Source organism: Pithys albifrons, chromosome 28 (genome assembly GCF_047495875.1).
Source record: "Pithys albifrons albifrons isolate INPA30051 chromosome 28, PitAlb_v1, whole genome shotgun sequence".
Lineage (NCBI taxonomy): Eukaryota > Metazoa > Chordata > Aves > Passeriformes > Thamnophilidae > Pithys > Pithys albifrons.
This window is the reverse complement of record NC_092485.1, coordinates 1,455,859-1,525,913: the sequence shown is the minus strand read 5'-3', so window position 1 is coordinate 1,525,913 and position 70,055 is coordinate 1,455,859. Positions and strand designations below refer to the sequence as shown.

General features: G+C 49.8%; 1 protein-coding gene across 1 annotated transcript; it reads left to right on the top strand.

Annotated features, from left to right (window-relative positions):
• The first annotated feature begins 10,198 nt into the window (after nt 1-10,198).
• On the top strand, nt 10,199-66,782 carry KDM5B (lysine demethylase 5B). Its single transcript, XM_071578451.1, has 27 exons — nt 10,199-10,671; nt 26,835-26,912; nt 28,268-28,390; nt 29,226-29,396; nt 32,211-32,345; nt 37,555-37,648; nt 38,814-38,917; nt 41,087-41,245; nt 41,793-41,912; nt 42,347-42,505; nt 42,954-43,135; nt 45,915-46,077; nt 47,059-47,178; nt 47,543-47,737; nt 48,273-48,454; nt 49,373-49,497; nt 49,800-49,950; nt 52,148-52,262; nt 54,113-54,468; nt 55,825-55,963; nt 57,763-57,942; nt 59,039-59,197; nt 60,093-60,578; nt 62,422-62,533; nt 63,793-63,947; nt 64,569-64,895; nt 65,859-66,782. Exons 1-27 carry the CDS (start codon nt 10,534-10,536, stop codon nt 65,994-65,996), a joined length of 4,566 nt encoding a protein of 1,521 aa, XP_071434552.1. The 5' UTR covers nt 10,199-10,533; the 3' UTR covers nt 65,997-66,782.
• Nucleotides 66,783-70,055: the final 3,273 nt, after the last annotated feature.

The window sequence follows — 70,055 nt, the reverse complement described above, 5'->3', positions numbered from 1 at the left end:
CAGCTGAGGGAGCTGGGGGGGCTCAGCCTGGAGAAAAGGAGGCTCAGGGGGGACCTTCTCATTCTCTGCAACTCCCTGACAGGAGGGGGAGTCAGGAGGGAGTCAGGCCCTGCTCCAGGGAACAAGGAACAGGAACAGCCTCAGGTTGCACTGGGGGAGATTTAGGTTGAATAGGAGGGTAAATTTATTGGTGGAAAGGGTTGTCAGGCACTGGCACAGCTGCTCAGGGCAGTGGTGGAATCACCATCCCTGGGAACATTCAAAAAACATGTGGATGTGGCACCTGGGGACGTGGGTTAGTCCTGGACCTGGCAGTGCTGGGGCAATGGTTGGGCTTGATGTGAAAAGGCTCTTCCAACTTTGGAGATTGCAATTCTTACCCTGCAGTTTTTATCTGTCATTTCTGTCACCTCAAGACAAGACCCTCTGAGGTTACTGCCTGTCAGGTGTTGCTGTTTCAGAGGTGGCTGCTGTGAGGGGCTTGTTGTTGCAGCACTTGGGATTAGGGAGGAACTCCAACCAGTGTTCTTCAAGAAGGCTGACAAGACCTACAGCATCTTCATGTTACTTTTCCTTTTGTTAGAGCTCTATGGCTGTAACTGTCAGATGCATTTCATGGTCTTACATCACCACCACTTGCCAAAGCTGCACTTCGGCCATTCTGCTGATTGTGGGTATCTTTGTGGCTTTTCAGTTATTTCCAAACCCCGTTGTGGGACCTGCCTTGGGGGGCTGCTGATGGTGTGCAGTGTTTCCAAGAGGTTCTGGTGTCCCATTTGAGCCCTGCTGGGGTTTTCCAGCTGTTCTGGAGTTGATTCTGTGCAGTTCTGCACAAGTTGTCACAGCAGTGCCCCATGCTGAGTTACTTCATTTTATATCTGTATATATTATGTATATATGTATATTTTAGATCTTACCTGCTGGCTGTTCCTGTCTTTGTCCTCCCTCTTGCCTCACCCATGCAACCATCTTTTTACTCTTAGAATCACAGAATGGATTGGGTTGGAAAAGACCTCCAAGATCATCAAGTCCAACCCTTGGGCCAACTCCAGTCCCTTTACCAGATCATGGCACTCAGTGCCACAGCCAAGCTCAGGTGAAAAACCTCCAGGGATGGGGAATCCACCCCCTCTCTGGACAGCCCATTCCAATGCCTGAGCACTCTCTCTGCAAAGAATTTTTTTCTGATTTCCAACTTCAATTTCCCCTGGCAGAGCTTGAGCCCATCGTGCCCCCTTGTCTTATTGCTGAGTGCCTCTGGCAATAAATTTTTGGGTTAAATTGGAAAAAAAAATTGATGTTAAATTGGAGAAAAAAAATCTCTTTCTGCAGGAAGGGCAGAGTTTTCTTTTGCTGCCATGAGCTCTGTGTAGGACCAGCTGGGTGCTGGAGCAGGAACTGCAGGGTACCAGGGGTCAGAGACAGCTGCTGTGGAACCACAGGCTCCACTGTTCTCTGCTGACTGGGACAGGATGGTTTGTGCCTTTGTTCTTCACAACCTCCATGGTGTGTTTATGTGGAAGGCAGAGCGTGGATGTGTCCCAGTCACGTCTCAGTCTGTTATAGAACAGTTTCTGCCGTTGTCCACAAGTGCTTTGCCTCTGGTGCTAATGCTGTGCATGAGCACATATGGCACCCAGAGATGGGGGTTCCTGTTCCCTGAGTTCCCTTGGAATTCCAGCAAAACTTGCTGGCACTTCCATGCAGAGTCCTCCTCCTGTTTCTGCACAGAGCACTCCTCTTTCTTGTTTTACTTTTCGCTGTGTTTAGTGTTTATCTTCCTCTGTGTTTCCAAATTCTGTGCCTGTTTCCTTGCTTGTTCTGTTGCCGCAGATCCCAACGGAGTGTTTTGGTTCCAGCTTTGTCTATTAGAGCATATGTGCTCTGCCTTCCCTCTTATCACTGCCTGCAAGTATTTAATGCCTGGTAATCGTGTCTGCACATGTTGGGTCTGCCTGGGGAGGCTGAGGGGGCAGTTTGACCCCACATTGACTTAGACTGTGTTTATTTTGGATTGGATCTATTAAACACTCCTGTGTGGTTAGTGCAGACTCCTGTGTGTTGATACACCCATTTTCCTTTGCTCGTTGTAGGTGCTGGTAGATCAAGAGCAATCCTTCCTGTTGTACTTGTGGTCACTAAAGGCTTTTCTTGTTTAGTCTTGTACTTCCTTGTGAAAGATACTCTGGTGTCTGTTGGAGACTTGGACATTTTACATCATCTTCCTCAGATGTGTGGGGTTCCAGGTATGAAGGCAACAAGCCAGGTTTCCTTTGTGAACCTCCCTCAGAACTCAGTGCATTTGGGGGCCTGATTCTTTTGACCAAATTCTTCTAAATTCTTTCCATTGCCTGGTTGTTTAATCCCATCCTTTTTCCCCTCTGAATGCCTCCCCAGCTGGTTTTAGCTCCTGTGCCATCTCCCAGATTCAGCATCAGCCTCCCTTGGTATGATTCATGCAGGTTCTTACCACCTTTGCTTTGCTGACTTTGTCCCCTTTGTCATCAGAATTGTCTGAAATGTGTTCTCTGCCTTTATTCATGTAGCTCTTGCACATTCTCCAGTGTGCCCAAGTGATCTGCAACTATTTCTGCACCTTTAAATCCCTTTTAGAAGCAGTTTTTCTATGGCTCTTTGTCAGTGAGTGGTTTAAACCCCAAACTTTTGTCCTGACTCCTTGTCAGCTTTGGGCTATAAATTTTTAGTGTATTTTAAGTGATCCACAGGGGCTTAGATGGCTTTGTGTGTACTTGCTGTTTGAAACCTGGCTGGTGGCTTGGCAGAATTTGAGGGTGTAAATGCCTCTGGAATGCAGCTGCAGGTATCCAGACACAGGGATCCCCCAAACCCTCTGCCACTGCACAAGGTAATGGAGTGTTCTCCCTGCCTTGGTAATGTCACCTCTGGTGTGTCTGAAAGTCCTGGAGCGTGTCTGGGTAACCAAGGGGGATTTTGGCTGTGGTAGAGACAGGAAGCCTGACTAGGAACAAGATCTGCTAATTAAACACTTTCTGCAGAACCAGCTTCTTTCCTTGCCCAGGCCTGGGGGTGTCAGAGTGTTGAGGGAGGGGGTGAAGGCATTTCTGAGGTGTGGTGGCACGTGGTGACATGTGGTGACAGTGGGATGTGCAGGGTGGGCACAGTCTGCTGGGTTTTGGGGGTTTTACTGCTGCTTCTCTCTGTTCAGAAGCCACAGCTGAGCTCAGCTCTTGCTGGGGGGGCCAGTCACGATAGCACTTTGTTCACTGCAGCCAAGGGCTGGAGTGGAGAGGCTGCGTTTTCATGTCTGAAATAGCGTTTTTTCTAAGAAAAAGTGATAGGCTTTGTGGTTTTATGCATCGTGGCCAACTGTTTCCCAAGTTGCTCTGTTGTTGCCAGGGCTTCACTTTCTCAAGCATCAAGGCCTGAGGCTGAGGGAGTCACCCCAGTACAGTCAGTGCAGAGCAGCAAGAGGTGTGGGGGCTTTAGGGCAAGGTTACTCTCACCTATTTTAGGCACCTGCCTAAGATAATGAACTCCAAAGCCTTCCCCTCACTGACTGTCAGTGCTCCATTGCTGGCAGGTCCCATGTCAGGCTCCACTCTTCCCAGGAGAATCCCACCCACCTCCTGTCCTGCCTGGAAGCAGGTTTTGCCCCACACTGCTGCCACTTGCCTGCTGAGGCACAAGAAGGTACAACAATCCAGGTACGACCCTGGATTCTCCGACCCTGGAGGTTTTTAAGGTGAGACTGGACGTGGCACTCAGTGCCATGATCTGGTAATCAAAGTGGGGTTGGATTAAGAGTTGGACTTGATGATCTCAGAGGTTTCTTCCCACCCAACTGATTCTATGATTCTAACCCAAATTTGCTGAGGGTGAGTCAGCAGCTGCCGAGAGGGAGGTGAGGCGTGTGAAACAGCACCTCAGCTCTGCCTTCCCGGTGCTTCCAGCAGCTGTGGTTTGCTTATCCTTGTTCTCAGTGTAGTCTGGCAAGGATTTGGAGTAAGGCTTTACTCAGCTTTAATAGCAGTTAATGATAGGCTAAGGGACTTGCAGAGTTTTCTTAATAAAAGCAGTGCTGAAGGCAGTTGCACAACTGCAGAGGAGTTTCACGCTGGAGCACAGAGGTATTTTCTGCCTCCATGTGCTCTCCAGCTGCTCTTACCTGGTGCTGACAGTCCCCCTGGCGCTGAGAGCAGCTGGGGCGCTTCCTCCCAGCCCACAGCCCGCTCGGGTTTCCTGCCTGCCCCCTCAGCACGGCCCCTGCAGGGCTTCCTGTGCCTGCCACCCCCAGCCTGGGGGGCTCACAGGGGCCTGGCAGCCCCCAGAGTGCAGGAGGGGTCACAGACAGGGAGCAGGGGCAGCACCCTGGGCATGCAGAGCAGCTTCTGGAGGAAAGTTATACCTGAAGGGAAGTTCTGGCCAGGTGGGGGTTGGTCTCTTCTCCCTGGCACTCAGCAATAGGACAAGGGGGCACGATGGGCTCAAGCTCTGCCAGGGGAAATTGAAGTTGGAGAGCAGAAAAAAATTCTTTGCAGAGAGAGTGCTCAGGCATTGGAATGGGCTGCCCAGAGAGAGGGTGGATTCCCCATCCCTGGAGGTTTTTCAGCTGAGCTTGGCCATGGCACTGAGTGCCATGATCTGGTAAAGGGACTGGAGTTGGCCCAAGGGTTGGACTTGATGATCTGGGAGGTCTTTTCCAACCCAATCCATTCTACGATTCTATGAAAGGCAGAAACATACCAGGACATCTCTGTATTGAAACCAAAGGTTCTCTTGTAGCAAAAGCTGCCAGCAAAGTACTCATTCTTCACTTAAATGCTACTGCTGAGACTCACTTAGCCAGGGCACAGTGTGAGAGAAGCAGTTCTTGTACCTGCCACAAGAGCAAGAGCCAGAGTGGTGTGTATGAGTTGGGAGCTTTGCTATAAATGTCCACAGCCTGGTATATCCAGAATACTCCATAGTTTTAACCAGGATCTTGAGATTGCAGCACCTCGACACTAATAGTCCTGTTTCTCAAGGACTGACGTGCATCACCATCCCTGGGAGCAGCTGGAAGATGTAAAACCCTTCTCTAGCCTTGATGATGACACTTGGACTGCTTTGCAGGTTTGTACAGGCTGCTGGTTTGCCCAGGAAAACTGGTTTGGTTTGATCTGTCAGAGATTCTGCTTACTGAATCTGTTTGTTCCCAGGAACTTATTTTCTTAAAGAGCAGAGAAGAGGCTCAGCACTTCTCCCTCCCTGCCCCGTGCTCCAAACATGTAGTACTTTAATTAGGCCAAACTCTGCTGATGAAATGAGGGCTTTGGCTTCAGCAGAGTTTCAGCTCTCTATATGGTGCTGATTGTCCCTGGACGTGGTGGGATCCTCCTGGGCAGGATCTCTTCCAGCTTGGTTCTGTGTTATCCTGGAGTGGAGCTTTTCTAGTATCAGCATATTCCCCCGAGTTTTGTTCATTGAGGAGCCTCTGGGAGCTGCTTGCTTGGCTTTGGCAGTCCCCAAAGTGCAGGTATCTTCTGTCTGCTCCTAAAGTTCTTCTCAGTGTCCTGTTGTCCCAGGCTGATGATACCAACACTCGGTGGGTGCTGGAGGAACTGGCTGCAGGACATGATCTTGCAGATTTAGAATTATGATCTCAGAATTCAACTGGTTGCTGGGATGGAAGGTGCTGGGTGAAGGTACCCAGCCATTGTTTGAAGAGGAGAGGTGGCCTAGGATGGCAAGGGCAGGTACAGAAAAGGGGAAAGATTAGTCTGCCTGTCCTGCTCTCGTGACTCCCCACCTGCAGAGCTGCCTCCAGCTCTGGGGTCCCCAGCACAGGAAGCACATTGAGCTGTTGGAGTGAGTCCATAGGAGGCCATGGAGCTGATTAGTGGGATGGAGCCCCTCTGCTGTGAGGAAGGGCTGAGAGAATTGTGATTGTTCAGGCTGGAAAACAGAGGGCTGGGGCTGACCTAATTGTGGCCTCTCAGTTCCTGAAGGAGCTGACAGGAAACATGGAGAGGGACTTTGGACAAGGGCCTGGAGTGACAGGACAAGGGGTAATGGCTTCAGACTGACACAGGGCAGGGTTGAATGGGATATTGGGAAGGAATTCTGCCCTGTGAGGGTGGGCAGGGCCTGGCACAGGTGCCCAGAGAAGCTGTGGCTGCTCCATCCCTGGGAGTGTCCAAGGCCAGACTGGACAGGGCTTGGAGCACCCTGGGCTGGTGGGAGGTGTCCCTGCCCATGGCTGGGGGTGGAATAGGATGGGCTTTAAGGTCCCTTCCAAAGAGACTTCTATGATCTTTTTTGCAGTGTCTAAGTTGGATATATAAATGCAAACAAGTCAGTATAGGCTGTGGGAACAAGGTGCTCCAGGCAGGTGATGGTTGGTGCAGGGGAGGGTTACACTAGTAGGGAAGTTCACAGTGTGGTTCCCATCCAAGAAAACACAAGATAAGATTTGCTAAATATCCCTACAGGCTGAGGGGACTTCCTGCAGATGCTGGGATGGGCAGGGTGCTGGATAGATGCTGTTTGGAGCTCACAGCTGGGTGAGGATGGAGGAATTGCCAAGGAGAAATCCCTGATGTGGTGAAGAGTGCTTGGCTTCAGCTGGAAGCCTTGGCACTCCTCCTCTTGGGCCAACCCCTCTTGGTGGCCTTTGGACCCGTGTTGGAGTCCTGCTCCTTTATTCCTCTCTGTCCCTGCTCAGTCCCTGCCAGCCCAGCAGCTGCTCTGTCTCCTGGGTTAACAATGATCTGCAGCAAATGGGGATATTCTGCTCATGAGGGACAAGTGGAACAGGCTTGGAGAAGGCCCATCTAATAAAAAGTGTTAATTAATGACAGTCAACTGAACCATGAAGAAGGAATGTCTGCATTCTCACTCCGACAGAGGCAAATCTGCTTTTCTTGCTGCAGTTTGTGCCTCCAGTGCTTGGGGAATTGGGTTTCTAAGGCAGACAGAGCTGTGCCACACTAATCCCCGAGCAGGGCACACACTGCAGATGTCACAGCAGAGGGAAATCCGGAGAAGGCAGCGTGCAAAAGTACACACTTGTGGGGCTGGAGTGTTTACCTTGGCAGGCAGCGAGGTGGAAAGGCAGGTAAGGTGCCTGATGGGATACACAGACCTTCCAGGGCTTCCTGCTTGCCTTAAATCTCCATCTTACCCAGCCCTGAGCCACCCTGCCCTCCCTTCAGGGCACCTGCTTTTTATCCTTGGGTTATCCCTTGATCTCCCTGCTCTGCTCACCTTCAGATCTTTGTAGCCAGTGCCTTTTCTCCTCCATCACAACTTCCAAGCACCTCTGTTTGAAGGGTTTTCCATCACAGCCCCATGGGAGGCCTTTGGATATGAGAGGATTGGCAGAAACAGTCCTGCTGAATGTGGTCCTTCCAGCTCTGGCAAAAGAAATCCTCAGGGACTCATTGCAAAAAGGATTTATCTGCTGGCCACCAGAACCCACTGGTGTTGGAGCATCCCTGATGCTCTTGGGGACCCTCCAACCCAAAGTCACATCAGTAATGTTTCCTCTCTCCCAGAGCCCCTTGAGTTTGGGATGTGCTGATGGGAGGTGATGAACCAGCTTAGTTTTCTCTCCAGTCTGTGATATTTGGTGGTTTATACTGGAGGATCCCTTGGTGTAAATGGAAGTACAAACAGGTAATGGTGTATCTCACATCCATGGTTGAAGCTTCCTGTCTAAACCTGATCCTCTGTTGTACAAGGGGGTACAGGGATTTCTGTCAGCTGTGGGTAAAATTCAGGGGAGGAAATGGCAAATTGGATGGCTGGGGACCCTCCAAGGCTCCCAGAGGCTGAGCTGAAGCCACATCAGGGTGTGACTCTGGGCCCAGTGTGTCCCTGCAAGGGTGACACTGAGAGCTCAGCTCTGGTGCTGCTCTGGCTTGGGCTGTTCCCCCAGAGCTTGGCCTGGCCTGGTGGGCAGGTCTGTGCTGGCAGACTGGGAGCTCATCCCTGTGTCCTCTGCAGATCTCTGAGCCGTGGCTGTGCAGGAGGGGTCTGGGTGTGCAGCCAGGGAGGCTCCAGTGGGCTCAGCTCAGAGTGGAGGATCCCTCCCTTTGCTCTACCCCTTTCCTTTCTTTCCTCCATTTTTAAACCGAGGAGAGGAATTAGGCTTGTCTTAAACCAGCCCTGAGTGATCTGTAGGAATTCCCTGTGCTGGAGAGGCAGCAGCATCCTGGGGATGGTGTTCCCAGGCCATGACATGGAGCTGATGGGATATGGGGGTTCCTGCTGTGGGTAAATCTGCCCCCAAGTCATAGAATCATAGAATGGATTGGGTTGGAAAAGACCTCTGAGATCATCAAGTCCAACCCTTAATCCAGCCCCACTGTGATCACCAGATCATGGCACTCAGTGCCACATCCAGTCTGACCTTAAAAACCTCCAGGGATGGTGAATCCACCTCCTCCGTGGGCAGCCCATTCCAATGCCTGAGCATTCACTCTAAAGAATTTCTTCCTGGTACCCAACCTAAACCTCCCCTGGCAGAGCTTAAGCCCGTGCCCCCTTGTCCTGCTGTTGGTTGCCTGAGAGAAGAGACCAATCCCCCTCGGGCTGCCGGGCCTGGGGCTCCACTCGCCCTTCCCGCTCACACCGAGCACCTCCGCGGCTTTTACGCAGAAATTTGAAGCCTGCGAGCGAAAACTTTGATTAAAAACGCCCCCCGCGAGTATCACCGTGCACTTCCCAAACCCATTCCGAGGTGTGGGGACCCTGGGGGGCGGTACCGGGGGAGGGGGAGGGGAGTGGTCGGGGATGGGGACCCCGGGGGGTCGGTGGGGCCGGTGGGGGACACACCGGGGAGCAGTGATGGGGACACGGGGGGTGGGTGGTCGGGGATGGGGACCCCGGGGGGTCGGTGGGGCCGGTGGGGGACACACCGGGGAGCAGTGATGGGGACACGGGGGGGTGGGTGGTCGGTGATGGGGACACGGGGAGTCGGTGGGGCCGGTGGGGGACACACCGGGGAGCAGTGATGGGGACACGGGGGGTGGGTGGTCGGTGATGGGGACACCGGAGGGGTCAGTGGGGCCGGTGGGGGGCACACCGGGGGGGCGGGGCCTGGGGGGCACAGCAGGGAGTCGGGGGAGCCGGTAGAGGACACACCGGGAGGCAGTTCCGGGGGCTCGGTGGGGCCGGGGGTGGGCACAGTGGGGGGGCGGTACCGGGGGGCAGGTCCGTGGTCGGTGATGGGGACCCTGGGGGGGTCGGTGGGGCCGGCGGGGGGCACACCGGGGGTTGGTACCGGGGGGTCAGTGGGGCCGGTCGGGGGCACAGCGGGGGTCAGTGGTCGATGATGGGGATCCTGGGGGGTCGGTGGGGCCGGTGGGTGGCACACCGGGGGGCGGTACCGGGGGGGGGTCGGTGGGGCGGGTGGGTGGCACAGCGGGGGGCGGTACCGGGAGGGTCGGTGGGGCCGGTGGGGGGCACAGCGGGGGGCGGTACCGGGGTGGGGGGGTCAGTGGTCGATGATGGGGATCCCGGGGGGTCGGTGGGGCCGGTGGGGGGCACACCGGGGGGCGGTACCGGGGGGGGGTCGGTGGGGCGGGTGGGGGGCACACCGGGGGGCGGTACCGGGGGCGGGTGCGGGGCCGCCCCCCCCCCCCCGCGCACGTGCGGTACGTGCGGCTCCTGCTGCGGCGGGGCCGCCCCTCCCCCGCCGGCACCGCCTCCCGGTACCGGGCCCGCCCCGTGCCAGGCCGGGCCCCCCATTCACGGTGAGCAGGGGGTCACCTCGGCCTGGCGGGGGGTGCCCTTTGCCCCCGCGGGCAGCACAATGGCCCCGCATCGCCCCCTCCCCACAAAGGGGCCGGACCGGGGCAGACAATGCGGCCGCGCGGACTCGCACGGCTCCGCCCCCTCACGCCGGGGGGGGTGACGCGGCCGCGGCTCGGCCAATGGCGGCGCGCGGAGAGGCTCTTTAAAAAAAGAAGCGCCGGCCGCGGAGCCGCTGTCAGCTGTGCGGATCCCTCCGCGCATGTAAACACAGCGGCGGCGGCGGGGGGGGGCACCGGGACCGGCCCCGCACCGGGACCCGCACAGGGACCGGCCCCGCACCGGCCCCGCCGCCTCCCCGAACCAGCGGTGCTGGGGGGAGCGCCCGCATCACCCCCGGGCCGGTGGCGGGGGGGCGTGCATAAAGCCGGCGGGAGTGTGGGGGGCGCGGAGCTGCGGCCCGGCGGGGCGGGGGGCACCGGGGGCTCCGCGGGCCTCGCTGTCCGCCGGGCCCGGGCAGGGGGGCGGCATCCCGGGCAGTGGGGGCGGCAGCGGCGCCGCACGGGGCAGGCCGCGCTCGGAGCATCCCCCGCCGGCCCTTGGCCCCACGCGTCCCCCGCGGGCCCTCCCCGCGCCCCCGCACAAAGGCGGGGCGGGGCGGCCGCGCCCCCTCCCCTGCCCTGCCCTGCCCGGGCCGGGCGGACTCTTTTCGCAGCCCCGGCCCCCGCTCCCACCCCCCGCGGACGCGCACGGAGCGCGGCGGCCCCGCCGGAGATTGTTCGGAGCGCGGAGCGGAGCGGCCGCCCCGGCCGGGCCATGGCCGAGTTCCTGCCCCCGCCCGAGTGCCCCGTCTTCGAGCCCAGCTGGGAGGAGTTCGCTGACCCCTTCGCCTTCATCCACAAGATCCGGCCCATCGCCGAGCAGACCGGCATCTGCAAGGTGCGGCCGCCGCCGGTGAGTGCCCGCATGGCGCCGCCGGGAGCGGCCTTTGTGTGTGCCCGGCCCGGCCCGGCCCGGCCCGGCCCGCGCAGGTGACCCGGGCCCGGCGGGGCCGCCCCCAGCACCGCTCGCAAGTTTGGCCGGGGCTGAGGGACCGCCGGGCCCAGCGCTGTGCCCGCCGAGCGGCTCCCAAGAGCCGGGGGCAGCCATGGGGGGCGGCTGCCCCGGCCGGGCCCGGCCTCCCTCTCTCCCCGCCGGGCCCCGTGCCCGGCCCAGCCCGCAGCGGCCCCGCCGAGCCCCGCAGGAGGTGCCGGGGGGCTGCCCTGCCCTCCATGTTGGCATTGTGGCCGTGCGGGACCCGCTCCTGCCGCCCCCGGGCCCGCCGCCCTCCCCCGGGCCCCGCTCGGCTCGGGCTGAGCTCAGCGACATGCTCCTCAACTTGGGCAAGAGCAAACTCCGCTCTTGGCCGGGAGTTGGGCTGGTGGCTCTGCGAGCTGAAGCCTCGACAGACATGGCCACCATTTTAGAATGCAATACACAGTGGGAAGAGTAATAAGCCCTCATCTTCATCACCATCATCATCATCCTCCTCTCGAGCGGTGGTGTAAGGAAGCTCAAAATCGTAGTGTGAATTCTGGTTTCCTTTTGTTGGTCGAGTCAGTTTATTGAGAAACAGTGTGAGGATCGCGAAGCATAGTTAGTTTAGTCATAATTGTTAGTTTGTTTAAAGGGATGAACACCCGCACTGGGGAGCAGGGGGGTTTCTCGTGGTAAAAATGCAATTAAACGGTGCGTGAATCGCCCTTATTTTGAGTGAATTGCTCTTTCCCGAAGCGGTCCGAGGCTGGGGTGGTGCAACCGGGTTGTGGCTCTTAACAGGAGGGCAACAACCAGAATGTTAAAGAGTCGCCGAGCTCAAATCTCCCCCAGCAAGGGGGAAGCTGACAGAAGACCTTGTGCAGAGTGAAGTTTTGCCAGGGAGCCTCTGAGTTCAAAGAAATAACATTCAGAAACACGCACTGCTCACTTTGGTGTGGTGGTTGTTGCTGGAACTCCTGTTGGTGTCCATCCTCGTCCTTACGAATTAAAATAGTAGTAACTTGCTGAGTTGATAGAGATGTTTGTAGCCGAGGGAATAATGTGGTTTTCGCTGGAGAGGAAGGTGTTTCAGCTCTGGAAGAAGAGTCCTGGTTTGCAGTGTTAAGAGCACTCCTGAATTTGTGCCCTGGCAGAATGTGCCGGTCCCCCTTTTCCTGCAGATGCTGACAGAGTTAATGGGGCAAGATGGTTTTTGTTACAGTCACCACTGAACTTCTGTAGTATTTTTGAGGAGAATGTTCTCTCTGGGTTGTGCATTGTCAACAGTGTTTCAGCAACTGTGAGCAGAACAGAATTTTCTTATGCTTTTTGGAGCTTTTTTCTTTTGTGATTTTTAAAAAACTGTCATCTACAAAAACCTCATCTGTTTTTTGGCTGCTTGTGTAAAAAACCTGAAGCTTGTGAGAAAGCTTCTTGTAGGCTCTTTTATTTGTTGGAGATCATAAACCAACAGCCCTCTGAAGGACTGAATTATTGCAGCTGCATTTGCAGCCACTCTCCTCTTCCTGAGGAGGCAGGAATTGCAGCAGGAATTGCAGCAGGAATTGCCCCAGGTGTGGGACCTGCCTGGCTGCGGGATCAGCTCCTTCCCTGAGCCTGTTTTAGACACAGGATGAAAATAGTTGGAGCTTCTGAGAGCTGAACAGCGGGTAGTGCAGCCTGGCCGTGGGAGAGCTGAGCTCCCGTGGCTTTATCTCTCCTGGATAATGCCCGGGGTGCCTCGGGAAGTGCGTGGTTGGTTCAGCAGCCTGGAGCATAGAGGGAGCTCTTCCAGAGCCACCAGAAAAGCCTTTAAGCTTGACGTAGTTCCTGCCCTTCCTCCTGCAATCAGGAGCCGCAGTGAATATCCACTTATTGTCCTTTCCAGTGTAATCTGGGGGTCTGTAACACCGTGAGCCACACACTGGACTGCCCTTGGCACATCACTAGGTGTGTTCCAACCAGATGCCTTGTCTGGTGGTGGCTGAGGTTTGGAATCTTCCTGCATCCCAGGGAATCTCCTTCCGGCGTGCTCAGCCCGGGTACGTGCCGGGGAGCAGGTAGGCAGCACCACGAGCTGGGAGGATCTGTGCCCAGAAAGGAGCTGGAAATCTGATGGTTGGGCTGGTATTATTTTAGTTTAAACTCCACTGGGCAATAACCAGCAGATGGATTTGTGTTTCTGTGTCCGAGCTGCAATCACAGAATTGTGACAGACTCACAGACTGTTCTGAGCTAGAAGGGACCCACAAGGATCATCGAGTCCAGCTCTGAAGTCAATGGCCCACACAGAGGATTGAACCCATGACTTTGGCATCATTACAGCCAAGTTTTAACCAACTGAGCTGATCTCAGGGTCAATATGGAATAATGTTGTGTGAGTGAGAGTGGTGGTGCCCAGCTGGAGCTTCCCTGTTTGCTCATAGTGAAGTCCTTCTTCCAGAGCTGGCTTTGATGTTCCAGCACTGGAGCACACAGCAGAGTTCCCTGGGCTCCCAAGGGCTGGGGGCAGTGCTTGCTCTGGTCCCTTTCTGCTGGCATTACCTGGCATTACCTTTCTGCTTTCATTACTAGTTGAGCCTGGAGAAAACCACGTCTGTGGTGGCTTCTCTTGTTTGGCCACTTTGACAGAATCCTAGAATGGATTGGGTTGGAAAAGACCTTCAAGATCATCAAGTCCAACCCTTGATCCAACCCCACTGTGATCACCAGCCCAGGGCACTGAGTGCCCTGGGCTGGTGATCACAGTAGGGTTGGATCAAGACATGGTGGATTCTCACTCAGTGTCACATCCACAGAATCACAGAATGGATTGGGTTGGAAAAGACCTCCCAGATCATCAAGTCCAAGCCTTGGTCCAACTCCAGTCCCTTTACCAGATCATGGCACTCAGTGCCACGGCCAAGCTCAGCTGAAAAACCTCCAGGGATGGGGAATCCACCCCCTCTCTGGGCAGCCCATTCCAATCCCTGAGCACTCTCTCTGCAAAGAATTTCTGCCTGCTCTCCAACTTCAATTTCCCCTGGCAGAGCTTGAGCCCATCGTGCCCCCTTGTCCTATTGCTGAGTGCCTGGGAGAAGAGACCAACCCCCACCTGGCCAGAACTTCCCTTCAGGCAGTTCCAGACAGTGCTGAGGTCACCTCTGAGCCTCCTCTTCTCCAGGCTGAACACCCCCAGCTCCCTCAGCCCCTCGAGGACAGTGGACTGTTCTGTGAGGGGGTATCAGGCCAGCTCTGATGTGTCAGGGGACATCTGGGTGGGAGGCAGAGGGTTCTGGGTGATCACTGTGTGTTTGTGAGATGAAAGAACATCCAGGAATGTAACAGAGGTGTAATTTCTGCATGGCAGTTTCCAGGTGAGGACTCAAAGGAAAGTTTCTTCTTCATCCAGTTCAGTTTGTTCCACTCATCACCAATGAGTTTTACTCTTATTTGGGGATCCTTTATTAGGATGTCTCTCCTTTAAACCCAGCAGAGTTTAAGCTAAAATTTTCAATTTTCAAATTTTCAGTTCCTTTCTTGGCACAGCTCCTGACAGCTCATGGGATTCTGGTAATTTGGAATAAACTGAGTTTATGCCAAAAACTTTGCATGCCAAGTGGTGGCCTTACATTCTGGAAACTTGTGATAGCTCTGCAGGGCAGTGGGGGCATTTGGGGGGGGGGAAATGAGGAATTTGGGGGGTGAAATGAAGAATTTGGGGAGTGAAATGAAGAATTTGGGGGGTGAAATGAGGAATTTGGGGGGAGGAAATGAAGAATTTGGGGGGGAGGAAATGAAGAATTTGGGGGGGAGGAAATGAAGAATTTGGGGGGTGAAATGAGGAATTTGGGGAGTGAAATGAAGAATTTGGGGAGGAAATGAAGAATTTGGGGGGTGAAATGAAGAATTTGGGGAGGAAATGAGGAATTTGGGAGGGAAATGAAGAATTTGGGGGGGAAATGAAGAATTTGGGGGGGGAAATGAAGAATTTGGGGGGAAATGAAGAATTTGGGGGGGGAAATGAAGAATTTGGGGGGGAAATGAAGAATTTGGGGGGGAAATGAAGAATTTGGGGGGGGAAATGAAGAATTTGGGGAGGAAATGAAGAATTTGGGGAGTGAAATGAAGAATTTGGGGAGGAAATGAGGAATTTGGGGGGTGAAATGAAGAATTTGGGGGGGAGGAAATGAAGAATTTGGGGGGTGAAATGAGGAATTTGGGGGGTGAAATGAGGAATTTGGGGGGTGAAATGAGGAATTTGGTGGGTGAAATGAAGAATTTGGGGGGTGAAATGAAGAATTTGAGGAGGAAATGAAGAATTTGGGGGGTGAAATGAAGAATTTGAGGAGGAAATGAAGAATTGGGAGGTGAAATGAGGAGTTTGGGGAGGAAATGAAGAATTTGGGGAGGAAATGAAAATAACTTCATTGCTTGACACTGGAGTAGTTGTCTGAAGTAGGTAGTCAATAGTAATTAGTGGAAGCAGAGTCTGACAAATGTGAAGTTTAACTCAAAGAATAAAAGGGAAAATGTGGAGCAGGAACAGTTTCAAATGCCCCAAGACTTTCTTGAGGTTCCTTCACTTTGTTGTGTCTTGCTCTGAAGAAATAACAAGTTAACAATTACTAACCATTATCATCAATTCCAAAATACAAAATATTGTACAGTGTGCTCAAAACAGGCACGAAAAGTGAGACAGTTCTGGCTGAATTTCATTGCTCTGAATGATATGAAAAAGGAGAAGCACCTCTTAAAGCTTCCAAGTGGCCTCAACCAAGCACTTGAAGATCATAAGGCCTGGATTAATAGACCTGAAATCTGGAAGGAATTGACACTGGAGTTATTGAAATTATTGGCTGTCAGTTGTCAGTAAATCCTGGAACTTCCAAGAGGACGGGGGGAATTAACATCCTTAATGGTTTAAGTTCTTTATGGATGCAAGAACTGATCCCATCCCACTCCAGGGTGGAGGAATGGCCAGAACATTCCTGGGTAGGATTGGGAAGGGGGTAGTGTGGAATACAATTGGATGAGCCCTGGCATGGTGGAATTAATGTTGTTTTTCATGTAGTTGGTTAAGCCAGTTGTGTTGTCATGGTCTGAGATCTAGAAATTAATTGTGTTCAGTATTCTAATTATGGAAATTATTGTGCAAAATTAATATACTGGGTCACAAATTATTTCAAATATTAATGAGCGTTTGTCAGGAAGGATCTTTTTTTTTTTTTTTTTTAAATGGTCTCAGAACCTGAAGCCAAAGGTGTGTAATTTTCATTGCAAGTCCAGAAGAACTAAAGTCATAATTCCAAGTGGAGTGTGGAGTTATGGAAGTGGGTTTTTTTCTTCAGAGGGATCCCAACTGCCCAATGGACATTGGATGTTATGAGACACTAATCACTTAAGCAGGACTTGGTGAGAAGGTTCACCTTTGGACCAAAGGAGCACAGAGCATCTTAGAGGAGGGAGGAGCGTTGGAAAACAGCTGTGGATCCTTGTGGAAAGCCGTGGAATGGTGGAATGGGAGCTCCAGAAAAAGCAGGGAATGCAGCTCTGGAGTTTCCTGGTGGTAAATAAGGAGATTTTGCCTCTGTGGTAGCACCAAAGTAGAAAATGTTGCATTCAGGATCCTGCATTTGTTGGAGGACTTTGACAATATTTGATGGCTGGAGAGAGTACAGAAAGGTGTTCAGAAAGTTCTGCACATGAAATAATGAATTTTGAAGAACTTAATCATAGCAAAGCTTGAATGTGAAACCTGAAAGCTCAGGGTTTGGGAGAGCTGGAGCTGCTGCTCCAGGGGTGTGTTATGAGGAGCAACATTGATTTAAATGTTGTTTAAACCTCTGAGAGTCCGTCCAAGCTGCTCATTCAGCTGTTGATTGATGTATTTTCACTTTCATGGAGAAAAAGAAAACACAAAACAAAAAAACCCAGTTACCTTTTGGAGCAGCTTGATGGAGGGTTCTGGTCCTGGAGCTGTGAACAAACCACAGCAGGTAATGCAGAGAATTCAGATACTTTGTCTGAAACAGAAGGTTGGTGGTGATGATCCCTCAGCTTTGGTAACACATCCAGCTGATTTTATGAAAAAGAAAACAGGAGATAACTCAGTTAAAACACATAAGTGAGCTCTGAGCCAGGCTCAGGTGAGCCAGGACCTTTCTGGCTGTGAGAGGAGCAGCTGTTGGGGAAAATGGAGCAGAGTGGTGAGTTTGGCACTGTAAGCTCAAGAGTGGATGGGGGTCTGGGGAGGAAGAGGTGGTTTAGTGCTGAGGTTCCTGCTAAACTTGTGAAGAAGAAGAGATCAGTCACTGAAGGTCGTTAGGAAGTGTTGGCTTTAAGTGAAGAACTTGTCATGTTCATCACAGAGATTGTACTGTGGAATTAGGTGAATTCAGAGTAGGTTATTTGGTCTGTAATTACCAAGAAAATGTGCAAAAGGAGCATTATTTTAATTTATTTGTTTTACTAATGGCAGTGGCTGTGCACAGTGTTGCTGTGGTCACCACGGGGTGGTTTCTGCTCTGCAGAAACACCAAAATGTTGGGGCTTGCTAAAGAATGATGAGAGTTTCCTGTCCTTGCCTCAGTCTCCTCCAGTGAGGGGTTTTCAACACTCACTCTGTTCAGCTCATTGAAAATTTAAGATGAAACAATTTAGTCTGGAACTTTCTGTATAGGGCAAGAATAGTACAGATGGAATTTCTGTAGGATTTTGTTTAACTTGAGATAGTCAGTTGGAATTGGAGTTTGAAACCAGGCACAGCTCCTTTCCCCAGCATTGAAACCAAAGCTGGCAGTGATGGAACCAATCCATGCCCATGGGTCCATTAGAATGTGCCTCCTCTAAGCTCAAATGACTGGGTTATATCTGGGGAATGCTGAGGGGATGCCACTTGTGTGTCCAGGAGAGCAGATTGAGCATTTGTTAAAAGTCAGGGAGAACTTGTGGAATCCTCCTGCCCTTGGGAGTGTCTGAGTGAATGGGCTCACTGGGAGCAGGAGGTGGAGCAGGGGCTGTGGGTCTGAGCAGCTGGAAGGGAAGGAGGATGTTGTGGAGAGCCAGGGCAGTGGTGGTGGGAATCCCTGGGCACCCAAGGCTCCAGCTGCTGGTGAGGGAAGCTGGCAGAGTTGGCCATGGCTGTTCTGCTTCTGCTCTGGATGGCAGGGAAATTCAGGGTTTTTCTTAATCCAGGTTACACTGGGTTTGGCAGCTGCCAGTTATCACAGAATGATAGAATGGATTGGGTTGGAAAAGACCTCCCAGATCATCAAGTCCAACCCTTGGGCCAACTCCAGTCCCTTTACCAGATCATGGCACTCAGTGCCACGGCCAAGCTCAGTTGAAAAACCTCCAGGGATGGGGAATCCACCCCCTCTCTGGGCAGCCCATTCCAATGCCTGAGCACTCTCTCTTGCAAAGAATTTTTTCCTGATCTCCAACTTCAATTTCCCCTGGCAGAGCTTGAGCCCATCGTGCCCCCTTGTCCTATTGCTGAGTGTCTGGGAGAAGAGACCAACCCCCACCTGGCCAGAACTTCCCTTCAGGCAGTTCCAGACAGTGCTGAGATCACCTCTGAGCCTCCTCTTCTCCAGGCTGAACACCCCCAGCTCCCTCAGCCTCTCCCCACAGCACTCGTGCTCCAGTCCCTTCTCCAGCCTCGTTGCTCTTCTCTGGCCCCGCTCCAGCCCCTCAATGCAGAGGACACAGAACTACTCCGAGGCTGTGATGGGACAGCCCCAGGAACAGTGTGTGCTGTCTGTGCTGGAGGATCAGAACAAAGGTCTGTCTGTGGTGTCCTGTGCCCTGGGGGGGATGGCAGCAGCTCTTGGGGCCTTGGACACACCCATGGCTGGGTCTGGCCCCAGTCTTGGGTGATGCTCTCTCAAGGTCTTGGGCAGCACTCCAAAGTGAATCAGGGATCTGGGGTTGGCTGATCCCAGCACTCCATCCATCCCCAGCTGTTCCTGCAGTGCTGCTGGTACCTTCCCTGGTGCTCCTGGAGCCTCTGTGTCCATTCCTTGCGTGCAGGTGCCCCCATGGAGAGGAGCATCTCCTGTGTGTGTGCCTGGCCACCTGTTGTGTTTTGAGGTCCAAACCCTCTGTGTAGTTTCTGTCCTCTCTCTTCCTTTGGGTCCCAAGGAGCAGCTGGGCCTGATGCTTGTGAATCCTCTCCAGCTCACCACAGCCTTTATTCCTCTCCAAATGTGGAGCTGGCACCGAAACACTGGGATCTGGAGAGGTGATTCCCACTGCACACTTGTCCTTGGCTGTGGTTCTTGGATGGGAAGGATTTGGGGCTGGCTGTTGTCCCTGGCTAGTCTGCAATACACAGCACAGCCCAGTTTTGTCTAAATTAAGAAACAGTCCCCCAGGCTTGTTATTGGAGAGTTCTGTGCATAAAGGTGTGTTACTGCACCCAGTGTCCCTCCCTGGCAAGGAGGAATTCAGAGCTTTTGATGGAAAAACCCCCTCCACTCCCCATGCCCAAGGAAGGACCGTTCACCACAAACTGGGTTAGCTGGTGATTGGAGTTCCCAACTAATGTCAGCCTCTAACAGGGTCAGAGAGGGATTAGTTCCCGTTAGCAGGAGCTTTGTGGCTGACCCACAGCAGGGCCATAATGGGACTGTGTGGATTCTGCCATCTGAGCCCTGAGTGTGCTTTGAAAGTGCTCATAAAACCAGGAGCCTGAAAGGGCCCTCCCGAGTCAGAGTGTGCTCCCTCCCTCCCTCCCTCCCTCCCCCTGGGAGGCAGCAGTGGTGGAACACCTTTGCCAAGGCAGGATCAGAGATGTGGGAACAAAGAATGTAGGTCAGGCTGGCAGGGTGGGCATCCCAGGAAGCAGAAGAATCGCTGCAGTTCACTCAGTGAGTGTGTTTCTCTGGCAAGAATTGCTAAGATATTCCTTTGGATCTTACTACGAGCTGCTGTCTGGCAAAATAATGAAAGCCGTGTCTCTTTCTGTGTGTCTGACACGGGAGGGATTGCAAGCAAAACACGGCTTGCAGTTTTCTAAAGATGTTGAAAAAAATACAAGAGACTTCAGAAAACAGCCTGAGGGGAAAAAAAAATAAATATTTGCAGGACTGGAAAGCTGGTTCTGTAAAGAGAAGCACAAAGGTATTTGTTTATTGGGAAGTGTTTTGCTTGCAGGGAGGGTTCAGGAATAGCTGCTTGTGCAGCCAGCAGAGGAGGGATTTGGTTAAAAAGGAGGTGAGGATAAGGGGAGAAGAAAAGCTGAAGATAACTAACTTGTAGAACAGCTTGCCAGGGACAGTGGTGATTTCTTGTTCCCTTGAATTCCCAGGGGTGAGGGTGGTTAAATTTAATAAATAAATTTGGATGAGGTGCAGGGTTTGCCAGCTGAAGTGCTGTGGAGCCTGACATCCCTGGAAGTGCCCAGCTGGGAGCAGGAATGTGGGAATATCACAGCAGTAGTTCTGTTGAGCCTTTGTAGTTTGCATAACCACTTGAAATATTAGTGTGATCCTTAGAGGGTGCCTTCTGCACAGCTGGATTTGTCCCCACAGTTTACAGAAAAGTCTGAAATTTTGAAGTCAGTCTCATTTTTGCCTGGATTTGATGCCAGGTTTGTAACAATTGCAGACTAAGGTGGGCTCAGGGTTTTGTCCCTTGCAGGTTTCTAAGTCAGGGTTGGACAACAGAACACAACAGAGTCATTTCAAATAAAGGCTCTTGGTGGTGTAAAAACTTCTGACTTTTTTAGGAAATTGGTGTTTTCTTGCTTTCTGTGTATTCCTAATCTTAGCACTCAGCGGGGCTGTTGGAATGACAGTGTTGGAATGACAGTTGGAGTGACATGTAAATTGAACTTTTTAAACTTTTGAAGATTATTTTTTTAAAGCAGGGAAATGCAGACCAGTTCCTTAGAGGAGCTGGATGGAAAGGGCGAGGCTCACAAATTCCCAGGCATGGACCTGGAGGCTTGGGGGGTGTGTGTGTGCTCTTCTCTTCCCCAGCAAAGCTCCTCCTGTGGCTCAGCAGCTTTGCAAATGAGTCCTGCACCACAAAGCTCCCTCTCGTGGTGCTTCTGCCTCTCCAGGCTGCATAAAACCCTTTCTGTCACACACAAATGTCCCTTAATGCTCCAAGTGACCATCACACTTGCCTTGATAAGTTGTGCTTCCAAATGTGCCCAAGATTCTTGTTGAGTAATTAATACACTGATTAAAGAAGGGTTGAAAGCACAGAATCACAGAATGGATTGGGTTGGAAAAGACCTCTGAGATCATCAAGTCCAACCCTTGATCCAACCCTTGATCCAGCCCTTGATCCAACCCCACTGTGATCACCAGCCCAGGGCACAGAGTGCCCTGGGCTGGTGATCACAGTGGGGTTGGATCAAGACGTGGTGGATTCTCACTCAGTGACACATCCACAGAATCATAGCATGGATTGGGTTGGAAAAGACCTCCCAGATCATCAAGTCCAACCCTTGGGCCAACTCCAGTCCCTTTACCTGATCATGGCACTCAGTGCCACGGCCAAGCTCAGCTGAAACCCCTTCAGGGATGGGGAATCCACCCCCTCTCTGGGCAGCCCATTCCAATGCCTGAGCACTCTCTCTGCAAAGAATTTCTACCTGATCTCCAACTTCAATTTCCCCTGGCAGAGCTTGAGCCCATCGTGCCCCCTTGTCCTATTGCTGAGTGCCTGGGAGAAGAGACCAACCCCCACCTGACTTGTTTAGGACTTGAGAAACTTGCCATAGTGTGGAATAGAGAAAGATAAACATGATCCTTATTGGTTATATCAACTCTGAGTAATTTGGGTGCTCCAAAATAAACTGTTTGTGACTTTAAAATGACTTGGTGACAGTCAGGATGGACTGTTTGCTCCATGCTGTCATTTCTCCAGATGGTGAATGCCTGTGGGTCTGTGGCAGTGTCATCTGACACAGTTTGTGTTCAGTGGGATGTGCTGTAGTGTGTTTGTAAAGGCAGAAGGGATTTTATAATAATCTAATATGACATATTATAAATCACATTCATTTCCTTCAGCTCTCTCTGCACTGGTGGGGCCTCACCTTGAGCCTTGTGTGCAGTTTGAGGCACCACATGTAGGAAAGACATTAAGCTGTTAGAGATCATCCCAAGGAGGCCTCGAGGAGGGGAAGCCTTAGGAGGAGAGGCTGAGGACACCTGGTTTGTTTAGCCTGGACAAGAGGAGACTGTCCCCAGGCTGAGCAGGCTGTTCAGGGGCAGCACTGGTCTCATCACTGTTATGATCAGTGACAGGACTTGAGGAAATGGCATGAAGGTGAAAGGGGAGGGGCAGGTTGGATCTCAGGAAAAGGTTCTCCCCCCAGAGGGTGGTGGGCACTGAACAGGCTCCCCAGGGCAGGGTCAGGTTGGATCTCAGGAAAAGGTTCTCCCCCCAGAGGGTGGTGGGCACTGAACTGGCTCCCCAGGGCAGTGGGCACAGCCCCAAGGCTGCCAGAGCTCTAGGAGGGTTTGGATGAACCTCTGGGGCACAGGGTGTGACTCTTGGGGATGGTCCTGTGCAGGACTGAGGGTTGGACTCCATGATCCCTTCCAGCTCAGCAGATTCTGGGATTTTGTGGTGGCCTGGAGTTGTGTCAGGGCAGGGTTAGGTTGGATCTCAGGGAAAGGTTCTTTCCCCAGAGGGTGGTGGGCACTGAACAGGCTCCCCAGGGCAGTTTTGGGTTGGATCTCAGGGAAAGGTTCTCCCCCCAGAGGGTGGTGGGCACTGACCAGTCTCCCCAGGGCAGTTTTGGGTTGGATCTCAGGGAAAGGTTCTTCCCCGAGAGGGTGGTGGGCACTGACCAGGCTCCCCAGGGCAGTTTTGGGTTGGATCTCAGGGAAAGGTTCTTCCCCGAGAGGGTGGTGGGCACTGACCAGGCTCCCCAGGGCAGTTTTGGGTTGGATCTCAGGGAAAGGTTCTCCCCCCAGAGGGTGGTGGGCACAGCGCTGAGGCTGCCAGAGCTCCAGGAGTGTTTGGACAACACCCTGAGGGACAGGGTGGGATTTTGGAGTGTCCTGTGCAGGGCCAGGAGCTGGACTCGATGATCCCTGTGGGTCTCTTCCCCCTCAGCATGTTCTGTGATACCTCCTTGAAAACCACAGTCAATCCAGTGTGTTCCTTCTCGTTAAACAAATTTACCGTCTCACAGCAGATGCTCCTGCAATGACTCGCTCCTTGCTGCAAGTTAAACACTTTCAAGGCTGTTAATTGTTTCTGGCTGATGAGCCCATCTGCCTGATAGGCTGAAAAGTCACCTACTGGAAGTGCTGTATTTAATAAGTGGAGTTCCCAAAGCTTATCTTTGGTTTACAGCTGATGTGCTATCAGAGCATCCTGCTGTGTGTGTGTGTTGGACATTCAGTATCAGCAAACTTAAAAACTGCAGCTGTGGGAAACGCCTCCTGTGGCACCTTGTGTTGTCTGGAGTCATGTTACCCCTTCCAGTGCAGTAGGTGCTTTGCCAGAGCCAAACAGGAAAAAAAAGTCCTCAGACATGCTCCAGTCAGGAATAAACAGGAGATCATGGGGATAGTCAGCTAATTCTGGAGCAGGTTGTTTCGGGTGCCGTGCTGTGAACGAGGTGTTTCTGTAAGATCATGCACATAAATTTCCTCATTTGCTTCCTTGAGCAGAGAGGCCCAGCCTGCCCTGTGCTGTGCCAGGGGCTGGGCCTGCCCTGGGCACCTTTGGAGCTGCATTTCTTTAGTCTGAGCATGAGCCAGAACCTGCAGGAACAGGTTGGCTTCCTGTTCCTCCTGCTGTGCCCAGTGGCACGCAGGCTCTCACTCCTCTGGGCTCTGCCCACACCAGCAGGCTGTGCCAGGGGATGTGTGGTCTGACCTGAAGGGTCTCCTGAGCTCTCCCCTCCCTTCCTTGACTTCCCTGATGTGCTGCCAGTGCAGGAGCTGCAGGTGATGTCCCCAAAGCACAGTGTGGGCTCAGTGATGGTGTCATTGCCTATGTGAGCTCAACTCTTGCCCCTCTTCACTTTATTTCTGTTTCTTGACCTCTGCAGTGCCTTATTGGAGGATCTGGTGTATTTGTATCTGGTCCCCAGCCCACCTGGGGACAGCCCTGGCTCATTGCTTAGCCAAGAGCATGAGGCTGGAGAAGGGACTGGAGCACAAGTGCTGTGGGGAGAGGCTGAGGGAGCTGGGGGTGTTCAGCCTGGAGAAGAGGAGGCTCAGAGGTGACCTCAGCACTGTCTGGAACTGCCTGAAGGGAAGTTCTGGCCAGCTGGGAGTTGGTCTCTTCTCCCAGGCACTCAGCAATAGGACAAGGGGGCACGATGGGCTCAAGCTCTGCCAGGGGAAATTGAAGTTGGAGAGCAGGAAAAAATTCTTTGCAGAGAGAGTGCTCAGGGATTGGAATGGGCTGCCCAGAGAGGGGGTGGATTCCCCATCCCTGGAGGTTTTTCAACTGAGCTTGGCCGTGGCACTGAGTGCCATGATCTGGTAAAGGGACTGGAGTTGGCCCAAGGGTTGGACTTGATGATCTCAGAGGTCTTTTCCAACCCAATCCATTCTGTGATTCTATTCTGTAATTCTATGATTCACTTTATTCCTTTGTAGAGCCTTATTGGAGGATCTGGTGTATTTGTATCTGGTCCTGAGCCCACCTGGCTCTTTGCTAAGCCAAGCAGTGAGGCAGCACAGCCCCTTTGGTTTCATTTACTCACAGCCTAAGCAAAGCTCTCAGGACCCTACAGTTCTCCCCTGGGCAATTTAATTTGGGCCACAGAATGTCTCAAGGGTCCTGTGTGTCATCACAGTGTCCCCTCCTGGGCTGGGTGCCTGTCTGGTGTCTCCCTCTCTTTGGTACAAGCAAACTCCAGAGTTGTGAGTAATGATGTAAACAGTTGGCTCAGCTTGGGAGTCAGACTTGTCCTGTTGAAGTGCAACACTTCAGATCCTGCCCAACTGTTCCCAGTTGTGCTTCTCATCTTACAGCTTGAGGGCCACCAGTGATTCATCAGACAGCAGGGTATTAGAGGAGAATATCAACCATTCTCTTTGTCAGATTTGCTGGATTCACTGCATTTGGTGTTCTGGCAAAGAAAACAGACAATAAAAGAAGGGTTAATGTTACTGAATTGTTTAAGAACACAATAAGGCACCAGCCTTAGTCTTGGGGTTAAAAGCAGGAAAATAATTGAGGAAAGTGTCCCACTGGTCGAGTGTTGAGTGTCCTCCTGGTAATTTGTCATCCTGACCCCCTACCATTGTCCAATTTCCGATTCAGATTTTAATTGCAACTGCCTTTGTCAAGTCTTGATGTGCTGCAAGTGCTTTGTAGGATCAGAAAGCTTTGCTTACCAATTTTGAGGTCTGGACTAGTCAACCCAAGCTTGATAAAGGTTGTGGATTGTCCTCTTGCTCTCCAGGTTCTCTGTGCTCTCAGTGACTCTTGTGCCTTGTTTGTTATGCAGGATAATTGCTTTGCAAACCATTGATGGTTTTTTTAATGCTATTTTTCATATTCTCTGTGACTGCTAAAACCACAAATCCTGTGTTTATGATGCTGCTCTTACTTCAGTTGCTGCCAACACTGAGGAATTTTCCTGGTGCAAAGCTCTTGTCTTACTCCACTATCAGTGGCTTTCTTGTGTGTTATCTTCATTCTGTAATTAGTGATAATATGATAACATTATATGCAATAAATTCCTGACAAGTTTAAATCAAATTAATTTGGTTTTGTGAATGTGTGTATTGCCAAATCAAGTGAGTGAGATGGATGTCAGAGATCTAAAAGATAAAATGGCTTTATAGTTGTGTTTATAAACAGCACTGCCAGTTGAAGGTAATTTATCAAAATAATAATGAAATTTTTTTAAAATTGGTCGTGTTCCAGCTCTTTCTGAATGTTTGCAGCCAAGGTAATTGCCAGGCAGTGGCACAGGTGGTGTCACCATCCCTGGGCATGTCCAGGTGTGTGGATGTGGCACTTGGGGACAAGGTTATTGGTGACCACAGTGGTGCTGCTGCTTGAGGGTTACACTCCATGACCTGAAAATAATGACATTACTTGTGTTTTAGAATAAACAGCTGTATAGAGAGTGCTGGGACTTCTTCCTCAGGTGGCTGCAGTGCAAGGGGAAGCAATGAGCCTGTCAGGCTCCAAGGGTTTGTGCAGTCCAGGTCTCCCTTTGCCCAGATGAACCATTAATGAAGTGAGAGAGACTCAAGCTGGATTTAAACCTGAAGAATAATTATTTTCCAACCTCAGCAATTCCAGGACTCTGTGGAGGTTCACAGTGCAGGACAGATCTTTAGTGCCAAACTGTGACTGATTTTGTGGTTCCATTACCTATTTTAAAGGCACAGGAAAATATTTTGAGGTGTAGACAATGACACTGACTTGATCATAGAGTCATAGAATGGATTGGGTTGGAAAAGACCTCAGAGATCATCAAGTCCAACCCTTGATCCAACCCCACTGTGATCACCAGCCCAGGGCACGGGGTGCCCTGGGCTGGTGATCACAGTAGGGTTGGATCAAGACATGGTGGATTCTCACTCAGTGCCACATCCACAGAATCACAGAATGGATTGGGTTGGAAAAGCCCTCCCAGATCATCAAGTCCAACCCTTGGGCCAACTCCAGTCCCTTTACCAGATCATGGCACTCAGTGCCACGGCCAAGCTCAGTTGAAAAACCTCCAGGGATGGGGAATCCACCCCCTCTCTGGGCAGCCCATTCCAATCCCTGAGCACTCTCTCTGCAAAGAATTTCCACCTGATCTCCAACTTCAATTTCCCCTGGCAGAGCTTGAGCCCATTGTGCCCCCTTGTCCTATTGCTGAGTGCCTGGGAGAAGAGACCAACCCCCACCTGGGCAGAACTTCCCTTCAGGCAGTTACAGACAGTGCTGAGGTCACAGTGATGTTTCTCACTTTTTCTGGCCTTGTTCCCCTGAAGGCATTTGGAGCCCAGAGCAGCCCTGGTGGGTCAGGGTCCATCTCTGTGTTCCCACCATGGGCCGGAGGGGCTCCAGAGGCTTTGGGGGGCCCCAGGGGCCTCCTGCTGCTTCAATCACCTGGTGTTTGACTGTCACACAGAGAAATTTCCCTCCTTTTCCTGGTGTTTTGATGGAACTCTGCTGTGTTGCAGGACTGGCAGCCTCCGTTCGCCTGCGATGTCGACAAGCTCCACTTCACTCCGAGGATCCAGAGGCTCAACGAGCTGGAGGTAAAATGGCCAAGCTGAACTTCACAGACTCACAGACTATTCTGAGTTGGGAGGGACCCACAAGGATCATCCAAGTCCAACTCTTTAAGTCAATGGCCCACACAGGGGATTGAACCCATGACCTTGGAGTTATTACAGCCAAGTTTTAACCAACTGAGCCAATCTCACCATTTTCCTGCTCCCAGGTGTGCCCATGTGTCTCTGAGAGGTGATGTTTGCCCAAGGATGGGCCCAGAGTGGCAGCACTTGGGACCTCTCAACAGCAGTTTTTAATTAGCACAGAAACTCAGATCTGTTTCAGAACCTGGTTAAAAACATTCCAAGCATGCAAAGTAAAGTTAAAGCTCATTAAAAGAGCATAAATCAGGTTTTTTCCACACAGAAGTGCTTCTAAGTGGTTAAACTCAAGCTCTGCAGTAGATCTGTGTCTGTGCTTTGCACACATGCAGCATCTTTCAAAAGGAGGAGAGATGAAACACTTGGAGTGCTTTAAAAATAACCAGCCTTTGGAAGAAACAGTTGCAAAATCTGGATTCATCTGGGGGAAATTTGCTGTTCACAAGTACTTTCATTCACTGCTTCCATGAACTGAGACTGGAAAGGGAGTGTGGAGCCCAGGCTGGCTCAGTGCTGGTACCACTTGGGGTGGCAGTGACTCTGTGCCTGATTTTTTTCCTGATTTCTGCTTTCTGATGTCCTGTGACGTGCCAGGGAAGGGCTCAGACACCACCCTGGGATGCTGAGAGAGGGATTTGTGTGACCACAAGGTGTTCAGAACTCCTTGGAGTTTACAGACAAGCTACAGACAAACATGGCTGGGTTTTATTTCAAGAATAGAAAATGTTTTGAAAATAAAATATGTAAAAATTTAAATTACTCATCTTCAACACAACAACAATGCAGTGACCTTATTGTGGGAACTGCTGTGCAACCAGCCAGGCTTTCTTTGTGTTCTGACCTGTTTGTATCCTTAAAAGTGAAATAAATACACCAGAAATTTCTAAAATATATCCTTTCTTTAAAATATTGGTTTATTTTTGGTTTCTTAAAATATCAAATTGAATAAACTATTGCAATAATTAATGTAATAAATGCAGTAAATCCTCACAATGCAGCTGCTTTAGGGAGTTTTTAGCATTGCTTGGCTGTTCTCACAAAGTACTTTTCTCAGTGCAGTAAAAAGCAACAAAAAGTGACTTGAGAAAAGACACAGAATTGGGGTTTTTTTCCCAGATGTTGAGAGGGAGAAATGCAGAGGGCACAGCCAGGGAGGCAGCTGAGTCTGTGCACTCTGGGGTACAAACCCCACCCCTGCCTTTAGCATGCACTTCACTCATTGGTTTCTTTGTTTTCAGGCCCAAACTCGTGTAAAGCTGAATTTTCTGGACCAGATTGCAAAGTTTTGGGAGCTTCAAGGATGCACCCTGAAAATTCCACACGTGGAGAGGAAGATCTTGGATTTATTTCAGCTTAATAGAGTAAGACTGTTAGGGAGAAACTCAAAAGCTGCTGTGATGCCTCAGTTCCTGGGGTGGTATCACTGCCAGGGATGATTTTGGGGTATGGAAAAGGTATTTCTTTTTCCAAGCTAACACAGCCAATGTAACAGTAAGACTAAAATTACATTATCATGGAAAGATAAGTAATACACTCATGGAAGTTTTCCTGTGAGCTGGGAGATCATATTAAATTTCCAGCTCTTACTGAACTTCCATATAAACTGGTCAAGACTAAACTTAGGCTTAACTGGAGAAAGTTCCTGAGCAATGACAGCAGGGAGAGAAAAATTCTTCCATTAGAAATACATGAGAAAAAAATCCAATTACTTTCAGAATGAAACTTGTTAAACTTCTGGAGAAGTTTACTTGTTCTGATAGTAACAGGTGGGATTCTCTGACCCCAAGGTTATGTTCTCTCTCTTTTCTTCGTGTTTAGGGGAGTTTTTATTGGGTTTTTTGGAGCTTATTTCATAGCAGTTGTTCCAGTGAGAACTGAGTGTCCTGTGCTAGAAAGTCGTGTTGGGATACAAAGTGACAAACTGCAGGGAAATAAATTCCCAGAGTAGGCTGAGTAACTTTGTGCATTGAGCACAGGTGCTGACTTGTTTGTAATTCCTAAATAGGTTAAGTGTTACACATTCCAGTTATTGCTTTAAAACAACTTTTATGTGTTGTGGGGCTTTTTTAAAATCTTTATTTTTCTGGTTTAAAACATCAATTTTTGTACTGCGCTGCCTTTTTCCTTAAACTCTGATAATCCTACTGTTGAATTGATGTGCATTCAATACATGAGCACTTTATTTTCCCTTTCCAGCTAGTTGCAGAACAAGGAGGCTTTGATGTGGTTTGCAAGGAGAGGAAATGGACCAAAATAGCCACGAGGATGGGCTTTGCCCCTGGCAAGGCCGTGGGCTCCCACATCCGGGCACACTACGAGCGGATCCTCTACCCCTACAACCTGTTCCAGTCAGGAGCCAGTCTCTTGGTAAGCTGCAGTTAATTCAGCAGCCAGTCCCTTCTCAGGGGTCTGTAGTTACTTTGTGAGGCTGCATTTCATGCTTGGTGTTGTGCAGGTGACCAGGTGTGTGGTGGTGGGGAAGGCAGTGCAGAAACCACGGGCAAATTTTGAATTCCAAGTAAAGTTTTTAGCATTAACCTTCAAGGTAAGCTCTTAGTCCTGCCTTGAACACCACCTGTTTGTATTTTCTCTCTGCAGTCAGAATCAGGGAATCACAGAATCAACTGGGTTGGAAAAGACCTCTGAGATCATCAAGCCCAACCCTTGGTCCAACTCCAGTCCCTTTACCAGATCATGGCACTCAGTGCCACGGCCAAGCTCAGTTGAAAAACCTCCAGGGATGGGGAATCCACCCCCTCTCTGGGCAGCCCATTCCAATGCCTGAGCACTCTCTCTGCAAAGAATTTTTTCCTGATCTCCAACTTCAATTTCCCCTGGCTGAGCTTGAGCCCATCGTGCCCCCCTTGTCCTATTGCTGAGTGCCTGGGAGAAGAGACCAACCCCCACCTGGCCAGAACTTCCCTTCAGGCAGTTCCAGACAGTGCTGAGGTCACCTCTGAGCCTCCTCTTCTCCAGGCTAAACACTCCCAGCTCCCTCAGCCTCTCCCCACAGCACTTGTGCTCCAGTCCCTTCTCCAGCCTCGTTGCTCTTCTCTTCTCAGTTGGGTTGGAAGAGACCTCTGAGATCATCAAGTCCAACCCTTGATCCAACCCCACTGGGATCACTCTGGCACTGAGTGCCCTGGGCTGGTGATCACAGTGGGGTTGGATCAAGACATGGTGGATCAAGACATGGTGGATTCTCACTCAGTGCCACATCCACAGAATCACAGAATGGGTTGGAAAAGACCTCTGAGATCATCAAGTCCAACCCTTCGTCCAACTCCAGTCCCTTTACCAGATCATGGCACTCAGTGCCACGGCCAAGCTCAGTTGAAAAACCTCCAGGGATGGGGAATCCACCCCCTCTCTGGGCAGCCCATTCCAATCCCTGAGCACTCTCTCTGCAAAGAATTTTTTCCTGCTCTCCAACTTCAATTTCCCCTGGCAGAGCCTGAGCCCATCGTGCCCCCTTGTCCTATTGCTGAGTGCCTGGGATCCAACTGGTTCAGTAATTGTGTGTCTGGTCTCTTTTCCAAGCTGAGGCTTTAGTGGCCTGAGTGGGATTCATATTTCCAGAGATTCATATGTGTCTGCCTCTAATAAAGATCTTTCAGTGTGAGAGGGTTCTCTGGCACCCTTTGCTGTTCCTGGAGCAAAACAAGCACCTCTGGATTTGGGTGGTTCTTCCCTCCATGGATGTGTAGTTGGGGTACCCAGTTGTGTTCTGCAAGTACAGAGAGCCTGCCTGATTGTCTTATGTGTTAATTACTGATTTAATTGCTGCTAATAAACATCTAAACCTGTTCTCTCATTTTTATCACTTTTCTACTCACCTTTTCTTCCTGTCCTTTGCTGTTCTGAAAAATCACTGGGGTTTTTTACTTTCTTCCACTGATGTTGATGTGAGATGATTCACATCATCTTCAAAGGAAGGTCTTTGGGAGGTTCCTCATCTCTGGAAACATTCAAGGCCAGGTTGGGTGGGGATCAGCCTGGTCTAGCAGAAGGGGTGTCCTTGCCCGTGGCAGGGGCTTAGAATGAGGTGATCTTTAAGGTCCCTTCCAGCCCAAACATTCTGTGATCCTGTGATTCATCTTCTGGTGTGTGCTTAAGGTCTGGGGCTGAAGGCAATGCAAAGGAAATCAGCAGTTCTGGAAGTTTCTTTGGTCAGAGTTGTGGGCTGGCTGTGGGTGGTGGTTAATCACATCCTGCTGCCCATGCCTGATACTGCTTTTTTGTTAAATACATGATTCTTTCAGCATAGACTTGTCTTCTACAATACCACTTCTTCCTCCTTCTCCATCCTCCCTTCTGGCTGTCATTTGTTCCTGAAAATCCGATTTCTCTGCTGTCTGTGGAGCATCATCACCCTCACACCACTGCAGTGGTTCTTTACTGTTCTCTCTTGCTGAGAAAATACTTGTGATGGGAACAGGGGAAATGTGGATCCAGCAATTCCTGTGAATTACTTCCTGGCAACAGGAGACTTTTTTTCTTTCTGTAGGATTTGCTGTTTAGTCATTAAAAACTGTTACATTTTGTCTGCTGGTACTGAGTGTTGTGTGGCTTAACAAACGGGGAATTGTCAATAATTATTCTGTTCCTTGCCAAAAATCTGCACAGTTTTCAGCAATTAAATGTGTTCATTCAGCAACTTGAAAGAACTGAAACTGTTTTTGCATCTTTTCCCTTCTGCCCTTAATTCATGGAGGAGTTGTCCTCTCCAAAACATGGGAGAAGGCATTTTCTGGGATGTCCATTGGACAAGGCTGTATTTCAGTTAGGGCAGGGATGTTTCATGGGCTGTAATTTGCTTTTATATTGCTCTGTCTGTTGGCATCACAGCAATGCAACCTGAGGAGCAGCACCACAGTCTGCAGAAGCCCCATCTGGCAGGAGAGTTGGGGCTGGGATTTCACACAGAGAAATGTTTGGTGCTAACACTTCCAGAATGACTTTAGCTTTATTTAAGATCCTTTTCTGTGGTTATTGCAGTCACTAAATAGGCAGGAAAAAGTGACTTTGTGACTTGTTCAAATAGGTCACATTCCCCTTGTCTTTCATGCTGTTTATTAACTCAGCACAGTCCGTATTAGAGCCCTGTCTCTGTTCTTTCCCAAGAGCCACAGAAATCGTGTTGGGAGGCAGAAATTAAGTAATCAAACTGTGTCTCTTTAGTGCCTGCAGAAGCCAGATCTGAGCAGTGACACGAAGGACAAGGAGTACAAGCCCCACGACATCCCCCAGAGACAGTCGGTGCCGCCGTCCGAGACCTGCCCGCCCGCGCGCCGTGCCAAGCGCCTGACGGCCGAGGTGAGGGCTGTGGGCACAGGGGTGTGTCACAGAACGGATTGGGTTGGAAAAGCCCTCACAGATCATCAAGTCCAACCCTTGGGCCAACTCCAGTCCCTTTACCAGATCATGGCACTCAGTGCCACGGCCAAGCTCAGTTGAAAAACCCTCCAGGGATGGGGAATCCACCCCCTCTCTGGGCAGCCCATTCCAATGCCTGAGCACTCTCTCTGCAAAGAATTTCTACCTGATCTCCAACTTCAATTTCCCCTGGCAGAGCTTGAGCCCATCGTGCCCCCTTGTCCTATTGCTGAGTGCCTGGGAGAAGAGACCAACCCCCAGCTGGCCAGAACTTCCCTTCAGGGAGTTCCAGACAGTGCTGAGGTCGCCTCTGAGCCTCCTCTTCTCCAGGCTGAACACCCCCAGCTCCTTCAGCCTCTCCCCACAGCACTTGTGCTCCAGTCCCTCCAGTTCCAGTGTGGGAACAGCTGCTGCATAGCTGAGCTCAGCTTTGCCATTGGTTGTGCTGGTCACAGTCTGGTTGAGAGTGGTGGTCTCCTCCTGTTGAGGGTCTGCTCCTTCTCTGGATCCGACAGGTGGTCCCAGAAGTCCCCAAACCCCAAGATTCTCTCCCGTCATGTCCAGGTGGGAGCCCCCAGTGCCTCCCCCAGGGCAGGGAGTTCCACACTGGGGGATCTGACTGTGGGAGTCAGGGGGGATTTTGGAATCGTTGCTGGCCCATGGGCAGAGCTGAGCCCTCAGGTGGGTGTGAAGATGCCAAGGACACCCTGGAGGGGAGTTCTCCCAGTTCCTGTCTCCCAGGGCTGTGTGATGCCCACCTGGAACACTCCCCTCTCTCCCAGGCTTCTTTCCCAGCCAGCTCCCAGCCTGAGGGCTCAGCTGTGCCCTGGGCAGCTGCTGCCAATGGGCCATTGGGAACAGTTCCTGGGCAGTGGCCCAGAGGGTTTAGAATGCACAGCTTTGGTCACACCTACACAGGGATAAACTGGTCCCACCTGCTGAACTGGGACATTGGTAAACATTTATAGTTGCATCAATCATAAATAATAGGGTAAGAGTTGTGTGGGATGTTCAGAGTTGTGTTGCTGAGGTTTGCTGGGAGTCTCTGCTGTTCAGGAGTGGGCACAGGGGGGTGGTGCTTTTAGCAGGACTGTAAATACTCTGGAGCTCTCAGGTTGGAGTGCAGGTGACACACTGGGAATGAAGCAGCTTTGATCTGTTATTCTCAGCTGGTGAGCTGCAGTTACTCTGTCAGTGTGCTGGGATTTTCTGTACATCTCTCATGAGCTTTTGCCTGCTGTTGGAGCAGGGAAGGTTTTGGTTATTACATTACCTTTGCTGTATTTCATTTTTCACTCTTGGATTCTGTCAATTTTTGTTAATTTACCTATGCAATATATGGAAAAAAAGCATAACATGAAGCCAGTGTGGTTTTGTACAATCTTGAATGTGCTTAAGAAATAATATTTATTTGGATAAGCACAAAATGTATTGATTATATCTCAGTGTGAAGACTTATTTTAGGAGATCATGATGTGTCTCCCTTTCTGCTGGAAAACAGTAATCCTGTGGCTCCAGCCTGATGATCCTGTCTCCAGAGAGTTCTTATTTCTTTTGTCTGAGCAGATGAAGAGAAGGGGAGGATATTCCCAGGAGAGGGTCTGATTAGTGGTGACATCATCAGTTAGGAAGGTCACGGTTCGTTTCAGACTCTTATTAACTCCCATTGTTCTGGTCTTGGTCTTTATTAGTACCAATAGTACAGCTTAGTTGTTGCAAATTCTGCCTGTAATTATGCTTAGTTAATGAGTTACAATTAAGGCTTCTAAAGCTTTTCCACTCAAATACCTGGTTACAAGTGGATTTATAAATCTGAGCAAAGCTCAGTGGTTTGGGCTGAAACTTTCCATTTGGAGTGTCTGCAGGATTCTTGTTCTCATGGATCCCTTAAGAATTAACAGCAGGAGAAATACCCACTAAAATTCCAGCTGTTTCTCTGGCACTGGAGTCAGGTGGCACTAAAAAGGAGGGCACTTTTTTGTCATTTCAGTGGCAACCAACAGCTCATCCTTCACCAAAAGGCAAAGCTCTGCCCTCTCAGCTCTTGTCCCAGGCACCACTGGTGCCATGCACATAATTTTTGTGGAAAAAAGTCCTTGATTAAGAATAGAATTGGAACACACAGCTCAAAGGCTCAGCTGAGCAGCAGGGACTGCCTGGCTTAGCAAGGAGCTGCAGTGTTGTAAGGCAATAATTTCCACAAGATTTGTTAATGTGAACGTTTCTGTTCCATTTCAGCCACGGTGATTAAATCCATTTTATTCAACACTGAAGATCCAAACAGTTGGCATTTGCACTGATCTGGTTGCAATGTAATGTTTGGTTCATGTGTCACAACTCCTTGAGCTGCACAAGGATATGTCAGTGTCTTAAACTGTAAATCTTAAATTCATTCTCATGTTTGCCAGTTTGATGTTTCCTGCTTTCCAAAGGCTGCCCATAAACCTTTCAAAGAGGTGAACCACAGGGAAACACTGCAAATTATTATGGCCTGTAGGATAAGTGTTAGTTTGCAGTTGTCACACACACCTTGCCCTTTCCTACCTGGTGAGTAAACAGTCAGGAGGAAATGCAGGAAAGGAAAAGGGCAGTGACTGTGCAGGCTGGGTTTGAAATGCAAAGGATTTTTTAGATGCTTCAGGTAGGAAAGTTCAGTGTGAAAGACCACAACAATGCTGGGGAGGTGAAAGTGAGATAACTGATGTGATAAAAGGCTCTGGCCAAAACCAAGAGCTGCTCTTGTGGCACCCTGAAGCCCAGAATGAGACACAGAGAAGGTGGAGCTGCAGGAGCTGAGGGGTCTGTCCCTCACTGCTGGAGGCTCAGGACACTCACTGGCCCTGAGGCTTCACTTGAATGAACAGCTGCTTTTATTGCATGTCTTAAGCAATGAGAGCTCTGTCTGGTCTGATGGAGGACAAAGAGAATACAAAAAGTGATGGAGAAATAATCATAGAATCATAGAATTGATTGGGTTGGAAAAGACCTCCAAGGTCATCAAGTCCAACCCTTGGATGTCAAAACCAACTCTGTAAAAATCCAACTCAAACAACCAAAACCTTCAGAAAATCCCAAACTGAACAACAGCCCTTGGAGTACCTGGGTCTGGGTTCAATCCTGCCTTAGTCCTGGGCCACAGAACCATCATTTGGGCTTCAGGGAGTGTGTGATAGTGACTGACTTGTTGCATGAACTCATCTCCTCAAGGAATTAAGCTTAAAAAATACAATGTTGGAGAAATCCCTCGTAATACTGAGGGATTTCAGGGTTGTTTCCCACAGTCTGAAAACTTCAGGGAAGAAATGTAAGAACTAAATGGAAAAACATTATTCTGTGTTGAAAGCTCCACAATGCACCAAGGGCCCTGCTTTGGAGCCTGGAGCATGTTCTGCCTCTCAAGAGAATCTGTGACAGCCCAGAGTTCCCTGTGCCTTTGCTTCTTACTGGGTCCCACTGACAGCAGAGCCAAAGCTGGATGTCATTATTGCCATGGACTTCTTGTAGGATTTGCTTTCAAATCTCCCATATGTTGTTCCCTGTGTTATTTCTCTCTGACCTGTTTGTAAATAATTGAAGACAAGTATTTCAGAACTTCAGGTGTCTCTTTAGATTGTTTTGTAAGTATTAAATGGTTCTGAATTTAACTGAACTCTTTGAGTCCCCCCAGCCTGGCTGCTCCCTGGAATGGGGCAGGTCACAAGTTCCAAGCCCTCAGGGAAGTGTTTGTGTCTCACACTGGGAAATCCTGGAGTGGGATTTTGATCTGGCAAAATGCCAACTGCCCAACACAGAGTCAGAGCCTCCCTCCCCTTGCTCTTTATTTAAATCAGTTTAAATGGGATTGAAAATAAACACTGTGGGCTGCAGTGCTGGCTCGTGGTTGGATTTTCAGTTAACACAAACTTCTGGGGGCACTGCAGGTGCTCAAATGTTGCCTTACACTGACTGAAACTGTCAGGAGGAAAGAAAAAAAACTCAAAACAGGTTCAAACTTTAACTATATTTATAAAGAAAAGCAAAAATTAAAAGAAAACTACAATATAACACACATTTACACAAGTTAGATGTAACAGCAATTTTCTACTTCCCACCAAACCCAGATTTCATTACTCCTGATTCATAAAGCACCTTAAAAGACACCCAGCAAGGAACAGAAAGAAAGAATAAAAATAAAATGTTTCTACTTCCCTGAACTAAAACAAAATGTGAAGTAGCAGTGACAGCAGCAAGGCCAGGACAGCAGGAGAGTGTCCTGTTCATACTGCAGACCTGATGGAACTGAGAGAACACTCCTGCTCTGCTGTATTTATATCTCAGGTTTGCATCATCTGGTGTGAAATATTTCATAGAATCCTTGAATGGATTGGGTTGGAAAAGACCTCCAAGATCTTCAAGTCCAACCCTTGATCCAACCCCACTGTGATCACTCTGGCACTCTGTGCCCTGGGCTGGTGATCACAGTGGGGTTGAATCAAGACGTGGTGGATTCTCACTCAGTGCCACATCCACAGAATCACAGAATGGATTGGGTTGGAAAAGCCCTCTGAGATCAAGTCCAACCCTTGGGCCAACTCCAGTCCCTTTACCAGATCATGGCACTCAGTGCCACGGCCAAGCTCAGTTGAAAAACCTCCAGGGATGGGGAATCCACCCCCTCTCTGGGCAGCCCATTCCAATCCCTGAGCACTCTCTCTGCAAAGAAGTTTTTCCTGCTCTCCAACTGAAATTTCCCCTGGCAGAGCTTGAGCCCATCGTGCCTCCTTGTCCTATTGCTGAGTGCCTGGGAGAAGAGACCAACCCCCACCTGGGCAGAACTTCCCTTCAGGCAGTTCCAGACAGTGCTGAGGTCACTTTTTTTTTTGGTTACTTAAGTCAGGTGACCTCTGTCTCTCCTAATCTACGTGGATTCTCTGAGCCTGTTAAATTGAGGCCCAGCTAAAACTAAAGCCAAAACTGCCACAGATTGGAAGGGACCTGGCAAGACCTTTAGCTGGGACTCACTGTGGGCACACCCTGAGAGCAGGAACAGCTGGAGATTCCCAACCCAGCTGGGGATGAGCTGACAGGGACCATCTCCCCGAGTTCAAGTGCCAAACCAAAACCCTCCAGATGAGGATGTGACTTTTTTCTTTCTTTTCTTTCTTTTAAGGCAACCAATATTAAAACTGAGTCTGAGCCTGCAGAATCCAGAACTCACAACCTGAGGCGCAGGATGGGATGTGCCCCTCCAAAGAGTGACAGTGGTGAGTGAAACCCAGTGGGAGTGCAGCTCCTGGGGCTTTGTACTAACAAATTGTAGGACCAGAGTGAAATTCAACAGTTGGAACTGTTCAAATATTAAAAAATTATCATAGAATCGATTGGGTTGGAAAAGACCTCTGAGATCATCAAGTCCAACCCTTGGTCCAACTCCAGTCTAATCCCAACTTTCTGATAACTTGATTTTAAAATTTTTATAGTAAAAGTTCTTTTGTGGTTTGGGAGTATTTTTTGTTTTTCTTGTAGAAGATAATTTCAGTTTAAAAAAAACTTCTGCTCTTTGAAACTTGGGTGTCCCTTCCAGAGCAATCAGAAATGAGATTGAAGCCAGATTTCTGGTTTGTATTTTAAATAGCATCAGTCCATGAGCTTTAAACAGAAGAAACTCAAATTTTAAGAATGTGTCAGATGTCTGACACTTTTGGGAAAGAATTTGGCTTTGATACCAGGAAATTAAACTCATGGAGGCAAAAGATGTTTTGAGCTTAATGATAAAGTTCCCATCATGTGATTAAATTGCTGCTATCAACAATCCTGAGTCTGTTGTTATCTGTCCTTAGGTATAATAATTTCAGACTGAGAAACAATATTTAATGCCATCAAACAGAAGAATAGGCTTATTGACAAATAATTTGGCCAAACAGATCTAGGGATTGTTTACAACTATGCAGTAATTTAAAATACCTGAGCAGTCTGTCAGTCCTTTGTTCACTCCATATCCTTCTTTCAAGAATTTGTGTAGATTGTGGTGTTTTGTAACTTAATTTTTTCCTTCAAGGAGTCTGAACTTTACCTTTCCCCTTTCCCAAGAGTAGAAGGACAAAGCTCTTGACAACATTTGTTAGCACCACATGGAAACAAAATCTTAGCTTATAAAGCTGCTCATGATTTAATTTAAATTAGTTTAAATGGGATTTAAAATAGACACTGTGGGCTCTCGTGCTGGCTTGTGGTTGGATTTTCAGGTAACACCAATTTCTGGGGGCACTGCAGGTGCTCAAATGTTGCCTTAAACTGACTGAAACTGTGTGTGGGACAAGTCACTGAGCAAATAACTTGGTGTGATGCAGTCTAACAAGTAATGAATAAAACAAATAGTAATGAGGAGTGTTAAGCATTGAAATGGTTTGTGATACTCTCATTTTTCAGACAAGGAAATGCGGAGCCTGGTGAAGCTCCCTGAGAAGAAAGACCTCCCTGGGGAACCAGAGAAGGACAAATCCAAAGTCAGATCTAAAAAACCCACCAATGCTGTGAGTACCCCCTGCCTTCCTGCTGCTGTCCTGGGTCTCTCTGGGGTGTGGAGTGAAACCTCCTGTCATTTCTGTCCTGCTGAGGCCTCTCCTGTTCCTCCTGGAGCTCAGCAGTGCCTGTGCCTGCTGCAGTATCCACACTGCTAAAGCTTCTGGCTCTACAAAGCTGGAAATAACAGCATAGTAAAGTTTCACCATCTATAACTAAAGTAACTTGTTTTGTGTCTCCAAGGTACAATCTCAAAATACTCATTTTGAAAGGCTAGTCCAGTGGGAAGTGGGTTTTGTGACCTGACCTCTCCCAGTTGCTCTTTAACTTCAGGGGAGCTCAGTGCAGGCTGTGGCACTTCCACAGACCTGCCCCTAATTCCACAATTTCAGGACTAAACTGGGAGCTTTGTTATCCAGATGCATCTTAAAAAATCAACCTTATTCCTGCTGCAACTCTCCACACACCACCAGCAGATAAACCCAACCCTGTTCCTGCTCCAACTCTACACATACCACCAACAAAACCCAACCCTGTTCCTGCTCCAACTCTCCACACACCACCAACAAAACCCAACCCTGTTCCTGCTCCAACTCTCCACACACCACCAGCAGAAAACCCAACCCTGTTCCTGCTCCAACTCTCCACACACCACCAACAAAAACCAACCCTGTTCCTGCTACAACTCTCCACACACCACCAGCAGAAAACCCAACCCTGTTCCTGCTCCAACTCTCCACACACCACCAACAAAAACCAACCCTGTTCCTGCTACAACTCTCCACACACCACCAACAAAACCCAACCCTGTTCCTGCTCCAACTCTCCACACACCACCAGCAGAAAACCCAACCCTGTTCCTGCTCCAACTCTACACACACCACCAGCAGAAAACCCAACCCTGTTCCTGCTCCAACTCTACACACACCACCAGCAGAAAACCCAACCCTGTTCCTGCTCCAACTCTACACGTACCACCATCCCCCCTCCCAAAATCCCCAGCCTCAAAGCAGTGGTAGTTGTCTCACTTTTGTGAAGATTTCAAGAGGTTCTTTCTGCTCATGCCACTGCTTGGGTCCCTCCTAAAACAAACATGTTGTCGTTTAATCCACACCTGTAGCTGAGAATGAGGAGTGCAAATACCTGACACCACCAACCTCCCAAATGAAAAAAGGTTGTGGGGAGGAGCAGGAGGTGCTGCTGCTTTTTTAACCAGGGAAGATGAGGGTCTGCCTGCCCTCACAGCTTTGCTGTGTGTTTGGGGAGAGCCTTCCAGGCTGTTGCTGGTGAGAGTGGGGTGTGGGACAGACAGCAGAGAGCCCTGCCCAGCCTGGAGTGCTTGTGCCTGTTCTTGGGAGCTGCTCCACCACAATTAACAGCTGTAGCTCTGCTGGCAGGTTGTGCCTTCTCTGGGGGAAAAACAGGAGCAATCCCTTTCTCTCCTGTGGAAATGAAACACCTGAGCTCACCAAGAGGAAAAGGTGTGTGAGCTTCCAGCAGGTGTTGGGTTATACCTGCCCAGTCAGGGTTGGGCTGTGCCTGCTGAGGCCACAGTGATCCTGGTGGGAACTGTCCTGGCACTGAGCCTTGTCCTCTGGGAAAAGAATTATTCCCAGTTTGGGAAAGGAACACCAATGGAAGGGCTTACAGCTCTGTTGGGGTCACCCTTTGTGGGGTTAAGGAGGGTGTGTGTTAATGCTGGTCAGATCAGGCACAGCAGCATCAGAAGGCTTGACCAGAAGGCTTCAACTAAGAGTTTATTTTTAGTTCAGGCTACACTTTTTATATATTCTTGTGTCCAATATGTCATGACCCTATTGGTTAGTCAGTTTGCCTAAAATACATGGAAAGATCCTACTGCTTACAAGGAATCCCACATTCCACGGGGGCTCTCTGCTCCCTAAGAGTCCACTCCAAAGTGCTTTCCTTCAAGGATACACTGAACTGCTCCATATCAATCTCTCCATCAGTTCCCTCAGACATCAGGGGATCCACACACTGACATCCCCACAGCTCTTGGTGGTGCTTTCATAAATCCCACCAGGGGCTGTTCAAACCTCTACACGAATATTTGGTGTTTGGTTGCATCATTTCCACTGCAGAGATAAAGCAAAAACAAGCTCTGGGAGATGTGACAGCTGAGGGTGCTCACATTCCCCCTCTGGAATTCCGTGTTGCAGGTGGATCTGTACGTGTGTCTCCTGTGTGGCAGTGGCAACGACGAGGACAGGCTCCTGCTGTGTGATGGCTGTGATGACAGTTACCACACCTTCTGCTTGATCCCTCCCCTCCATGACGTGCCCAAGGGGGACTGGAGGTGTCCCCAGTGTCTGGCTCAGGTGAGCTCACAAACCATCACGCGGGTTATTTTGTGGGGTTTTAGAAACTGATCGTAGGGATTGAAAACACAGTTTGTTGTTATTTAAGGTTGTGCAAACAGGGGGATGGAGGTGAAGGTGAAGTGGAGGCTGGGTGGGTTTCAGAGTGGAAAGCTGTGCCTTAATGCCAAAAGTTGGTGTGCTTTGGAAGAACATTTTGGATTTTTATTGGTGCTTTTTCTCTGTGCTTAGAATTGGAGTCTCACTGGGTGCTTCAGTGTGGTGCTCTGTGGGTCTTGCTTTGCTTAGCCCCACTAGAGTAAGGAGAAATTAGGCATGTTAATTCTTTAATATTTATGGAGAGTAATAAATAAATAAATAAATGTTGTGATTTGGTGGCTCAAGCCGAGATTCTTCTTCTGACTCTGCTTTGGGGCAGCGATTTCATTTCAGTGAGGTGCCTTTCTACCCCTCACACTCTGTTGCAGTAGCCCATTTGTGTAAAGTCTGAGCACAGGGTTACATTAATACACAGAACACACAGAAACAATTACCTTTTCAATTGCAGGAGTGCAACAAACCTCAGGAAGCCTTTGGGTTTGAACAAGCAGCTCGAGACTACACCCTGCGCACGTTCGGAGAAATGGCTGATGCCTTCAAGTCAGACTATTTCAACATGCCAGTACATGTATGTTCCTGCCTCAGCCTGGTGCTGTCCTGGGGAGTTCATTTTGTGTACTTAAAGTAGATTACCTTGGAGAGGGAAGGAGGAATTCTGGTTTTGATGGGATGAAATCCCAAATCAGACGTTCTGATTTGCGTCAGTGAATCCTGGTCCTTGCTGATGTCGTGGTTTCTTGTTCCACCACCTGCCTGTGTTTTGTGTTTGTTTTTTCCCACCCTTGAAGAGGTTTTGTAGGGAAGAGAACTCTGTCACCCATTCCTGAGGGAACAGAGCAGCAGCATCTCCTGGAACCACATTTCTGCTGCAGTTTTTTCACTTGTTGAAACAGGGAAAGGCTTCAAGCTAAGGGAGATTTCTCCCTGAAACAGCTTTGCTGCACCTGCTTCTTCTCTCCTGACTCCTCAGTACATACTCCTTTTTCTTCTTCCCATGCTTAGATGGTGCCCACTGAGCTGGTTGAAAAAGAATTCTGGAGACTTGTCAGCACCATTGAAGAGGATGTGACAGTGGAATATGGAGCTGACATTGCTTCGAAGGAGTTTGGCAGCGGCTTCCCAGTCAGGGGTGGGAAGTTTAAAGTCAGACCAGAAGAAGAGGTGGGTCTTTGAGTTCACTGGGAAGGTTCTTATTGCAGTTTTGCATTAAATAAGTCTCCTTAGTTCAAAGCACAGTAATAGAACTGGTTTGTAAAGTGTTTGTTTTGTGTATCTGGCCGAGTATTTGAAAAGGAGAATTATATCAGGGGTTTGAATAAATAAAACTTGCTGTGATCAGACATTCAACAGCGCAGGTTTATTCTAGTTGTTAATAAATAACTTCCAAACTGAATAAAACCAAATAAAAAAGGTCTCATTTTAACAAAGCAGGTCAGGTCAGGGTTGTGAAAGGGGCAAAGACAGTGAAGGATTTAGTCTTTGACTCACTGACCTGTTCCTTGTATTTCTCAGTTGTGAAAGATCCTTCTGTTGCTCTTCAGCTTTTTTATCTTCTTGGGCTTTTGACTTCCTGTTGTACAAACCTGCAACTGTTCTGTTCCACTTTCAGGACTACCTTGATAGTGGCTGGAATTTAAACAACATGCCTGTGATGGAGCAGTCTGTGCTTGCTCACATCACTGCAGACATCTGTGGGATGAAACTGCCCTGGCTGTACGTAGGAATGTGCTTTTCCTCCTTTTGCTGGCATATAGAAGACCACTGGAGCTATTCCATTAACTATCTGCATTGGTGAGTTTGAGGGATAAACCCACTCTGGGAAACAATCTCCTTTTTCCATTCCCCTTCCCCCTCTTAATTAGTGGACTAAAACTACATTCCTAGAGCTCAGCCAGAGTAACCACTGCTGTCCTGCCACAGCAGGGTTAAATTTGACAGTGTAATTCCCACATTGATTTGCTTTTGGACAAGAGGTCATATTTTGGAAAGAGACATCCATTCCCAGTTTTAAAAATCCATGAGAGTTGCAGCAGATACTCCATCAAGTGTTGTATTATGCTCAAAGTAAACTAAAAACCATGCGAGTTTTTTTTTAAGAATCATCTAAACTTCAGCTGACTCCTCAGATCCAGCATGTTTTGTCTGTTGGATGGCTCATGCTGTCATAAATCCTCTCATCAAGCCAGCACTTGTCAGGTGTAATCAGGACAGATTTTTGCCATCTCTTTGATATTCTACATAGATCGAACTTCTTGAACTTCTCACCTTACAAAGGCTTTTCTGAAGTCTGGATTGTTCTTGTTGCTCTTCCTGAAGCCTGTCAAGCTCTTTCCCTTTCCTTGTCCACATGAGTGTTCCAGCAGAATGGTGTAACCACATCCCAGCTGCTCTTCAGTGGGTCCTTTCTGGCTGTTTATTCAGTTGCTGCTCCTTTAAACAGCTGCTGCTGAAGGGCAGCCCAGGAGCCAGTGACTTCACTCATTTGCTTTTGTGGTACTTCCAGTTACTAAAACAAATGTTTGAATGAGGGTAAGTGAAGGAGGGACAGGATGACATGGTGGGAAGGATCTTCCCTGTCATGTGTTGCTGCTTTTTTCCCCTTTGTCTGGGTCTTCAGTCAGGCTGAGAACTGTGGGTGGGAGAGGAGTTTCTTTGCAGTACAAACTTAATTTCATCTAGGAGAGCTTCACTCACTGTTGCTTGAATGGCTTTGTGTCCTCCTTAACATGCCCCAAATTGTATTGGTGTTTGTAGCAAGGCCAGAGAGGTGCTTTAGTGTGATACATTCACACACATGTGAATGTTACCTGACCTGCTTTCAATTTATTTATCCTCCAGCAGGAAAGTCCTTGAAATATTTTTCTTTTCATTTTCAGATATTCCTCTTTATTTCCCTTCAATGCAGAGGTTGAAGTCTGGGGTTTAGCCTGTTGGAGGGAAATGTACAGTTTTGGTTAAAGCTGTTTTTGGCCAGAGCAGTCAGTCTGAACAACCTGCTGCTGGCAGAGACAAAGCTCCAAACTCTGCAGAGGCTCCAGAAGGCAGTGCTGGTTCTTGGGAGATCCTGGGGTTGGTGTGTCCATCTCCAGTGTTCCCACATGCCAGGGAGGAGCTCGTGTCCTGGGGCAGCTTTGTCACCCAGGCTGCAGCAGCAGAGCTTGCCCAGGGCTGAAGGCACAGTCCTCCTGCAGGATCCTGAGATTTGTGTTGGTTCTAGACATGGTAAAGGAGAAAAGAACAAATCACTGCTTCTAAAGATGCTTGGAAACTAATAAATAAGATGTCAGTCCTGGTGAGAGGAAGAATTCCCATCATTGCTGCTGGTATTTGTACAGGCAGGATGTGGAGCAGTGCAGAAAGAGCTGTCACCTCCCTCCACCTGCAGAGTGTTGGCACCTCAGCACCTCCAGCAGAACTGTTGTCTCTCTCTCTTACCTGCTCTCCCGAGGCCTGGAGACCCCTGGTTCCAGTATCCTGGTTCAAGTTTAGCACAGTTCACCTCTGCTGTCACCCATCCCTTGGTGCTGACACATATCCAGGAGCAGAACGAACTCTTGACTCACCCAGTGCTGGATCTGGACATGGAATGGTTTTCAGTGCCATCTGTGCCTGGTCTTCATGAACTCCTGGAGTTGTTCTGGAGCAATGACCAGGTCCAAGACTGCAGAGTTATTCCAGGATGATGACCAGGCCCAAGCTGCATATTCATTTAACACTCCATAACTCCTCTCCCTGTGACACCAGTGTAAGTGTCCCCTCCACAGTCCATCCTGCTGGCCCATGGGCTGTGTGAGTGCAGGGATAAGCTCCTAGGGAGGAGGGATAGGCTTCTGGATTCACACTTTGGAATCCTCCCAATTGCTTCATGATTTATGGAAAAGAAGAACACTGTTGGGTCAGGTTTGCTCTCCCAGCTCCTGAGGAGTCTTGGGATGAGGGGATTTATCTCTTTTCCTTTCTAAAGACCTTTTCTAACCTCATTCTCTCTAAGCATCTTGGTGAGCCAGTGTCAGTGTAAGCCCGAGGCAGTGTCTGCTGGGACACACCTGCAGCACCTCAGTTCTCTCAGCTGGGCTTGCACTGGGCTAAGCTGGTGATAAAAGCTCTTTGTTCCTCCTCTGGATATGGATTATTTTCCCCTTGAAGTCTTTTGCATAATTTGGAAATTTGGTTTCTCCTTCCTCTGTGTTGCTTCTATGGCAGTTAAGCACAAGACAGAAAGGACTGGCTGTGGTTGTTAAACCCAAGAGGGAGTTTGTGTCCATGAGAAAAGACAAGCAGATTATGTTTTGAACCTGTGCCAAAATCAGCAGAACTTCACTGAGAACTTCTCAGACTTTTCCCCCACCCCAGAATATTTGAAGTACCTGCTCAGAAGTGTAGGCAGTTAAAGCCAGATCTGGAGGAGAGGGACCTGTGTAAAATGTGAAGATTCAGGAAGGTACAAAACCTTTACATTCCTTCCTGGTGATGTGCCCTTCTTTTGAACATGGTGTGTTTTAAAGCACAAGACTGAAAAATGTAACTTAAAAGATTGCTTATATTTTAACTTGTTTTAATAATCTTGCAGGGGGGAGCCTAAAACGTGGTATGGAGCCCCAGGGTACGCAGCTGAGCAGCTGGAGGATGTAATGAAGAAACTTGCTCCAGAGCTATTTGAGTCCCAGCCAGATCTCTTGCACCAACTTGTCACCATAATGAACCCGAACACTTTGATGGCCCACGGGGTGCCTGTATGTGTCGGACTCCTGTGCTACTCCCCAAACCCAACCCCCTCTGATGGCAACTCTGCTTAAAGCTGATAATTGAGGCCACTTTTATTACAGAGCTGGTGTGGTGGTTTCCATGTGTGTTGCATCTTCCTTGTGCAGTATAATGTGCCAGTGTGACCAGATGGGCAATGGAATCATTGCCCTTGGAATCAACTGGCAGACTCTTCTCTGGAGATCCATCTTGGATGTTTCTGTTTCTGTGTCTCAGCTGGAAGGTTTAGGCTCAACTTTTGGAACAATGGCAGGAGCTCTTGTATGTCTGTTCAATCAGACACCATTTTTTTTGGCACAGAGTTTCTGTCAAGGGCCCAAACCCCATTCTTCCTTTTTTTTTTGTCATCCACATCCTCTTATTTTTCCTGGATAAGTCCTTAGGTTTTTAAAAAACATTTTTTCATCAGTTTCCATCTTATTCCATACTAGATTATTCATGGGAATTATGTCCCTTTACAACTTAATTGGCTTTTGACACGCTGACCTTGGGACTTAAAGAAAAATCTGGAAAAAGCAGCAAAATTTGTAGTGTCTCCTATGCTTTGGTAGCCTCCAAAATGGAAAGATGCAGGAAGACCCAACTGCTTGCATGCTGCCTGTATACCCCAACAGTCTCAGATTTACAGCAGGATGAGCTTTAAGGTTCCCAATTTCTCTTCCCCTTCAGCTGCACAGTGGAGAGAGCTGGATCTGTGCTAACCAGGCCCAGACAGCTGACCTAGAACTGTTCAGAGTGGGGTGTGGCTGAAGGGAACCCTTTGCTCTCGGGGGTTTTACGTGGCCTGTTACCAGATACCACTTGTGATTTACGGTTTGGTTTAAACCAGTTGTGGTTTATGGTTTAAAACTCTCCAAAGTCCTCACAGAAGTCACTGGGAGTTGGAAATCCGTGTTCTCCTGGCAGCTCTGGTCAGGTGTGACCTGACACTGCTCTGTCTGTCCCCACAGGTGTACAGGACCAACCAGTGTGCTGGGGAGTTTGTGATCACCTTCCCCAGAGCTTATCACAGCGGCTTCAACCAGGGCTTCAACTTTGCTGAGGCCGTGAACTTCTGCACCGTCGACTGGGTACGTTCCAAGCCAGTTCTGCCCTAAGTGAGCACCCGTGGTGTGTGGAGTCCTGTGACCAATGAGATGCTTTGGTGAATGTGAGGTGAATGGGCCAGCCAATAGTGTCATGGCATGTTGGATGTGAGAGGATATAAAAGGTGTGGATGTTGCTGAGAAGAGAACTACTGCTATGATCTCCGAGCTATGAGGAAACTCTCTCTTAGATGAATCTCTACTAGATGAAACTATCTTGAATAAACTCTTGTAAGCCTTCTGATCAAACCTTCTGATGCCTGCTGTGCCTGAGCTCTTCTGACCATCATTCACGATGCCCCCTTGCTTGGGATGAGGGTGACCCCAATAACTTCCATGTGCCCCACAGCTGCCCCTGGGCCGCCAGTGTGTGGAGCATTACCGGCTGCTCAACCGCTACTGCGTCTTCTCCCACGATGAGATGATCTGCAAAATGGCCTCCAAGGCAGATGTGCTGGATGTGGTGGTGGCATCTACAGTCCAGAAGGACATGGCAATCATGATTGAAGAGGAGAAGAGGTTGCGTGAGAAGGTTGATAAACTGGTGAGTTGTAGGAAATAATGGTTGGGGTTGGAAGGGACCTCAAGGCTGATCTTGTTCCACTCCCTGCCATGGGCTGGGGCACCTTCTATAGACCAGGGTGATCCAAGCCTTGTCCAGCCTGGCCTTGGACACTTCCAGGGGTGGGACTCATTATAATGAATGAAGGAGCAGTTGAAACAGTGATGTGAGAACATGCTGGTGCCTGTCCTGGGGAGTCAGTGGCTTAGAGGTACATAGTTCCTTCCCAAGTTCCAGAGGAACACCTGGGGAAAGAACCATTTATTGTCTGCCTTGTTTTAACACCTGCCCTTTAACATTGCTCAGAATGTCACTTTTAAAGTAGTATTTGTTCTTTCAGTAATGTAGTCAGAAAATCTGATTTTTCATTGACCAAAATTTCTGCCTACCTGGGTTTAACACCTTATTTCTAAACTTCATTATTCCTTTGATAAATTCAACTTCTGATGTTTTAGCTTGGAATAGTCACCTCTTTGTAGCAGTCAGCTCTTTGAGGTGAGGCACCACTGTCTTGCAGGGGGTGACCGACTCGGAGAGGGTGACGTTTGAGCTGTTCCCTGATGACGAGCGACAGTGTCTGAAGTGTAAAACCACCTGCTTCATGTCAGCAGTTTATTGTCCCTGCAAGCCTGGGCTGTTGGTGTGCTTGTACCACGTCGAGGACCTCTGCCCCTGTCCTACCTACAAATACAAACTGGGGTAAGCTTGACACAGTAAACAATACCACGATCTGGAGTTACTGTTGTCTGTGTAGATACTCTGGCTTGGTAATCTCGTGCCTGCTGTGCTGTCACTGGGGCTGGTTTCTGTTTCTGTTTCAGTCCTTTGCAAATCCGGTGCCCCCAGAACAACAAGCCTGTTTTGTGCTCACACACAAAGCCTCTTTCTCTTCAGCATTCAGCTCTTCTTGTTCTATAATGGCAAAAATTGCTGGCTAAGTTAGTTTGCATTTTTATTTATAGCAACAAGGTCATTGTCCCTTATATCCAGTCCTTGCCAGGAAGTATTGTTTTGCTTTTCAGAGCTTTCCTTCCTGTTGTCAGCTTTCCTTTGCTGTTTGGTAGATCTTTGGAAGACAGTTTCACAATTCCTTCATTGTCCTGTTGAAATCACTTTTTGAAGGAATTGCAACATTGAAATTGTTTCAGAAAGAACATGGTGTAGTTGTAGGTCTTAATTGAGTAACCCTGTGGGTGCACAGGAGCTCACTGTGTGTTGTGTAGTTGCAGGTCTTAATTGAATAACCCTGTGGGTGCACAGGAGCTCATTGTGTGTTGTGTGGACTAACATATCTTAGAATCACAGAGTGAAGGCCACTGAGATTAGCTCAGTTGGTTAAAACTTGGTTGTGATAGTGCCAAGGTCATGGGTTTAATCCCCTCTATGGCCCATTGACTTAAGAGTTGGACTCAATGATCCTTGTGGGTCCCTTTCCAACTCAGAATAGTCTGTGATTCTGTGAGTGGTTTGGTTTGGGAGGGTCTGTAAAGCTCACCTTGTTCTGCCTCCATCTTCCACTAGCCCAGGGTGCTCAGAGCCCTGTCTGGCCCTTCCCTTGCACCCTCCTGCTCCCCCAGCTGTGCTGCAGGGGCTGAGCTGTGTGTGTGCTGCCTGCAGGTACCGCTACACCCTGGAGGAGCTGTACCCGATGATGGACGCGCTGAAGATGCGCGCGGAGTCGTACAACGAGTGGGCGTCCAACGTCAGCGAGGCCCTGGAGGCCAAAATTAACAACAAGAAAAGTCAGTATCCTCTCCTCCCTGTTGTCTGCAGCACATCATTTAAAAGGGCTGATTTTTCAGTCTTTTCTTATGTGGCAGTCAAAAGAAATCGTAGCCATTTCACGTTTTAAAGTAAATATTTTAGCTGCTGTGGTCCCAGAAATGATGCCGAGCTGTCACTGTGTGACAGGATGTAAATCACTTTGACACAAAATATAACTGAAGTAGAAACAGGAACACATTTAATGTGTTGTGTTTCTCAGCCTTACCAAGGAAAATCCATCACAAAGGGAGAATTCTTAACTTAATGTCTTTCCCAACAGGTCTCGTGAGTTTTAAGGCTTTGATAGAAGAATCAGAAGTGAAGAAGTTCCCCGACAACGACCTGCTGCGACACCTCCGGCTGGTGACACAGGACGCAGACAAATGTGCCTCGGTGGCCCAGCAGCTGCTCAATGGCAAGAGACAAACCAGGTAAGTGCCACTGTGTGTCTGCAGCAAAACTGAGCCCCCAGAGATGGATGTCAGTGGGCAGTGATGGATGTCAGTGCTCTGCAAGAGTTAAAAATGAGAGGAATCCCTCCATCTCCTCAAGAGAGTTGTCTTTGACAGGGAGATTCACTGTTACTGTGTGTAATAAGTTAAACATCCTGAGCTTTCAAATCTCCTCTTCCTCCATGTTTGACAGTTGGGCAGTAAATTCATTCCAGTGTTCCCTGAAAAGAAAAAGTGGTGTGGTATGTCCAGACAAAGTAACACCCAGCAAGATACAATCCACTTGTCTTTGTGCCCTGGGGACTGTAAATCTGTCTGTAGTGCAGGTGTAATTGTATTCATCACTCTCTGTGTTGTGGAAAAATGAAGTGCCTTAACTCCCTGAGCTGCTGCTGGTAGGAATGTTGTGGGAAGACTCTGAAAAATACCTGCTCTTTATATTGAATCCTTTAGACAGGTTATTTGCTGGAGAGATTTGAAGATAGGGCAGTGTTGGAGTAACACGTTCTTTGTGAGCTTCTGCTTGGCCCTGCTGACACTTCCATGTCTGAAATGAGTTGAGAGGAGCCAGAAGAACAGAAGGCCAAGGCCAGATCTCATTGCATGAATTTAGTTGTGCCTGTATTGGTGTAAGAGAAGACCAGGAGAGGTGATGATACTGTCTTAGAGTAAATCCTGTCTCTCTTGCTCACCAGTTTCTCTGCAGTACCTGAATAGATGCAGATGGGCTGTACATCCCTCTTTCCTCTTGTTCTCTCTGTGCTGGGGGGTTAAACCCTCACAGAAACTGGTTGGGAGAAGTTCTGTGAACAGAATTGGGCCAGAGCACAGTGGGGCCCCCGTGCTGCTGGAACTGAAAGGGATGTTCTCCCTGTCCATCCCCTTCCCTCTCTAGGCCTCAGGAAACCTGCTCTGCCCTTCAGTCTCCAAGAGTTTGGAGACCTTTTGCTTGGAGATCTTTGTGATTAATAACCCTGCATGGATCTGGGCTTGGCTTCTGGCAATGCTTTCTTTAGGCTCATGTATTTTCTGTTATCAAAAATGTACATGTATTCCATGTTATCAAAAATGTCTTGTGACAGTCAGTTTTGCCATTTAGATATGTGTATGTAAATAAATATTTGTTTAAAAACTCCTCCCTTTCCCTGGAATATACTGCAGAACTTCCACAAAAAATAGTAGAGCAAAGCACACTATAAAGAAACCTGTGTTGTACCTGAGACTTTGAATTAATTTTATTGTTCAGCTGACCATGGGGTTTGCAACTCCCAATGTGATCCTGTGTATCCTTTGAAAATACCTATTTTTAACCTAGAATAGTAAATTAAAATTAATTTTATGATGTTCACATTCCAGTCGTGCTGGCATATCCTGCTGGGCTGTTGTTCTGTGGAGTCAATTTGAGCCAGCATTGTAAGGGATCTCTTTCCTTTTCTGTTCAGGGTTCTCAGACCTCGTTAATACTGGCTTGAGTTTAGAGAGGTTTTTGATATTGGCCAGTTTGTTAACACTTATAAGCCACTCGTTTGATGAGAAGCTTTTAGATAAAAATTAAAATGCTGATTTCAGCGTAGAGAGGATTTTTCAGAAGTGCCTACACAACCTGTCAATATAAAACCCATTCAGAATTGGGATTTGTTCTCTTTTGGTGTGGGCATGAGCAGAGCTGACTACAATAGCTATTGCAACATAACTGAATAGTTTATCCACAATTGCTTTGTGTTCTGGAAAAAAGCCTAATTTTCTTCCATAATAACCAGTGCCCTTCCAAGGCTGAGTAGTTGTTCCAGAATCCCATTTAATATGACAGAGTATTTCAACAATAGCTCATTCTGCAGTGGCAGGCTGAGGTTTCCCATGTATGTGAGCCCTGCACTGCTTGGGTGCTTGTGAATATTCTGTTTGCCTGAGTGAGGCCTCACTGACACAAAATCATAAGCAGATGTCAGGGAATGAAAAAATCCGGGATGTTTTGGGTTGGAAGGGACCTTAAAGTTGTTCCACCCCCTGCCATGGGCTTGGAAGGGACCTTAAAGTTGTTCCACCCCCTGCCATGGGCTTGGACACCTTCCATACAGACCAGGTTGCTCCAAGCCCTGTCCAAGCTGGCCTGGAAGTTCAGATTTTTGTTTTCCCTTCTTTGCAGTGGTAACCAGGAGCTGAACTGTCGTTGCAGGTACCGCTCCGGGGGAGGGAAGTGCCAGAACCAGCTGACGGTGAACGAGCTGCGGCTGTTTGTGAGGCAGCTCTACGCCCTGCCCTGCCTGCTCAGCCAGACACCCCTGCTGAAGGTACCCTGCCAGGGCCTGGGGACACAACAGGAGCACTGCAGGGCTGGGTTTGCACTGTCCATCTCCTGCCTTGCTGTTTGCTCCGAGGATTCATAACCTGTGCACGGGCAGGGCGGGGGGACTCCTGCACAGAGCTCTGACCTGCTGGTGTTCAAGGGCAGCAGGTTTTTATACTGCCCAGGCAAGTCAAAGTGTTAATGTTGTGTGAAGGAGTGCAGGAGAAGCAGCAGGATGACCTGGGCAACTACTGGTTAAAAGTTTGGGGTCAGTTAACTGGTCTACTCTTAGAAAACCAGGTTAATGTGAAAACATTCAAACCCCACAGTGATCTGAGGGAGGTCTCTTGTTCTTATCACCTTCCTTTATTAGTCTTTTGTCTTGTAATTAGATCCCTCCTCATCCTCTCTACCCACATTCCAGGAACCATCAGAGATAATTCCAGCCAAGGCTGCCCAAATCTTTGCTCCAGCAGAAGAAGGTGCTGCTGTCAGGGGGTCAGGTCACTGTGTCTCCCACAGAGCTGGTGCTGGTGCTCCCCAGATGATCAACCCTCAAACAAGCTGAAACTAATTAAAAATTTCACTTCAGAATTTGTCAGAATGTTTCATATCCCGCTGAGGGGCAATTAAAAAAAGGAAAATAAATTTGGGGCAGCCAAAACTTCAGTCTGAGAGGAGAAGAGCTTTGCATGTTTGTGACACTTGGAACCAGGAGATGCCATGCCCAGCTCCTGTACTGTCCACTGAGTGTTCACCCAGCACTGAGAGATCAGACAGTGTGGTGGAACTGAGCACGAACAGAGACCAGTTCAACTCAGCTGTGACTGCTGTCTCAGAAGCTTTATAAGCTTTATCAGTGTGTGGATCAGATTTGGTACAAGCCTATTTACAGTTATTTGTTTATAGCACTGGAGCTGTGAAATTCTCTTGCTGGTTGAAAAGCAGAAGTTCGGAAATTCCAGACATGCAAACAGTTCCTCTCCATCTGGCATTCCTGAGCAGGGAAATAGCAAACACATATGGTCAGAGTGTTCCTTTATATCATCCTCAACAAGCCTCAATTATATGTAGTCATGCAAATTACACTGTTAATATAAATGACCAACAGTAACTGCAGAGGGGTTCACAGTTTAATCTCGTTCTAAAAAAGGCTTTATTCCATGCTGGGGGAGGTTGTCCAACCTGGGAAACAGCCGTGCTGGCAGGATGCCAAGGTGCCAGCTGTGAGCTTCCTGCAGGAACAGCATTTCAGGCAGTACTGGGAGCACTGGGCAGGATGCTCCATACAGAATAATCATAGGATCATAGAATCAATAGGGTTGGAAAAGACCTCTGAGATCATCCAGCCCAACCCTTGGGCCAACTCCAGTCCCTTTACCAGATCATGGCACTCAGTGCCACGGCCAATCTCAGTTGAAAAACCTCCAGGGATGGGGAATCCACCCCCTCTCTGGGCAGCCCATTCCAATCCCTGAGCACTCTCTCTGCAAAGAATTTCTTTATGATATCCAACCTAAACCTCCCCTGGCAGAGCTTGAGCCCATCGTGCCCCCTTGTCCAATTGCTGAGTGCCTGGGAGAAGAGACCAACCCCCACCTGGCTAGAACTTCCCTTCAGGGAGTTATATCATCTTGACTGTTTTCAGGAACATCTCCAGTATCCTGTGGGACACCTGAGGAGTTCTCATGAGAAACTTCTGGGGAGTTGCTGGGAACTCCTGGGGAGTGATTTCTCCTTTACTGGACAACAGCAGCTGTGGCCTTGCTGTTTCTCAGCAAATATCTGCCTTCAGTCTCACAGGGTCTGTATAGCTCTGAATTGCTCACCTTTGATTTTTCTGTACCAACACAGGATCTCCTTGACCGTGTGGAGGCTTTCCAAGAGCAAAGCCAGAAGCTGCTTTCGGAGGAGATGCCCAGTGCTGTGGAGCTGCAGGAGCTGCTGGACGTCAGCTTCGAGTTCGACGTGGAGCTGCCGCAGCTGGGCGAGCTGCGGGTGCGGCTGGAGCAGGCGCGGTGGCTGCAGGACGTGCACGTGGCCTCCTCCGAGCACCACTCGCTCACCCTGGACGACATGAGGCGGCTCATAGACTCGGGCGTGGGGCTGGCGCCCTACCCTGCTGTGGAGAAGGCCATGGCCAAGCTGCAGGAGCTGCTCACCGTGTCCGAGCACTGGGATGACAAGGCCAGGAACCTGATCAAGGCCAGGTAGGGCTGAATCATAGAATTGACTGGGTTGGAAAAGCCCTCCCAGATCATCAAGTCCAACCCTTGGGCCAACTCCAGCCCCTTTACCAGATCATGGCACTCAGTGCCACGGCCAAGCTCAGTTGAAAGACCTCCAGGGATGGGAAATCCACCCCCTCTCTGGGCAGCCCATTCCAATGCCTGAGCACTCTCTCTGCAAAGAATTTTCTTGTGATCTCCAACTTCAGTTTCTCCTGGCAGAGCTTGAGCCCATCGTGCCCCCTTTGTCCTGTTGCTGAGTGCCTGAGTCTCAGTGCTGTTTGTAGTTCATGAGCTGTTCCAGGTGGAAGGGCTGTGACTCCTGAAGGGGCTCCCCTTGGGTCACCCAGTTCACTGTGTGAAGGCAGAGCTTGTTCCAGCAGAAGGGACAGGGCTGGAGAGGGAGGATGAAAGTGAGTGATTCTGGTTGTTGGAGTTGCCTTGCAGTATTTGTGCTGCTCCACCATCTCCTTTTACCACAAGAAAGGGGTTTAAGATACTACTTCCTTCTTTTCCTCCTTCTTTCCCCACCCAGTGTCAGGCTGGAGGACACAGGGCCAGGTGGAGCTCAGATATGTGCCACCAGCTACATTTATAGTCCATATAGGTCCATGTAGGACTATCTCCAACTAACAAGGAGATTTTTTTCATGCAGAGAAGATAAGCCAAATACATCCTTACTAAGAAAAATATTCTTGCTTGTTGTTTTGACCCCCTGATTTATAAAGTAAAATGGGGGAGACCAGTGTACTTATTGTTTAGGAAGGTGACACAAACTTGTGTGCCAAGTTTATTCCCTCAAGATTCCTGACTTTTATTTCTTTTTTTTTAAATTTTGCCCCAGCCTCATAAAAGCATCTGAGTGTTTCTTACCCACTGTTACCCATAGTGTTTTAAAATAACTTCATAAAGCTGACTAAGCTTGGGTTTAACCTCCAATATTGGGCTCTGCTGTGTTTGTACCTTTCTAAAACCACAGAATCAAACTGGGAAACGGAGAAAAGGCAAATGTCAGGGTTTTAACTTTCCAAAGCAGAATCTTTCAGCTTCTGCTGGTTGAGGGTTTGATGGGTGTTTGAGGATCCATGGCTCTGTCATTCAAAAGTTAATAAAAGATAAATCTTCCTTAAGTCCAAATGTGAGAATATTTCTAGTAGGAATCTGGAGTGAGGCAACAGACACTTCTGAAGCTCCCCTGTGTTCCTGATGCTCCTGGAGCAGCCCAGGGCTGGACATAACACCATTATTTGGTGTGACCCTCTGATTTTAATAGCCTGGAGGAGTAGAAGAGCTCCCCTTGTAATGCAACATGTCCCATGTGAGCTGTCGTGTCCCCAGACCGCGGCAGTCCCTGAGCAGCCTGGCGGCCGCCGTGAAGGAGCTGGAGGAGATCCCGGCCTACCTGCCCAACGGAGCGGCGCTCAAGGACGCCGTGCAGAAGGCCAAGGACTGGCTGCAGGAGGTGGAGGCTCTGCAGGTACATCAGCTGTGCTCGTTCGTGGCTGCTGGGGAGGGACAGTGACCCTGCTCAGGTCACCAGAGCCACCCTCTGCACCCCAGGTGTGCTCTGAGGCTCCAGACCCTGGGTGTGCCCTGGGGATCTGTGCCATCTGTTCCCTTGGCCATGGGGCAGTCACACTCACTGCCCTGACTTTCACAGAATGGATTGGGTTGGAAAAGACCTCTCAGATCATCAAGTCCAACCCTTGATCCAACCCCACTGTGATCACCAGCCCAGGGCACTCCGTGCCCTGGGCTGGTGATCACAGTGGGGTTGGATCAAGACATGGTGGATTCCCCCAGTGGGGTTGGATCAAGACATGGTGGATTCTCACTCAGTGCCCCATCCACAGAATCACAGAATCATAGAATGGATTGGGTTGGAAAAGACCTCCGAGATCATCAAGTCCAACCCTTGGGCCAACTCCAGTCCCTTTACCAGATCATGGTACTCAGTGCCACGGCCAATCTCAGTTGAAAAACCTCCAGGGATGGGGAATCCACCCCCTCTCTGGGCAGCCCATTCCAATGCCTGAGCACTCTCTCTGCAAAGAGGTTTTTTCTGATGTCCAACTTCAGTTTCCCCTGGCAGAGCTTGAGCCCATCGTGCCCCCTTGTCCTATTGCTGAGTGCCTGGGAGAAGAGACCAACCCCCACCTGGCTGGAACTTCCCTTGCTTGTTTCTGCTCCTGATCTCCTTCACCCTCACAACAAACTGCAATAAAATCTGTAAAGGAGCTATTAAAAAAATCTAAAGTTAAAAAGATACTGTAATATGGAACTTGACCTTAAGGTCAGTTCTGCTCAGTAACAACTAAAGTGATACAGAAGTTGTTCCTGCTCACTCTTGTGAGTGCTGAGCCAGGGGGTCAGTGGGACTGCCCAGATCAGGCCAGGGTGGCACTGGGATAGCCCTGATTTCATGTTTTGATATAAGTTGCCAACTATTGGTTTATATTTTTATTTGTCCTCATGTTTTTTCCATGAAATGAACTCCTGATCTGACCCAAGGGTATTTTCAGGCCTCTCTAGCCTAAACTGAGCTTTTTATAAAAACTTCTTTTAAGCTTAGATATTTTTAAGGAATAAAGTTCATGTAATATTAACTTTCATTTGAGAGGTTTCTTGAGAGGGCTTAAATGAATTGTTCCTGGCACTTGCAAATTTCTTGATCTGGACTCTGAGATTTTGCCTCTTGAATATGGAAAAATGTGTCTGTCTTTGCCAAGAATTTTTGCTTCAGTTCTGTGAAGGTTTTAGGACATGTCTGTGACTTGGAAGCTCTTGGTATCAGGAGGTTGGTAACTTGGAGGTTGCTGCTAGAGGTGTTGGAGTTGTTTTGGGGGAGTAGTTCTCCAGTCCCACATCACTGCCTGTTCCAGAAATTACCTCTGGAATTACCTCTTGGTGCCAGTTTACTTCTGGTTGTGTTCTATGATTTCAGAATTATTTCCACTTTCTGCTGTGAATGCAGAGTGTGAGATTGTGAGGTTGCTTAATTGTTGGCAGTCTCTGGTTTGTTTTTTTTTATTTTTCCAAGTGTCACTTGGGAAGTGTGTCCTTCCTTCCACCCTGAAACATGGTGTTCATTTTGTCTGTGTGTTCTGACTCACACCCAAGCAGCACAAGTACTGTACTAACTGCTGTGGAGGAGACTGAGGTGTCTGCAGTAAATTAATTTTTACAAGCTGTCCCTTCCCCTTGAGTGGCTGCAGGGACTGGGGGCAGTGCCCTGTGCTGTGCACACCCAGAATTTCCTGATTTCCACCCTGGCAGGTCGGGGGCCGTGTGCCCGTGCTGGACACGCTGGCAGAGCTCGTCACGAGGGGTCGATCCATCCCAGTGCACCTGGATTACCTGCCCAGGCTGGAGGCCCTGGTGTCTGAAGTGCAGGCCTGGAAGGAATGTGCAGCAAACACCTTCCTGTGTGAGAATTCTCCCTATTCCTTGCTGGAGGTAAGAGGTCCCAGCCCTGGGGGTCAGCCCTGACAGTCACAGCACAGGCACATGGAGCTACTGGGTGACCTCAGGGAGGAGCAGAAAATTGTATATTTGCAGAGTTGCTTTAGCTTTATATATTACATTATATATTTTCATTAGTGACCTGTGCTTTAATGATAGTTTTAAACTTTTTTAAATGCTTAAGATTTAGCTATGCATCCTCTGTTCTTAATCATTGAGAGCAGGCAGTGCCAGTGTCTGACATTTTCATTATGAAAATGGGAATATTGACAAATCTGTGGCACTGGATTTACTCCAGTGAGTCAGGCCAAGCTGCAGGTGTGCAGGTTCATACCTGCTCCACCCTCCTCAGGTTTGGTGTGCCAAGGTGAGGCTGGAGCTGCTTCACTGCCCTTGTGCAGCTGGAGGTGTGGGGGGTATCCCACCTGCACTCCTCGAGCAACCCACTCTCTGCCCTGCACTGAGCCCCTCTGACCCTCCAGCCCTGCTCTCCCTCAGGACAGATGGGAATGCTGGGCAGCCCCTGGAATCTGCTTTTTCCAGGGTTTGCAGCTTCAGTCCCGTGGAGGCCGCTCAGTGTATTGGCTGTCTCTGTGTGGGTGAAACACAAGGGTGTTTGGGTCTGGCCATTTGATAAAGCTGAAGGTTCAACCTTCCAGCTCTCCCCACCTCCCAGATAACCTTACCTTGATCCCTCAGATGGAATAACTGCAGGAGCCCCAGCTCTCAGCCTGTGGCTGCATTAGGGCAGGATGGTGCATTAGGAACAGTGGAGGTGTGCCCCTGCTGCCAGGTGTGCCCATGCTGCCAGGTGTGCCCCTGCTGCCAGGTGTGCCACCGCTGCCAGGTGTGCCAGTGCTGCCAGGTGTCCCACCGGTTCCAGGTGTGCCCCTGCTGCCAGGTGTGCCCCTGCTGCCAGGTGTGCCCGTGCTGCCAGGTGTGCCACTGCTGCCAGGTGTGCCACCGGTTCCAGGTGTGCCACCGGTTCCAGGTGTGCCACCGGTTCCAGGTGTGCCCCTGCTGCCAGGTGTGCCAGTGCTGCCAGGTGTGCCCCTGCTGCCAGGTGAGCCACTTCTGTCCTGTCCCTCAGGTGTTGTGTCCCTGGTGTGACATCGGAATGCTCAGTCTGAAGAGGAAGCAGAAGAAGCTGAAGGAGCCAGTGCCAAGTGGCAAGAAGAAGAGCACAAAGCTGGAGACCCTCAGTGACCTGGAGCGGGCACTCTCCGAGAGCAAGGACACGGCGTCTGCGGTGCGTGATCTGGATCCTTCCAAAAGGAGTTCCTTCTGAGTTCTTGAACCCTTGATTCTGTTTTCCCTCCCTTCAGGCTTCCACCCAGTTCCTCTTGCCTTGCTACTCTGCAGGGCCTTTGGGATTGCACTTTTCTGTGCTTGCTTCTGACTTCCCAAAATTGCTTTCAGTGTGTTGCTTTGTGCATGAAGCAGCCTCACAGTTTGGCAGGCAGTGCCTGTAGCTGAGAGCAGTCCAGGAAGATAAAAAATGGAAACCTGTTTTACCCCACCATATCTAAACCTTATAAAAGATCTTTTCAAAGAACAGAATAACTTAGCAGCATTTATAATTAAAACAAACATTCTAAATAATTAAAGGAAACGTCATGCATTATGGAGTCACTGAAACACTGCTCTGGGTGGAGCAGACTCAGTCAGTGGTGGGGAAGGGCTTCATCCCAGCAGACCTATTGCAGAGCCTCCCCTGTGGCCAGGTAACAAAGTAATGAGATCAGTGGGCTCATTGGGAGGGGTTTGAGTGCATTTATCCCTTTAATGTGGGAGATTTAAGTTTTGACTTATGGCAACTACTTAAAACCTGTACATGCTTTGGTTTTGGCCTCCCTTGTCTGCAGGCCAGAGTTGGAGCTGCACTGGAAGGACAGGCTGGTCCATCCCCATCCCTGCCCCTCCATCCCCTTCTCTGCCCCTCCATCCCCTTCTCTGCCCCTCCATCCCCATCCCTGCCCCTCCATCCCCATTCCTGCTCCAGTTCAGAGGCAGACAGAGAGCCCTGGCAGCATTCCAGGGGTGTGAGGAGTGCTGTGCCTGCAGAGTGAAGGAGCAGAGGGCCCTGTGTCTGTGACGAGCAGTGTCCTCTGGAGGTGCCATCCCTTTGAATGCCTTCCTTTCAGATGGCCACGCTCGGCGAGGCCCGGCTGCGGGAGATGGAGGCGCTGCGTGCCCTGCGAGCGGCCAACGAGGTGAAGGTGCTGTCGAGCGAGGAGGACTCCGAGCTGAAAGTGTGTCTGTGCCAGAAGGAGCCCGCTGCTCCCATGATCCAGTGTGAGCTCTGCAGGGGCTTCTTCCACACCGGCTGCGTGTCGGTGCCCAGCGTTGCGCAGGGACCCCACGTGTGGCTGTGCCCGCAGTGCCACCGCTCCGAGAAGCCGCCCCTCGAGAAGATCCTGCCGCTGCTGGCGTCGCTGCAGCGCATCCGCGTGCGGCTGCCCGAGGGGGACGCCCTGCGGTACATGATCGAGAGAACTGTGAACTGGCAGCACAGAGCACAACAAATGTTGTATTCAGGGAATCTCAAACGCATCCAGGACAAGGTTGGCTCAGGATTACTGTACAGCCGGTGGCAGCCCTCGGTGGGGCAGCTGCCGGAGGCAAACAAGGTGAGGATGGGCTGGGCATCCCAGCCCCCTGAGAGCGTGGGGTCAGCAGGGACAGGCTGCAGCATTGCTATGGGACTGGGCATCCCAGCCCCCTGAGAGCATGGGGTCAGCAGGGCCAGGCTGCAGCTCTGCCCTGGGAGTGTGGGGTCTGCAGGGCTGGGCTGCAACACTGCTCTGGGGCTGGGCTTGGTGCAGCCCTTCCCTGGGAGTGTGGGGTCAGCAGGGACAGACTGCAGCACTGCTCTGGGGCTGCCCTTGGTGCAGCCTGTCCCTGGGAGTGTGGGGTCAGCAGGGGCAGGCTGCAGCACTGCCCTGGGAGTGTGGAGTCAGCAGGGGCAGGCTGCAGCACTGCTCTGGGAGTGTGGGGTCAGCAGGGACAGGCTGTAGCACTGCCCTGGGACTGCCCTTGGTGCAGCCCTTCCCTGGAAGTGTGGGGTCAGCAGGGCCAGGCTGCAGCACCTCTCTAGGATGCCCGGCCCCTCCCTGGGAATGTAGGGTCAGCAGGGACAGGCTGAAGCACTGCTCTGTGAGTGTGGGGTCAGCAGGGACAGGCTGCATCACTGCTCTGGGGCTACCCTTGGTGCAGCTCCCCGTGAGTGTGGGGTCAGCAGGGATAGGCTGAAACACTGCTCTGGGATGCCCAGCCCCTCCCTGGCAGTGTGGGGTCAGCAGGGGCAGGCTCCAGCACTGCTCTGTGTCTGCCCTTGGTGCAGCTCCCTGCAAATCCCACCGAGGCATTTGTGTTGTGCTTTCCAGCTGTAGGGAGCTGGGTCCTGCTGTGCCCATCAGCCAGGGTGTGTGTGTGTTCCAGCAGCAGCTTCCATGTTCCCTTCTGCTGGAGTCCAGGAACAATTCCTCCCAAAGAGCCTGTTCCCCCCTCTCCTCCTCCAGCTTCTCTGCTCTTCTGTGACACCACTAATGGCAGAGCTGCTGGAGTTATTGTTTCTGGAGTGCTGACTACTCAGTTAGTCGTTATATTCTGTTCTTACCAGTATTCAAATAGAGTTTTAAGTGTTGGGAAATTACTAACAGAGACACAAACTGTCCTGTGTGTTACCAGCTTGGCTCTCAGAGGAGTTTGTTTTCTACAGTGTCTTCATCCCTTACTACTCCTCTTCCTCCTCACTTCTACTAGACCTCCCAGGCTGAATATTCTTTAGGCATCTAAGAGAATTCTTCTGGTTATGCAGGGCTGAAAGTATCTTTTCACAAGGTGAAGTAGTGTAGCTGAAAGACCTGGCCAAGATTTTGGGTATGTAAGTTGATGTTTGAGTCAGAAATGGAAACAGTGAGTTTAATTTTATTAGCACAGAACCCTGAGGTTCCCCCCACCTGAGAGCAATGTAGCCATTTTTGTGGGGTCTGGAGCTCCAGTCAGTAAACCTTCCAAATCAGGTTATCTCTGGCAGAGCTAATCCAGGTCCTTGTAACTGCATTTCCCAAATCAGAGATCCCTGCAAAGCTCAGTGGAAGAGAATCTCTCCATGTGCACCGTCCTGGATCCCTCTCTGTGCCCGAGCCAGGGACCCCTCTGGAGCCAACAGTGCTGTGGCAGGACAGGGAAGGCCTCCAGAGTCATCTCAGCACAGGTGTGAGCTGAAACTTAAGTTCTGATGGATTTGAGGTGGTTTTCTGGAGAATCCAGTGTCTCAGCATGGCTGGCTGTCCTGCTGCAACTGTTTTCCCTGTCACCTGGGCTAGTCCAACACACTCCTCCAAGAGAAGCTCTTCACAGGGCAGTGAGATACAAGATTTCAGTAAGAGAAACAAGTGTTGATCTGTCAGAGTTACTCCACACTTGAAGCCCCACATTTAGCAAAACTGTCTGCATTTTGTTTTCTAGGTGTCCCAGACAATTGGAGCAATGTCATTCTCCATGCCTCATGACTGGGATAACAGAACCATCTATTTGCATTCTCCATTCTCTACAGGACAGCACTGCATCCCACTCCATGGTTTGTAATCTTCACTTTGATTTGGGTTTTTTTGCCCCTCTGTGTTTGGTGGAGGGGGGAGCATGTCCTGGTCACCAGGAAATGGCTGAGCAGCAGCACATCTGGTTGTTGCTCAAGGATACAAATTTCCCACATGTAGTGAGAAGATGGGGCACAATGGGACAAGAGGTCCCAGGAGGGCTTTCCCCTTCCCTTGTGAACAGCTCACCGTGGGCTGTGGCCCCAGCCAAGGTGCAGGAGGGGGAAGGTGGGGGACAGACCACTGGACATGGAGGAGGTGGATGGGAACAGCAGGGAGGTGGTGCTGGAGGCCATGGGGTGCTTAATCCACAGGACACAAATCCATGTAAGCTTTGCTGCAGCACAACTGTCACAGAGTCAGAGCTGGGGGCTGCTGTGCTGGGGTCACCAGTGCAGGCTCTGCACCTTCCCCACCTCACTCTGTGTGGGTTGGACTAACACAGACGTGCTGAGAATCTCACCATTCAGTGTTTGGAAAGGAAGTTGCTAATTGTTTCCTCCCTTCTGATGCATAATGCTTGAGGGGCACAAGTCTAACCTGCAGCTTTTCAAGCAGCACAGCTCAGTGTTACACAAAACATTGCAGTGTAATGTTGCAGTTAACATCAAGTAAGGCAGTTCTTGTGTCACCAGGTTCATTTTTCAGGTCATGTTCTGTTTCAGTTGTTCTGTATTAAAAACCTGTTATTTACTCAGTGATTTTGACCTCCCCATCTGGGACATTTTGGACTTGGCAAGAGGGCTGGGCTAAGCCTAAGACAGTTTCAAAGCCCTGTGTGAACTTTGGAGCAGCAGCAGGTGGTGACTGCAGTGCAGGACTCAGTTCCCAGGCTCATCCTCTCAGCCTTCCCTCCTCTCCTCTCTGGGCTTCACTTATGGATCTCAGTCACTTTGTTCATCTTACCCTCTCATTATGTAGTGAGGGGATCACCACATTCCTGTAGCTGCAGAAGCAGGAGAAGTTGCCAGAACAATGGAAATGGCTTATGCTGGAGCCAGCAGGAAAGAGGAGCATCTCTGCTGAGCCACAGTGCAGGAACTGCTGTGCAAGCTTTTCTCTTTCCTTTTAACCCTGCTGTTAAAAATGAGCAGTCAAGAGGGAACAGATGAGAGCTGATTCATACAGCTGCAGACTTAAAATCTTTCACCCTTTCAGAGGATTTTCCTGGTCTGTGCAGTTCTCATCAGTGCTGGCACTGAAGGCTCCCTCCCTGCTCTCTCCCCTGTCTCTCCCCCAGTCATTAGCACCGAGCTGGACGAGCTGATGATGGAGGCACAGCTGCTGCAGGTTTCTCTGCCCGAAATCCAGGAGCTCTACCAGACCCTGTTCACCAAGCAGAGCCCTGCTCTGCCCCAGGAGCAGAGATCACCAGGGGCACCCACAAACGAAAAGGCAAGTGTCCCACAGCAGCACTGGGCTGGGTCACTCTGGCACAGGGGCTCTGCCTCAGCCCAGGAGCTTTACAGGGGTTTGTGGCTGCACTTCTGTGAAAATACATTCTCCTTGTTCAAAAGGAATCAAGAACTTGATAACAAATTGGTTACAGATTATTGAATGTGTTTTGTGGCCTAATATATTTTTGAAATTTGAATCTGGTTTTTATGGTCACTTTAAATACATCTGTTCTGACTTCATAGAATTGCAAAATCCCAGACTGGTTTGGGTTGGAAGGGACCTTAAAGCTCATCTTGTCCCACCCCCTGCCATGGGCAGAGACACCTTCCACTAGCCCAGGTTGCTCCAAGCCCCAACCTGGCCTTGAACACTTAACTCTTGTCTTGTGTTGAGGCTTTCCAAGGGAGCTGCCATGGAAGATGTGGGCTCAGAGGCAGGAAATGAGAATAGTGTTCTTTCTGAGTTCTGTCCCTGGGACCTGACCCTGCCCTTGGCTGCTGAAGAGGCAGCACTGTTAAACACTGCAGTTGTCCCTAAGCCTATTCCAAAACTCAGGGTATGGAATAACGGCAGTGTTAGTTGCATCCTTCCAACCTTGCCAAACTGTCTTTCCAACAGAGTGAGTGTTGCCGAGGCAAAAAGGATGGGATGAGTTACATGGAGAGGAAACTGAAGCGGCGCTTTGAGAGGGAGAGCTTCTGTGGTGAGAAGAGAGCAAGAGTAAAAAAGATGAGAACACCTAAGAAGAAGAAACTGAAACTGAGTCACTCAAAGGATCTGTGCAGTAACAAACTGGAGAGAGAGCGGGAGCGGCTCCTGGAGCTGCAGCGTCCCAGCGAGAGCCACTTGCTCCCGTCGGACACGTCGTTCTCCGAGCAGGAGGACTCCGAGGATGAGGATGCCATCTGCCCAGCCCTGAACTGCCTCCAGCCCGAGGGAGAGGAGGTCAGTGCTGCCACACCCTCAGGGGGGTGCCCAGTGCTGAGACCTGGGACAGGGAGCTGGGACAGGGAGCTGCTCCAGAACTGTATGACAGCAGAAACGCTGTTCATGAGGAGAGCAGGAGGCCTTGGGTAACCCCTGGCAGTGTCTGTGTGGGCAGGGCTGATCCCACCTGCCCCTGGGGCTGGGATGGGTAGGGCTGATCCCACCTGCCCCTGGGGCTGGGATGGACAGGGCTGATCTCACCTCCTCTTGAGGATGGCATGGGCAGGGCTGATCCCACCTGCCCCTGATCCCACCTGCCCCTGGGGCTGGGATGGGCAGGGCTGATCCCACCTGCCCCTGGGGCTGGGATGGGCAGAACTGATCTCACCTGCCCCTGGGGCTGGGATGGGCAGGACTGATCCCACCTGCCCCTGATCCCACCTGCCCCTGGGGCTGGGATGGGCAGGGCAGAGCTGATCCCACCTGCCCCCGATGATGGGATGCACAGGACGGATCCCACCTGCCCCTGGGGCTGGGATGGACAGGACTGATTCCACCTGCCCTGGGGCTGGGATGGACAGGACTAATCCCACCTCCTCTGGAACAGCCAGAACATCAGAATGTTGGCATGGAATGGGAAGGGGCAGGTGGGACTGTGCAAGCACCATGTCCATCTCTGCTCTGGGGACACAGGTGTGGGTGGGGGCCGTGCTCTGGCTCTGCACAGCTCCATCCAGGCTGGAAATGGAAGAGAGGGACAACCCCAGGTGTCTGGAAGGGCCACAGAGAAGTTGAGTCTGTGATAGTTGGGAGAGCAAGAGGGTGGAAGAGGGAGGTGTGCCCTGCCCACATCTCCAGAGGGCAGTGAGCAAGTGAACACCCAGCACCAGGCACCTGTGGCACAGAACATTCCTCATTTATTTAAGCAAACCAGGAGCCCCTGAACGACTCTGCTCTGACCCCATGTCTGCTCTTGGCCAGGTCGATTGGGTCCAGTGTGATGGCAGCTGCAACCAGTGGTTCCACCAGGTGTGTGTGGGCATCTCTCCCGAGATGGCTGAGAAGGAGGATTACATCTGCACCAGCTGCACGGGCAAGGACTCGCAGTACCGGAAGTAAAACTCCCAGAAACCCTTCAGGACTCGAGTTAAAGAAGGTTCCCAGTTTTTCAATTAAGCCACACAGGGGCTGGTTTAAAAACCAGGTTGCAAATGGTGCTACTTCTATCCTTATGGGATCATTTTCCAGAACTCAAAACAATTTTTGACACTTTTGTATTTTCCCTTGATCTGTTTGTGGTTGTTGAGGTTTGAGATGCTGACTGTTTGCAGGGGTTTCCACCGACTTGGAAGGCATTTGACACATGCACCTTTTATTGTACAGCATTCAGTTACCTCTCTGGGATTTACAGGCATATTTAATTCAGCTTGGTTTGGGTGCAAAAAAAAAAACCAACAAGCAAACAAAAAAAAAAACCAACCCTGCACCATGAATTTTCCAATAATCCTCTTTTGAGGAAATCCCTGTTTACTCTGTTAACTCTTTGGAGACTTTAGTTTTTTTCCACTTTGTTTTTCGTAGACTAGGTTTATTTATCTGAGCAATAACTTCTATGTCTGGTTTCAGTGACTGGAATGACAATTGAACAGAGTGTTGCTTCTAGCATTGGTTGGTGTACAGACAGCAAATGTTAGATCCTAGTGTCACTGAGGGCCCTGTGATGTAGAAGACAGGAAAAAAAAATCTGTAAAGTAATTGCCACAGCTGTATTTTGGCTTTCTCCTTTTTTGGGTAGCTTGTATCAAATGTTGCAGTTTATATTGTGGAATAAACCCCTGGTTATGTTATAAAATTAAATGTTGGTGTTTTTAGAGAGTTTGAAATGCAGTTTTATTTTCCTCTGGATCCACACTGGGATTTCTCTTAGCCAAGTGAAATTCATCTTCCAAAAAAGCCGTGCAGAAGTTGTGCTGTGTCCTCACCTCACTCATCTGCCCAGGTTTGCAAGGAGGAGGCAGGTCAAAATCTTATTCACACCAAATAGTAAATAAACCTCTTTCAGGTTTATTGCAAAGCTGAAATTATTTGCAGGTTGAGTGAATGAAGGACTGAAAGTAGTTTGGGACTTGGCAGGGGCAGGAATGGGGATTTCACTCAGGAGGCAAAGGTGTGGGGCAGCTCCTCCTGCCAGCCCTGCCCAGCTGGGCCCAAGGGGAGACTCCTCACCACAGCCCAGACTGGTGGCCACAGAGCCCAGACTGGTGGCCACAGTGACCTTCCCTGTCCTTACTGGGCCCTTGAGCAGGACAGGTTGGAGAGCAGCCTTTGGAGAGCAGTCACTGTGCAGGCACAGCTGGAATGGCCTGGGGACAGGAGTGTGGCTCCAGGGCTGCCAGAGGTGGGACCTCCAGAGCTCTGGGAGGTGGGAGGGCTGGAGATCTTTGTACTGAGGAGATCACTCTCTGTATGACATCCTGTCACCACCAGAACCCTGGAGGGTTTGTGTGCCCTCCACTCATCACCACGTGGAATTTGCAGGTAAGTTTTTTCCCTCCTGGTTTTAGCCCTTTTCTCATGGGCAGGAGGACATGGAGTCACTGGGATAGGGCAGAGCCCTGAAGTGGCTGATGGTGACATGGTGGGATCAGAACTGTGCAGGAATTGGTCCCCAAGGGGTTTGGTTTGGCCTTTTGTTAAACATTGTTAAATTTTAACTGTTAAATGCTTGCCTGGCCCAGATGATCCATCTGAAAGCACCAGGTTGGGTGAGACAACCTTGAGCCTGTTCCATGAGTTGTGTCTGTGCTGCCAGGGTGTGACTGGTCCTTTTTATTTAACTACCAAACAAATGCTTCCAGATTTATTTTTTTTAGTTTTTGATTGACAGAATCTCTACAATGCTGAGGTAACAGTGAGAGCTGTGGACAAACCTGCTCTGCAGTCCCTTCCTTCCACAGGGGACAGAGGGACAAACAGGAGGAGGAGCTGGAAATGGGGCTGGCACAGTGGCTGAAGCAGCTGAGACATTACAGATGGTTCTCTGTGTCCCCTTTAGTTTTTTCCTTTGAAGAAATGGCTTTGATAAAGTGCCAGAGGAATGGGATGCAGTTCAGTCCAGTGTGATGATTCCATACAGAACCAAGGGAATGTTACCACTTTGGGCGTTGTGGGGGTCAGAAAAGACCTTTGGGGTCACAACAACAACATTTATCATCAGGATTATTGGATGCAGTAGAACTGGAGTGCAAGTTTTCAGAAATTACCACAGTATTGCTTGAAATTTTTGAAGAAATGGAAAGCCAAATCCATGGGTGACCTGTGCCTGCTGAAGGATTGGCATCCTATTTCCTGCTGGAATTGTGCCCTCTGGAGTGGGTGGCTGGGGGTGGCAGAGGTGACTGTGCCTGCCCTGCCACGGCCCTGCCATGGATTTCATCCCCATGTGGATGCTCAAACTCGATGAGATGGGGTTTGATTCTTCCACTCAGTTTGGAGTGGGCTCTGCTGTGGTGCCCTTTGCACATTCCTTGTCCTCAGGGAGGGTGGCAAGGGTGGAACACGTTTAGCAGCAGGGTCTGGGAGGAGGAGCTGCCCCTTTTACCCCTCCTTGTGTCCACCCCAGATTTCCAGAGGCTAAACCAAGACAGGGAAAAAATCCATCTCATCCCATTCTGCTGCTTTTCTTTATTTTTTATTTTTAGAATGTAGCAACCAAGTACATCAACTTCCCTGGATTGCACAGATCCTAATTCTTTATTAAATAAGAAGAGTTTATGGCCTCTACATTAGTTTAATCATAAAGCAGGACAAAAATGGAATGACTTACCCTGGGACCTGTGGATTTGAAGCTGAAAACTGATTTGATGTAAAGCTGCCTGTCCCATCTGCCAAGAGCCTGGGATTGTTCCTGTTGGGCCTCCTTTGATCCGTGTGATGTTCTCTGTGTTGTGTCATGGCCCAGGAGGACCAGACCAGACCAGACCAGTGTGGGCCCTGCACTGGCTGTGGTCACACACAGCACCAATAACCCACCTGAGGGAGAGCCAGGGTTGGTTCCACCATGAAGATGCTCCAAGGACTGTACTCCCTGTGCTATGAGGAAAGGCTGGGAGAGCTGGGGGTGTTCACTGGAGAAGAGCAGGCTCCAGGGAGACCTGAGAGCCCCTTCCAGTGCCTAAAGGGGCTCCAGGAGAGCTGGAGAGGGACTTGGGAAGGGTTAGATGGGATATTGGGAGGAAATTTTTCCCTGTGAGGGTGGTGAGGCCCTGGCACAGGTTGCCCAGAGAAGTGCCCAAGGCCATTTCTCCTCTGCATCGGTTGTTTGCACACCTGAATTTCAGGTGTCTGACAAGCACTAGGGGTTGATGTGTTGTCCCTAAGAAATGACATCCTTTTCCATCTCTGGAGCTCATTTTAATCCCTCCACAGTGCACTTTTCCTGTGTCCTCACACCAAAGAAGAGGTGTCAGCACAGACCCACACCCAGAAGGTGCTGAGCAAGGGAGGGACTGGATCCCTTCCATTTAACCCAAATCGTTGCTGTGCTCTTTTCTTCAGGGCTCCACATGTTTTTGGCCTTGCTGGAGGTGACAATCAGGGGTGATCCCAATGTCTGCCTGGGAGAAATAAACACTCTGAACACATTACCTGGGCACGAGTAGAGAGAACATGTGTCAGTCAGGTGGGGTAAGAAGAGTATGAAGAATCACAGAATAGAGTCATAGAATGGATTGGGTTGGAAAAGACCTCCGAGATCAAGTCCAACCCTTGGGCCAACTCCAGTCCCTTTACCAGATCATGGCACTCAGTGCCACGGCCAAGCTCAGCTGAAAAACCTCCAGGGATGGGGAATCCACCCCCTCTCTGGGCAGCCCATTCCAATGCCTGAGCACTCTCTCTGCAAAGAATTTCCTTCTGCTCTCCAACTTCAGTTTCCCCTGGCAGAGCTTGAGCCCATTGTGCCTCCTTGTCCTATTGCTGAGTGCCTGGGAGAAGAGACCAACCCCCACCTGGGCAGAACTTCCCTTCAGGCAGTTCCAGACAGTGCTGAGGTCACCTCTGAGCCTCCTCTTCTCCAGGTTAAACACCCCCAGCTCCCTCAGCCTCTCCCCACAGCACTTGTGCTCCAGTCCCTTCTCCAGCCTCGTTGCTCTTCTCTGGCCCCGCTCCAGCCCCTCA

Bases quoted from the DNA above. Each gene is read 5' to 3' on its own strand.
- KDM5B (XM_071578451.1), top strand. From the start codon at position 10,534: ATGGCCGAGTTCCTGCCCCCGCCCGAGTGCCCCGTCTTCGAGCCCAGC. The intron at 37,649-38,813 runs GTGAGTGAAACC...CTCATTTTTCAG, and splicing joins CCCTCCAAAGAGTGACAGTG to ACAAGGAAATGCGGAGCCTG. The intron at 57,943-59,038 runs GTAAGAGGTCCC...CCTGTCCCTCAG, and splicing joins CTCCCTATTCCTTGCTGGAG to GTGTTGTGTCCCTGGTGTGA.